The 72,089-nt window shown below is 43.4% G+C and overlaps 1 protein-coding gene and 1 pseudogene across 1 annotated transcript; both read left to right on the forward strand.

Moving 5' to 3' along the window:
• Nucleotides 1-662: 662 nt before the first annotated feature.
• On the forward strand, nucleotides 663-14,514 carry LOC135965559 (ankyrin repeat domain-containing protein 18B-like). Its single transcript, XM_065522605.2, has 6 exons — nucleotides 663-907; nucleotides 2,373-2,485; nucleotides 4,492-4,621; nucleotides 11,421-11,702; nucleotides 12,625-12,836; nucleotides 14,141-14,514. The coding sequence occupies exons 1-6, from the start codon at nucleotides 803-805 to the stop codon at nucleotides 14,409-14,411; spliced, it is 1,113 nt and encodes a 370-aa protein (XP_065378677.1). The 5' UTR covers nucleotides 663-802; the 3' UTR covers nucleotides 14,412-14,514.
• A 38,161-nt stretch (nucleotides 14,515-52,675) lies between these two features.
• LOC135965292 (calponin-2 pseudogene) lies at nucleotides 52,676-67,672 on the forward strand (annotated as a pseudogene).
• The last annotated feature ends 4,417 nt before the right edge of the window (nucleotides 67,673-72,089 follow it).

Consider the following 72,089-nt stretch of genomic DNA (forward strand, 5'->3'; position numbering starts at 1 on the left):
AGCTACAATGGGAGGCTGTGGTAGGAGGGTCACTTGAACTTGGAATATTGGGACTGCAGTGAGTGGTGATCAAGCCTCTGCACTCCAGCCTGGGTAACAGAGCGAGACTATCTCATAAGTAAAACGTTCTGTATAGATTCCCATAGAATTGAGTTAGACATCAGGCATAGAATTATTAGCCACTTGATGTCTGCCTTGAGTGTAAAACATGTAATAAGGGGCAGCTTTAAACCATTTCCATCAATAGCCTCTAACTTCTCAGGAAGGTTCTTATTTCATGAATTTCTAAGCAAGAGACTACCTGGATTAAGACATTTGGTGGATACCATTTTGAGATGAGGAATCTCAATTGGGAAGCAGGGACACCTCTACTTGACTGGAGCTGCCAATGATATAGTTGAGTGTCCCCCTGAAAGAAACTTTAGAACAAGACTTTCATCATGCCACATCTCTATGGAAAAGGAAATTCTTTAAAAGAAAACAAAGGCAAACAATTGATAATCTGATTCTCATGGGAAAGTTTTCGTTATAAAAGAAAACAAGGACTGGGTGCCATGGTTCATGTCTGTAATCCCAACACTTTGGGAGGCTAAGGTGGGTGGGTTATCTGAGGTCAAGAGTTCAAAAACAGCCTGGCCAACATGGTGAAACCCTGTCTCTACTGAAAATACAAAAATCAGCCAGGTGTGGTGGTGTGCACCTGTAGTCCCAGCTGCTTGGGAGGCTGAGGCAGGAGAATCACTTGGACTCAGGAGGTGGAAGTTGCAGAAAGCCAAGATGGCACCACTGCACTCCAGCCTGGATGACACAGTGTGACTTCATATCAACAAAAAATGAAAAACAAAGAAAAACAGTGTATACTGGTCCAAAAAAGAAGAAAGAAAGAAAAAAAGGACAAAGTATACTGGTCAGTATCGTCACAGTGAGATAGTCCCTCTTTGAGATTAGAAAATAACAGTATTCTCAAAGTAGCATCAATAAGAACCAATGTAAAACAGACAAGATTCACTATCTACAAAAGTCATCTGCACCAAGTAGCAACGTATGAGTGTGTGGTTGAGAATATGGTCAAAATATGTGTACTAGAAGGAAGAGGCCTCAAGAGAAAGGTCAGAGCTGGAAATGTAGATTAGGGAATCTAGGTCAAAGTTTTGAGGTTTTTCAGAGTCCCGAGAGAATTTAAAAAGTGAAATAGCATCCGGGTGTGGTGTCTCATGCCTTTAATCGCAGCACTTTGGGAGGTCAAGGCAGGCAGATCATGAGGTCAGGAGTTCAAGACCAGTCTAGCCAACATAGTGAAATCCCGTGTCTACTAAAAATACAAAAAATTAGCCAGGTATGGTAGCACATGCCTGTAATCCTAGCTACTTGGGAGGCTGAGGCAGGAGAATCACTTGAACCCAGGAGGTGGAGGCTGCAGTCAGCCAAGATCATGCCACTGCACTCCAGCCTGGGTGACAGTGGGAGAGTCCATCTCAAAACAAAAAACAAAAACTAAACAGAACAAAAACCAAAAAGGAGTAGAGCTGAACAACACAGGTTGCTGCATTTAGAAATGAAGTGGGGTCAGAGGAGCAGAGGGAGCATTTGGTCACCGCTCGCAGTTGCTGCTGAGTAAAGCGGAGTAAAGTCCTTGACGACCCTTGGAGTTTTTTATTGGAATTATTAAAAATCAGATTTCAGTATAAAAAACACAGTAAGTGATGAAAAATAGATTTCTGGATGAGACCATGTGTCATAGAGTCCAATGGAAGGGGAGAAACAGGGTAATAGAAAAGCCACAAAAAGTAGACAAAAGTTGTGCTTTTGTTTATTATAGAAAAAATAAACTTTATTTAAAGAGAAGTGGTTAAGAGAAAGAGAAAAACTGAAACCTATGGGTGAATACTTAGAATGACAGTATTTATCTCAGCCTGAAGATAGATGAGGATCAAAAATGTAACAGGAACTAGATAAGAGTTTTCTAAAAATCGTGTTAGTAAGACATAATTTAAGAAAACTTGGAATATCTTAAATATCAATGACAATGTTTCTAGAGTATCTTTAAAAACTAAATGTAAATATATAACTACTACTTTTTTTTTTTTTTTTTACTAACCCTTAGTATTTTATGTGTAAAAACCCTCATTTGTAACAAAGATTTTTGGCAGTTTAAATTTCAGAAAAGATAATGATGAAAGTATGAATCATTTTTAGCAGTATTAAGAAAAATTACTATTTTTGAAATCTGCCCTTCCTGGCATCGGGTTTATAAAATGCACTTTATACACCTGCCTAAATAAGTATTACTCATCCACTTATGAGAAAAATATTTGAGATAAAAGAGGGTCTCTAGATTTTACAAAAATAATTTTAAACATTTTTTTTTTAAGACTGAAGAAAAAAAGGAAGAATTAAGAAAACTTGTTGAGTTAATATCATCACTGGAATGTAATGTGAATCGAGTAAGAAAGAAAAATCATGAATTAGAACAAGAGGCAACTGGGTAAGGTTTTCCTATTGTAGAACATGTTAACCATTTATTAATTGATTTAAATCTAATTTTACTTGACTAAAACCTAGATACAAATTCATGTTATGTCTGTATTTTCATAATTAAACGAATTCTATTTTGAAATGTATTTTACAAGCTCACAACACAACTTTATAGGCATCTGCGTCATGGGGGCGGGAGTCAGCTGAGCTGCTGGGGCAAGGTGAAAGTTTTTTGAAGCCAAAATATTATACTTATTTTATTTTATTATTATTATTTTTTTGGTGGAGAACAGAGTCTGGCTCTGTCTCCCAGGCTGGAGTGTAAAGGCCCGATCTTGGCTCACTGTAACCTATGCCTCCAAGCAATTGTCCTGCCTCAGTCTCCTGAGTTGCTGGGATTTACAGGTGTGTGTCACCATGCCTGGCTAATTTTTGTATTTTTAGTAGAGACAGGGTTTTTCCAAGTTGGTCAGGCTGGTCTCGAACTCCTGAGCTCGTGATCTGCCCTCTGCAGCCTCCCAAAGTGATGTGAGCCACCGCGCCTGGCCACTTACTCTTTAATGGTTTTGAAAACAATGACAAAGCCTTGGACAAGTAATGTCAAGTACACTCTTCATTATCTAGCTTGAATTTTGATTTCTGAAGATATTTTTGCTGTCTGTGGTCATTTTTTCTTCCCTTTGTAGTATCCTCTGCTGCTTTCAAATTCTTTAAAGACCTATTTGTGTCATTCTTTAACATCAAAATTTACCTTGATATGTAGCTTATATTTTGTTGCTGCTTCTTTCTTTTTCTTTTAGATATAAAACATATTGGAAGTTTACTCATTTTACACGGTACCTCCGTTGTATACATGAAGTATACATGTTATAAAACTTCTGTTTTACATAAATAAATTTCATATATATATAAATATATGTAAAACCTAAAGAAAAAGTAAAATGAGCATTCACGTTTTGATCACTTTTTTTTTTTAATGGAATGTGTCTTTGAAGCCCTGAACACAGCTACTTCTCTATTTATTTACTGAGCACTTGTTTGTTTTTGAATCTAATCGACATTTTTCTGACATTGCCTTTCTCTACATGGTTTTGTATCTCTTTCATTTTGTTGACATCATGTCAGCAAAGATCTCTAGATCTCTTCTTCAAAGTCTTTAAATCATCACACATCTCTCTACCCCTTTCCCTTTTTCTAAAACGGCCTGTTTCCTTTTTCTCCTCAACTCAGATACTAAAGATGTTTTCTTCTCTTTTTCTACATTGAATGATCTCCTTGATGCTTTTTGTGTGTACTTTTTTCTCTTCTTATAGACTGCGGTCAATGGGTGTCAAAATGTATTTTTGTGTCTTTTTCAAACATATGTGTTTTACTTTTTTATCTTGGTTACTCATCTCTGGGTTATGGCTTATATTTAGTAATAGGTTATTTTACTTAGCATACCAACATGGATATGAATAGTTTATTTACAAGAAGTGTAGTTAGGCCAGGTGTGGTGGCTCACACTTGTAATCCCAGCACTTTGGGAGGCCAAGGTGGGTAGATCATTAGAGGTCAGGAGTTCAAGACCAGTCTGACCAGCGAAACCCCATCTCTACTAAAAATACAAAATGAACCAGGCGTGGTAGTACACGGCTGTGATCCCAGTTACTTGGGAGGCTGAGACAGGTGAATCACTTGAATCCAGGAGGCAGAGGTTGCAGTGAGCCGAGATCACACCATTGCACGTCGCCCTGGGCAACAAGAGTGAAATTCCATCTCAAAACAAAACAAAACAAAATGTATGGTTATAATATCACTTTACCTGCTATATATGCCCTAAATTATTCTTCATATTATTTATCTAAGATTGTAATTTCATATAGAATGCTTCCAAACTATATTCAGTTGAAACTGAAAGGATCATAGCTTATAGATTTGTTTCTTTGATATGCCATAACATAACATCTTTTTAAACAATTATTAAATAGTTACTCTTAAAAATACTTGACTTACTAACTATGTACATTTTTGCAGATATAAGAAACTCCTGGAAAGGACAATAAATATGTTATATGTATTTGGAAATGAAGACTTTGGTTTCCATGGAGACTTAAAAACAGATAAACTGAAAATGGATATTCTGATTAAGAAGCTAAACCATAAGGTAATTTCTTTTAAAAAAATTATTTTATCTTAAGGTCTAGATTACCTGAGCAAGGCATGCAGGTGTGTTACATAGGTAAACATGTGCCATGCCATGGTGGTTTGCTGCACCTATCAATCCATCACCTAGATATTAAGCCCCGCAGGCATTAGCTATTGATCTTGATGCTCTCCCTCCTGACCCCAACAGGCCCCAGTGTTTGTTGTTTCCCTCCCCAAGTCCGTGTGTTCTCATTGTTCAGTTCCCACTTAAAAGTGAGAAGATGCAGTGTTTCGTTTTGTGTTCCTGCATTAGTTTGCAGAGGATAACAGCTTCAAGTTCATCCATGTCCCTGCAAAGAGCATGACCTCATTCGTTTGTATGGCTCCATAGTATTCCATGGTGTATATATACCACATTTTCTTCATCACGTCTATCGCTGATGGACATCTGGGTTGATTCCATGTCTTTACTGTTGTGAACGGTGCTGCAGTGAACATACAAATGCATGTATCTTTATAATAGAGTAATTTACATTCCAACATACGGTAATTTTAAATCGGTTTTGGGATTAAAAATCACATAATTTGGGAAAATATTAATAATGAAAAAACACAAATTCTGCCAAAATATGTTGAGAAAATAGAGGATAAATATATCTTTTCAGATTTTAAGTGCATCAGGCTCTTAGTTAATCTTCCCCAGAACTGGGAAGACCTAGAAGGGGAGAGATTGGGCTACATTAATGAGGGCCATTTCAATCTCTTGGCCCTGCAGTGGCCATTTCAAAATATGTCAAAAAATATATTTAGGGGTTAAATATTTTGATTTCCTTCAGCTTCTTCTCTCTGTGATGCTGGACCGGAATCGGGTTAGAAAGTGAGCCACATTATAAGAGTCAATAAAACCCATCTGATGAGATTTTATAGTTTGAAGTGTGTGATTCCCAGACCCTGTGGATAGAAATTGGAGCCAAAGAAAACAAGGTCTTATTCCTCAATATAAATCTCTCAGTGCTTTAAGCAGTGAAAGAAAGATTTTTCATTTAATTTTACTGAGTTGATACTAATGAAAAGAATAGTTTTCAAAACATAAATCCTTTTTTCTATAAAAAGGACATGCTGTTGATTCTCTTAGGCCTTGACCTCTGGCCAGTGATCTGAAACCAAGCAACATCTGTCTCCAGATCACTAGTACCAAAATCACTAGTACCAAATTAATTAGGGGTGGAGGATAACAGGTTTATTGAGAAATAATGAGCACACCATGCAATTCACTAATTATAATATACAATTCATTCACTTTCATATTTTGAGAGAGTTCTGCAGTCCTCGTTACAATCAATTTTAGAACATTTTCATCACCCTAAAAACAAACCCCACATTATTTAGCCATCTTCACTAGTTTCCCCTTCCTCCCTCAGCCCTAGGGAACCACCCACCTTCTTTGTATAGATTTGCCTATAAGCCTCTGAAATAAAAAGCAAGCGGTCTACAGTGACTGGCTTATTTCACTTAGCATAATTTTTCATGCTGCATCTGTGCTGTAGCAGGTATTGATGCAGAGTTTTTGCTCCTTAGTTCAGCTAAATCTGGGTTCTTCTGTCATGACCAGGAAAAATTAAGCACGAAGACACATTGAAGGGTGAGGAGGACAGAATTTATTAAGTGAAAGGAAAGTGCTCAGCAAAGAGAGGGGTCCTGCAAACAGGTTTCCACCTCACAATTGAATACCAGGAGCACATGAGCTGAAGTGGTCAGGCTCCTCCCCTGCATAAGGCGGGAATTCCTGGTGACTCCTCCCCATCCCGCCAGTGCTTGTAGGCCTCCAGTCCTCTGCCGGCATGTCCAGGCAAGACAAGTCCAGGTTCCCTTATCTGCACATAACATTGCAGAAATATCTATTCAAAATCTTTGCCCATTTTTAAAATTGGGTTATCTTGTTGTTTATGAATGGCAGACATTCTTTATATGTCCTATATATGTAAGTCCCTTATCAGATATATGCTTCTCAAATACTTTCTTCTACTCAGTGTCTTACCTTTTCACTTCTTGATACTGTCTTCTCAGGCACAGCAGTTTTCAATTTTGAAGTCCATTGAATCCATTTTTCCTTTGGAGTCATAGCTAAGAAAACACTGCGAAATGCAGTCACAAAGATTTATGCCAGGGTTTTCTTCTGAGGGTTTTATAGTTTTAGCTGTTACAGTTAACTGTTTTGAGTTAATTTTTAAATAAGATATCTGGTCCAGCTTTATTTATTTTTTGCATATGGATACCCAGTTTTCCCAGCACCATTTGTTGAAAAGACTATTCTTTTCCCATCTGTTCTTTTGTTAACCTTGTATAAAATCAATTGACTGTAAATGTGCAAGTTTATTTTTAGATTATCAACTCTTAGCTTGTTTATGTCTATTATTATGCCAAGGCCAAATCAAATTTAATGAGGAGTTTTTTCCCATCATATTGCATATTACCAGATGTCTTATGTCATAATAAAAATTAAATGTAGTGGAATATCTTTAACTTCACTTTTTGTGTCTCGAAGATGTCTCTGGCCAGCTTATACCTTACTTACTCTAAGACATGATGGGAAGTCAGGCTTACAAGACACACTTGATTTCTTTTTTTCTCCATTCCAACCTTTAGTCTCTTTTCCATTGCCCCACTCTATAGTTATATTTGCGGAAAGTTTTGATCACAGGATATGCTGACGTGGTCTAATATTTAGTGCATTATGTTTTGCTAATTCATTGTACTTCATAGAATCTTCCATAGCTGTCTACCATCCAGGAAGGAGAAGTTAAGTCTGAGCTGCCAGCTTTCCTCAGTGGAAATCAAGTGAAGTCATCATCTTTCAGTTCGCAGATCCTCTTTCCACCTGGTAGCTGGTTCTCTCGGGTAGCATTGTGGCTAATACTTTTCTTGGTGCCAATCTTGCATTCTCAGAAACCACAGTTCCCTGTATTGACCTCCTTTTGCTGAACCAGAGATGCACAGCTCTGCTTTCTAGCTCAGTAGACGATTCTTGGAATATAAAGTTTAATTCATTCCAAGAAAAAGTCTTGGGAGTGCAGCACTTCAAAATCAGGTAATGTTCAGGCAGTTTATGAGAGACACATAGTAGATTAGTATTTTGACCTTTGAAATTTCAGAGTGTGCTATAGAGACACATTGTGGCATAACATAGAGATGGGATGGTCTTAACTTCTCCATACAAACAAGCTTGAAGTAAGGTGAAGGAGAAATTGCATTTGATGTCTTAGCACTCAAAGCGTGCTGTTTATTTTACTTCTTTGAAGACTAAAAATCATTCCATAATGTTCTCCTTATTTCCTCACTGAGAAAAGGAAAATGAAAATTGAACACTAGATCGATTAATAAATACTCAAAGCTTCTTCTTTTAGAATTTTAGTTCATTGAAATCAGGTAAATGTCTGATTTTGGTTATGTAACCAAGTATTTCTAGTTGTTTCTCAAATCATATGTCTTCTTGCTTCCCAGTCTGGTCTCCTAACTTGAGGGGAAATTGTAAGGAGACACCCTGGCCTTGTTATCAGAGCTCATAATTGAAGGGGGTTTTAGGAAAAGTTCCTCCTCAGCAGCTTATGTCTCTCTCCTGGTTATCTGCTGCTTCTCAGTAATGTTTGCCATCAGTGAATAAATCTCAACATTTATTAGATCCTACTTTAAAGGAGACTCTTTTCTGCTACACAAGTTATGTTTCCTGTCCTTTATTTTTCTAACAATTACCCAGAGTTTTGTGACTTACAAGAAAAACATTTCGTTTGTTCATGAACCTGTGGTTTGGAAAAAGCTTGGCCAGGAGAGCTTGTCTCTGCTCCCCTCAGCTTCTCTAGGAACAGCTGATCATTTGGGGAAATGGAATCATCTGAAGCTTTGCTCACCCACGTGTTTGATGGCTGATACTGGCCATTGGCTGGAACCTTGGTTGGGGCAGGCAGCATGAACACTGACCCTGGCACTGCCAGGCTGTCTTTGTGGCCTGATCTCTCTCACAATCTCTGGGGGCTGAGTTCGAAGGGAAAGCAGTCTGAGATAGGGAAGCCACATGGCATCCCTTTTACTGCATTCTATTCATTAGAAGGAAGTCAATAAGGTTGGCCCATATTCTGTTTTTAAATGGGATGAATATAGCCTCACTTCTGTTCTAATTGACATATATATATATACATATACACACACACACATAATTATGGCCATAGAGTGACATTTTGATACATGTACATAGTGTGTAATGATCAAGCTAACTAGCACATTTACTACTTCAGTCATTTTTCATTTCTTTGAATTATGAACATTCAAAATCTTCTGGCTTTTAAAAAACATACTATAAATCATAGCCATATTCACCCCACAATACCACAGAACACCGGAACTCATTCCTCTTATCTAACTGTAATTCTCTATCCATTAACCAGCCTCCCCTCTCCTACTTCTGTGAGCTTTTTTGTTGTTGTTAAGAGACAGGACTTTTCTAGTGTAGTCTGGGCTCTGGGCAACTGTAGTCATCCAGATTGGAGACAGTGGTTTGATCATAGTTCACTGTAGCCTCAAACTCTTGGGCTCACACGATCCTCACACCTCAGCCTCCTGAGCAGCTGGGATTATGGGCATGCAGCACTGCACCTGTCTGATTTTTGACTTTGTAGAGATGTCTCCCTATGTTGTCCAGGGTGCACTGGAACTTTTGGCCTCAAGTGATTTTCCTGCCTTGGTCTTTTAAAGTGCTAAGAAATAACAGGCATCAGCCATGTTACCCAGCCCTCAGTTTTTCTTCAGCTCCCACACATGAGTGACAATGTGCAGTATTTATCTGCACTTAACATAACATCCCTCAGACTGATCCACGTGGCCACAAATAACAGGGTTTAATTCCTTTGTATGGTGAATAGTATTCCATTGTGTATGTGTACCACAGGATTTTGTCCATTCATTTGGTGGTGGACATATAGGTTGATTTGATACATTAGCTGTTGTGAATAGTGCTACAATAAACATGTGAGGACAGGTATCCTTGTGATCTATTGTTTTCTTTTCTGTTGCCTGAATACCCAGTAGTGGGGTTGCTGGGTCCCTGGGCAGTCCCATTATTAGATTTTTGAGAAAAACTCGTGTTGTTTTCTGTAGCGGCTGCACTAATTTACCTTCCCACCAACAGCATGTAAGAGTTTCCTGTTCTCCGGAGCCTCACCAGCATTTGTTATTTTTCTATCTTTTCAATGACAGCAATGTATTCAAATTGAAGCAAGATTATATCACATTGTAGATTTGATTTATATTTCCCTGAGGATTAGTGATACTGAACATTTTAAAATTTATTTGTTGGCTATTTATAGTTCTTTTTTCTAAAAACAAGTATAGTTAGATATTTTGTTCGATTTTGAACTCAGATTTTTTTTTAATAGTCAAGTTGTTTGAGTTTCTTGTACATTTTACATATTAGTCCCTTATCAGATGAATAGTTGACAATATTTTCTCCCACTCTACAGGTTTTCTCTTCACTCAGTTGTTTGCTGGCCAGAAGCTCTTTAGCTCAATGTACTACCATTGGTCTATCATTTGTTTTTTCCTATGCTTCTGATGTCTTACCCATAAAAATCTTTGTGCAGACTAATGTCCTCAAGCATTTTCCCTATATTTACTTACAGTAGTTTGATAATTTGGGGCCTTACATTTCAGTCTTCAATTGATTATGAGTTTCTTTTTCATATGATGTTACAGAGGAAGCTAGTATCATTCTTCCCCATATGGATATTTAGTTTTCCCAGTGCCATTCATTTGAAGAGACTGTCCTTTCCCCAATGTATGCTCTTGGCACCTTAGTCCAAAATCAGTTGGCTTTAAATATGTGGATTTATTTCTGGGTGCTGTATTCTATGGCCTTTACCCCAAGAATCATGACTTCTTAAAATGCAATTCAAATTGTCCTGAAACATTTGCAGTCTAAGGAAAGGCTTATGGCATTGAATCCTTATTTACAGGATTCATTATTTTGTGTCTTTTTGAAATACGGTCTTTGTCTGTCATCCAGGCAGAAGTGCAGTGGTGTGGTCATAATTCACTGCAGCCCTGAACTCTGGGTACAAGCCATCCTTTTGCCTCAGTCTCCCAACTAGTTGGCTCTACATGCATAAGCCACCATGCCCAGATAATTAAAAATAAGTATATATATATACACACACACACACATACACACACACACACACACACACACACACACACACACACACACATATATATAGACATGGGAGTATCACTATTTTGCTCTTGCTGATCTCAAATTCCTGGCCTCCAGTGATCTTTCTGCCACAGCCTCCTAAAGTGCTGGGATTACGGGCATGAGCCACCATCCCTAGTATAGAGTATTAAATTATTTTCAAAGTCTTATTCCCAGAGCCATTTATTGACTTTGGCCTAAATCACCCACTATGATATGTCTGACACCGTTTTGACATATTATGGGGAGTGAGGATGAGGGAGGGGGTTAGACACTTTTCACTGAGAGATCACTTAGTGCCATTGAAGGAGGAACAGAAATGTATTATCAGGAAAATAAAAGTCAGATGAAGTGCAAAAGTTCTCTGGAAAGATGATGACAGTAAAGCATATATTTTTGTGACTCATGGTAGCTTTAACTTTGCTCTTAAAATTCAGAGTAATTTAAGGCTTTACATTTGAAGAATGTACTGTGTTACAGATCACATTTTATTGCAAGTAAATACTTTTCAAAATTTGCTATTGGTTTTGTATTAGATTATTCTTAGTCTATATCAAACTATATTATTTTATTCATGCAGTTTGATGATCTTATGGCAGAGAAGGAGGCTGTATCTTCAAAATGTGTCAGTTTGGTGAAAGACAATCAAGTTCTTCAACAGGAGTTATTATCTATGAGAAAAGTACAACAGGAATGTGAAAAACTTGAGGAGGATAAAAAGATATTGAAAGAACAAATATTAAATCTTAAGACACATATGGAAAACAATATGGTAGAACTTGGCAAAGTACAAGAATATAAATCAGAGCTAGATAAAAAGGCAATGCAGGCAATAGAAAAATTAGAAGAAATCCATTTACAGGTTAGTTTTTTAAATCAGGTAAGTTTATTTGTAATGTGCTTTCATTTATTTCACTGCAAACTGTATTTTGGATATGTATATATTGTGTTTCTTCTGCCTCTCTTGTAGCAATTTGCTTTGTAGAGTTCTAGAAAAAAATGGCATCTGTTTTTTCTTTTAAACATTTAAATTTCCATTATTACTATAACAAGATCAATCTTTCAGAGTAATGATTCTCACTATGGAGTCATTTGATGATTAAGACCAGTTGGCATAAGAAAAAATTGTGATTTAGAGATTATGTGATACTTTTAAATTGGTCTTAAGCTACATTGTTCTTTGATCACTTTTTAAAATTATGAATGCATTCTATTACTTCTTGTATGACCAGATTACATTAACAGTAACATAATTATGATTTCAAATTTGTATAAATCAGACTTAATTCTGAATTCAGTTATTAGTTTTTTTGATATTGCTGATAAATATGTTAAGCTCCAGCCTTTTTTTTTTTTTTTTCTTTTTTTGAGACAGAGTCTTGCTCTGTCACCCAGGCTGGGGTGCAGTGCCCGGATCTCAGCTCACTGCAACCTGCACCTCCCGGGTTTACACCATTCTCCTGCCTCAGCCTCCCGAGTAGCTGGGACTACAGGCGCCCACCACCTCGCCCGGCTAGTTTTTTGTATTTTTTTAGTAGAGATGGGGTTTCACCGTGTTAGCCAGGATGGTCTCGATCTCCTGACCTCATGATCCACCCATCTCAGCCTCCCAAAGTGCTGGGATTACAGGCTTGAGCCACCGCCCCCGGCCCAGCCTCTTTTTTTTTTTTTTTTTAACATATTCAAAATTGCTCTTTGAAGCACTGACTCAAAATGAAAGGCAAAAAACATATGGTAATTAGGTTATAATTGTTTTAAAAATGTATTCTTTTCATTCATTTTAGACACAAGCACAACATGAAAAACAATTGGAGCAGTTAAGCAAGGATAACATGGCTTCACTAAATAAGAAGGAACTCATGCTTAAAGATGTGGAATGTAAATTCTCCGAAATGAAAACTGCTTATGAAGAGGTTACAACCGAATTGGAAGAATATAAGGAAGCCTTTGCAGCAGCATTGAAAGCTAACAATTCCATGTCAAAAAAAATAACAAAGTCAGTCAAAACATACAATTGTAGGAAATGAATTAAGCTCACTAATTTGTTTTGAAAACATAATTTTTAGTGAGATGTCTTCAGGAGATTAATACGAAGTGAATGCTAATTTGATAATGTAATTTTGGAAAATAATGTTATAAATAATCTTACCTTTAAAATATTAGTCAAGGATAATGTCTGTCCCATTTCTATTTTTTATTTTTATTTTTTTGCTTTTGTATGACTTTTTTCCTCTGAAAACTCTCATGTAGTTAATCTGATCTGTTAGTTTTTGTCACTAAGTATTTTTGAAGCTTTATAATTCATAAAGCGATCTTGTTATAAAATTACTTGTCAGAGTTTCCCTAAATAGAAAGATTAATGAGTTTAATTTATTCTTTGGTAGATCACAACCTACACCCAAAGTGTCGAGTGGTACTGCTACTCTGGGCACAATCGTTTTTAATTGTGATTTTTAGTATTATCAATAGAGGGTGTCTCAAGAAAGACTATTTGTGTAACATTTTCAAGATGTTACAGAAAGGCATCCTTGTGAAATAGGGAATAATTATCAAGGAATTCAAAGAAGTGTAATTCACAAAGTGGTTAAAAAGTAACACCTTGTTCAGCCTGAAGATTTGTGTGGAAGGCAGAAAGAACAAACCCCCCACTCCAGTGCCTTGGTCACAGTGCTGGGGGCTAATTGCCTTCAGCGCTGCTTTAGTTCTTTTTATTCCAAGCCACACCATCTAGTTCTCCCCAGGGGCTGTTGCTCTGAGTTCTTCCTCAGTGCCAAATGCTTAATTGTTCCCAGATAATGGGTGAAATGTACAAGGGTGAAACCTAAAATTTCTTTACTAAACAGAACTATTCCTAGATTTTTTTTTTGTTCATTTTACAACATGATGTTTTGATATAATGATTTCCAGTGAAGTGGTTCTTATACTCCAACAAATCAACATATTCATTTTCCCACTTAGTTACCCTTTAAATACAAGTATTTCTAATGGAATCTTTAGAATCGCACAAGTGGAGCCATTTTAGAAAGCAGCAAGTTTCACCTGGTGAGCCGTGCATCACTGACAGCCATTTCTCTCCCCTGTCTACTTTGTTTGAACTGCTTGTTCAGTATAAATTACCTTAGAAACACGGGTGCTTCTTTAGGCTTACAACAGTTATGCTGTCACACATCTTCGGTGTGAAAACACCGTTTAGTGGGTACCTTGGTTTACTCTCAGGGCAACGTTTTAAAAACTGCAAGTCATTAAGAATCATTTAAGGAAAAATGAAATACTAAGCATTTGTCTTTGCTGTCTTTACAGATCGAATAAGAAAATAGCAATGATCAGCACCAAGCTCCTTATGGAGAAAGAGCGGATGAAACATTTTCTCAGCACTCTTTCTACAAGGCGAGACCCAGAGTCACCTTGTGTTGGAAATCTTACTAGTAGAGGACTCAACAGAAAATATATTCCCCAAATGCCCATCAGAATTCCTACTTCAAACCCACAGACTTCAAATAACTGCAAGAACTACTTCACTGAGGTTAGTTATATGATCGTTTCTCTTTTGGCTTTCATTTCTCTAATATAATTCCTCTTTGTAATTTGGTGAAATACTGAGTTGTTCTGTTGACTTATGCATGTTAAGTAAAGATCATAATTAGCTATGTTAACACAGAAAGGAAATGGGAACTTTTCATTTTTTAATTCCCTGGAGCTCCCATTTTCAAGAGATACCCATTTCCTAGCTTTATTCAATACATGTGACTAAACTGACACATTTAAAATGTCTTTAAAAGCTGCATTTAAGTTAGGTTTTAGAAATTGCATGTTATTGCCTAATAACTGACGATATACCTTGAGATGCTTTGGCTTACTCTCTAATTCTAGTTTAGTTGCAGTGCATACTACCGCCTTTTTTTTCTTTTCTTTTCTTTTCTTTTTTTTAATACAGTGTCTCACTCTGTTGTCCAGGCTGGAGGGTCGTGGCACCATCTCGGCTCACTGCAACCTCCACCTCCCAGGTTCAAACGATTTTCCTGCCTCAGCCTTCCAAGTAGCTGAGACTACAGGCGCCCACCATTACACCCAGCTAATGTTTGTATTTTTAGTAGAGAAAGGGTTTCACCCTATTGGCCAGGCTGTTCTCAAACTCCTGACCTTGTCATCTACCTGCCTCAGCCTCCCAAAATGCTGGGATTACAGGCATGAGCTACTGCACCCAGCCCATGTCACTTTTAAAGTTTGTTTGCAGCAGACACCACGGTGACTCATGCCTGTAATCCCAGCACTTTTGGAGGCTGAGGCAGGTGTGTCACAAGGTCAGGAGTTCAAGACCAGCCTGGCCAAGATGGTGAAACCCCATCTCTATTAAAGTACAAAAAAATATTAGCCAGGTGGGGAGTGGGCACCTGTATTCCCAGCTACTAGGGAGTCTGAAGCAGAGACTTGCTTAAACCTGGGAGGCAGAGGTTGCAGTGAGTCGAGATCACACCACTGCTCTCCAGCCTGGGTGACAGGGCAAGACTCCATCTTGAAAATAAAAACTTTTAAAAAAGTTTATTTGCACCATCTCAACTCTTCCCACCCATAATCACAACTGAATGATTGGCATCCAAACACTTTACCACATATGGATGTTTATTATTTAGTAGAATCCAATTTAATTGCATTTTATGAATTAAACAAAACCCTAAAATGTTAATTTCCTTTTTTATGTTAAAAGCTTTGTGCTTGGCCAGGCGCGGTGGCTCAGACCTGTAGTCCCAAGGCCTAGAAGTTTGGGACGCTGAGACAGGTGGGACGCTGAGACAGGTGGGACGCTGAGACAGGTGGAACACCTGAGGTCAGGTGATTGAGACCAGCCTGGCCAACATGATGAAACCCGTCTCTACTAAAAATACAAAAATTAGCAAGGCATGTTGGCAGGCATGTGTAATCTCAGATACTCGGGAGACTGAGGGAGGAAAATCACTTGAACCCAGGACACAGAGGTTGCAGTAAGCCAAGATCATACCACCGCACTATAGCCTGGGTGATGGAGACTATCTCAAAAAAAAAAAAAAAAAAAATCGGTTTGTGCCTTTCTTACATAAGAGTACGTCCTCTGACTATAAAAATCCTGGAAGAAATCCTAGGAAATGCTCTCCTGGATATCATGCTTGTCAATTAATTTATGGCTAACTCCTCAAAAGCAACTGCAAGAATAACAAAATTGACAAGTGTGATCTAATTAAGCTAAAGGGCTTCTGCACAGCGTGAGGAACTATCACTGGATTAAACAGATAGCCTAAATAATACAAGAAAATATTCACAAACTATAGATACAGCAAATGCTTATTATCCAGAATCCATAAGAGACCTAAACAAATCAACAAGCGAAAAATAAATAACACCGTTAAAGCTGGGCAAAGGCCATGAACAGACACTTCTCAAAATAACATATGTAAGTGGCCAACAAACACATTAACAAATGCTTACCATTGATAATCATCAGAGAAATGCCAAATAAAACATCAGTGAGATACCATTTCACACCAGTCAGAATGACTTTTGTTAAAAAGTAAAAACATATATATATAAACATATATATATATATATGTTGAGGAGGCTGTGGAGGAAAGGAAACACACACTGTTGGTGGCAATATAAATTAGTTCAGCTGCTATGGAGAGCAGTTTGGAAATTAAGTACTAAGAATGACCGTTGCATGAAGCAACCTCATTACTCTACTAGGGGTATGCCTAAAGGACAATAAATCATTGTAACATAAAGATGCATGAACATGTGTGTTCATTGCAGCACTATTCAAAATAGCAAAGACATGGAGTCAATCCAGGTGCATCCAAGGTAGATTGAAAATCCAAGCTAGATTGGAGAATTCCATATATACAATGGAATACTTTGCAGCCATGAAAAGAACAAAATCAGGCCCTTTGCAGCAACGTGGATACGGCTGGAATCTACTACCCTACTCAAACTAACACAGAAACAGAAACCAGATATCTCCTGCTTTCACTCATGTGAGAGCTACACATTGGGTGCACATTATCATAAACATGGGAATAATAGACACTGAGAAATAAGAACGGGGAGGGACAGAGTGGGCCAGGGTTGAAAAACTACTTATTGGGTCATATGCTCACTACTTGTGTGATGGGTTCAATTGTACTCCAAATCTTGGCATGCCTCAATATACCTTTGGAAAAAACCTCCACAGGTACCACCTTAATTGAGAATACAAACTAGAAAAAAAAATTAATAAAAGAAAAATTTACCATAAAAAAGTTTAGTATAAGTAGAGAATAGAAATTTCTTTTTAAGATAAAAATTTATTGGAGTAAAAAAACAGATTAAACTTTTATAAAGGGGAGAGTTCTGCTAAGAATTTCAAAGTAATGCATTCATTGTAAAAGATGACTTTAATTTTCTTTTTCTTTTTTGAGAAAAGGTCTCACTCTGTTGCCAGTCTGGAGTGCAGTGGTGCAATATTGGCTCACTGCAACCTCCAACCCCTGGCTTCAAGTAATTTTCCTGCCTTAGCCTCCCAAGTAGCTGGTACTACAGGTGTGGGCCACCACGTCTAGCTAATTTTGTATGTTTAGTAGAGACCAGGTTTCCTCATGTTGGCCAGGATGGTCTCGATCACCTGACCTCGTGATCTTCCTGCCTTGGCCTCTCCAAGTGCTGGGATTCCAGGCATGAGCCACCACACCTGGCCATTGTTTAACCTTTGTACTAATAAACACCACCTTTCTAAAATTATGTCTATGCAATAGACCAATATTAACTGTGTTTTTGTCCAATTACTCTAAGCAACATTACACAGATACATCCTCTGTTATCTAAATTAAAATAAGTAGAAAATTTACTTTATGTATGTGATTATTTTTCTTTTGAAGCAAACTTCAAGTTATGTCTAGTCACTAAAAATACTAAAGACCACAATTTGTAAGTGATATATTATTTTCATGATAATGTTTTTTGTTTAACTTAAACATTATTATTATTTTCACTTATTTTAGATGGAGCTGGACTGTGTCGAACAAATAATTAGAGAGACAAAGAGAAGTATGTTACCAAAATTTATTCCTTAAATTTAGGTTTATTTTAGAAATAAAATTTAATAACAAATGGCATTCCTTTTCATTGTTGGGTTAGTAGATACCATCTTAAGTATTTTTCTCTTATGCACATCTAATGAAAGATATGAAAACAAAAACTTCCACAGAGAAGACTGTCCTTGTGCACCATAAATTCATCACATCCCATAGCTTCAAAAATTCCCAAGAAGTCTATGCATCTCTTTTTCACTGGATCTACACTTTCTTAAGTTTTTCCATCCTCATGGAACTGTCAGCCAGCACCCTGAAACGATTCTCAGAAAACAAAGGCATCATCAAGTTCTCAGGGTTTTGGTAGAGATTGAAGGCCAACAGATGTCAAATTCATTCAGAAATACTTAGCTGAGCAATAACCCTTCGTAGGCAGTCACTTGACAAGTGACATTTTAAATCTCCTGTCATTTACTGTGTCATTGGCTTATGTCTGTTCTCAGGAAAAGTTCCAACTTTTTCACCATGAAATAAAAACACCCACATCAATGTGATTCCTGTCAAGTTACTCAACCTTGTCTCTCACCACTTACTGCACTCTGCCCTTTGCTCTAGCGCCAAACTGGACGGAGCGGAACTCTGCAGGGCTTTTCCCCACCTCAGGCTCTTTGCCTGCACCTCTTCCCTCTCTCTGATGAGCTTTTCCTTGTCCTTCAGGTATCAAGTTATATTATCTCCTCCACCAGAAAGCCCATGATATTGACATAAAAGTGGGATAGAGGACCCTTCTGTGTGTTCCAGTAGTGCCCTGCTGTATACCTCTTGTGTATCCATGACTCTATATGGACATTGTCTTGTCTGGTTTTTTTGGGTATAGCTTATGACTGTTGGGAGGTGGACCATACCATCTTCATCTTGAAATTCTAGTGCTGGTTCTAGAATCTTAGCACGTGTCTGTTGAGTAGATGAATGAAGAATGAAAAAGCTCTGATATTTAAACACAATTAGATTTAATGTCATGTGTAAATTATTTAATAATAATTTTGTATTGTAAATGTACATACATATTTCTCATTCTTATTAACTCTGATAAAGTTCTCAACTCTTTAGTTTTTAAAATCACACTGAGCTAACCAAAGTGTTTTAGGTAAAGAACATAATTCTTTGTTTTTCTTTCCAGCTGTTGCTGTGTTGGACACTTTCACCCGTCTACTTTCTTCTGCAGAATCCACTGGTAAGCCACGTCTAATCAAGAGAATATTTAACCATAAAATCATAAGGACAAATTTTGTGATATAAAAGATTATAAAACTTTATTACTGGGCTATTTACACAACATTTTAATTGTTTCTCATAAAATATACAACATCACAATCTTTACTGAAGTAGGATATTTTTGTATCATATGTATGAAGATAACTTGTAGGGTATTTTAAATGATGTTTTTCAGTCTCCTTCAGTTTTAAGTGGATCTTGAAGATGAAAACCAGTATTATTGAGTTTGACATACTCAAATTGCCCAAATGCCAGCTATTTAAACAGCCAAACAACCAAGTCATCATTGATTCTTTAGTAAAGGTCATCGAAGACTTATTTGCATATCACAGTTTTTATTACTTAGGAGACCTAAGGAGTACCTGCCAGGCTTGTCCATGCTAATGTTATGATTTTCTTTTTCTAGTTGAACCGTATTTTGTGTGGTGATGATCTGAGGCTCTGTAAATATCTGGTTACTCCTCAAAACACACTAGATTTGGCATTTCATGGATGACTTGTGTTTGAACAATTATTACTGCAATGGTTGCCAGGTGATTATTTTCTGATTCTCTTCTTTGTCCTACATGGAGAAATAAAAACAATAAATAAGGGAGAAGGGAAAGCTCATGTTTCTGGTGCTCCAATTCCCCAAGATTAGGCCAGTGGTAGATATTCTAAGCTGACTCTTTATGTCTTTTTGATTTGTGCCTGTTACTCTGTCAGCACTTTTTTACTTTCTGGCACAAGATGTTCTAAGATAATCTTGTGTTTTCTCTGCCCCAGCCCTGAAATGAGTGATTTTTTTTGGAATCAGAGGTGGAGCCACTGAGGAAGTATAGGCGAGCCCTCCCCAGCATGTGCTCACTGGTCCTCAACAGAAGAACAGCTGCTGCATCCACTGAGGTACCAAGAAACTAGCAAAGGGCCTTCTGGCTGTCTGGGGTCAGTCCTCATGTGGTCCCTGGCTCAGCCTCAAGGGTTCTGGGTTAGTCTCCCTGCAGCCTCTGTGCTGTGTCTCTAGATCGGGCTCTGCGGGAAGGGCCCCAGGAGACCCAGCAGCACAGGGTGTCTCGTCTGCCAAATGTCCCTCCCTTCCTCCCACTCTGACACTCAGGAATAGGGTAGATGGGGTTTCCAGGCTGTGCTAGGCCACCTCACTGTCTCCTCTGAGATGAACCCTGAGGGCCTTGGGGGATGAGTGTGAAGCTGGCTACCTGGAGCCTGAGGCTGACTGTCTCTCCCTGTGTCTTGGAGGAGAGGCCTTGTCCCAAGAAAACCCCCAGGGCCTGACCCCTGGGCATGCATGCAGGGAGGGAGGGTCTGTGGGCTAAGGGGGGGCATGGTAATGAGACTTTAAGCAGCACTGCTCAGGGGCCGGGTGGGTAGACCGTGGTCAGAAATGACCTGGTCATTAGGACCTAGTCAGTTGGTACCTGATCACCAGGGGCCTGGTTAGTGGTGTCCTCCTCAGTAAAGTTCTCATCAGTGGGGACCTGGCAACCTAGTCATTGGAAGCCTGGTCAGTGGGGACATGGTCAGTGGGGGTCTTATTAGTGGGGCTTATCTGTTGGAACATAAACAATGAAAAACTGGTTGGTGGAGCCTATACAGTATACCAGGGGCCTGGTCAGTGTGGGTCCTTAGTGGCTTGGAGCTTGGTCAGTGAGGGCCTGGTCAGAGGGGACTTGGTCCGCTGGGGACTGATCCATGGAGATTTGTTCAGTGAGGGATGGGGGGGCGACAACCTGGGAAATTGTGGTCTTGTCAGTGGGAACCTGGGCAGTGGGGACCAGGTCAGTGGGAAATTGGTCAGTGGAGTCTGGCCCATGAGGCCGATTAAGTGTGAGCCTGATTAGGAAGACATGGTCAGTTGGGACTTGGTCAGTGGGACCTGGTCAATGGAGGAGTGGTCATTAGGGTCCTCGTCAGTAGGGGTCTGGTCAGGGGCGGCTGGTCAGTAGGAATGTGGCCATCTGGCCACTGTGTGACCTCAGGCAGAGGGTTTGTCTGTGGAGTCTCCTTGCTTCCATCTGCAGGGAAGGTGAGTCAGGGCACCCTGGCAGGTGGTTGGTAAAAGAAGATGAGAAGATGTGTTGCATCCAGCACTGTTTGGCAGACCTACAAATTTACACAGGACCTGTATTCCACCTAGAGAGGATGCCAGCCCTTTCTGCTCTACCCGGTGCCCCTCCTTTGTCTGCATCCCCAGGACCCCCATGGATGGGGAAGGCAGAGATTGGAGAGCACCTGTAGAGGCTCTAATGCTGGCCACGGGCCCTGGTTGTGACAGTGGTGAGACCTGGGTGCTCCCCTGAGTGTAGAAGCTAAGCCTGGCCAGAGAAGCAAGACAAACACACACATACGCACACACACAGGCACACACACATGCACAAACACACTGCATGCAGACGTGTCAGTTCAGGGGGTAGAGGACACTGACTCTGGGCCCTCTTGACCCAAGCAGGCTCCAGTTGTGCTGGGTTGTGTCACCCCACGATGTCACTGTTGCTGAGCCCCCATCGCCTCTGTGTTGTGGAGCAGTTAGAGGTACACAGCAGAGTCCGTGAGTGGCTCTGCATGAAGGACTGTTTTCTACATGAGAAGCACATCTCAGCACAGCTGACTCATCAGACTCAGGTGAGTGGAACCTGCTCTCTTCTCTTCCTCCTGGCTTGGGGACAGTCGCTATCAGGTGGGTGGTTTTGGCCTCTGGGCAGCTACTGAGGATAAACCCTAAACAGTCACCGGGTGCCTGTTCTGTGCTGACAGTCATCTCATTCATCCTCACAGCAATTCCATTCTGAATCTCCTCTGGACACCCCCAGGACCACCAGGACAACCCCATCAGGGCCCTGTCACCAGGCCCAGTCTGGCTCCATGATAACCAAGACGCAGGTCCAGAGACAAGCGCCCTGCATGGTGCCTGCATGTGACTCCCCTTGGTGGGTAGTGACCAGCTCACCACGGAAGAAGCCAGGGCAGCATGCGGCCATCTGCCCTGCAGCCCCAGATGACTCCTGGGCCTTAAGAAGTCATTCTTAAAGGGAAAGCTGGTCACTTTGAGGTTCCTGGAAGGAAGGGTGAATGTGTCATCCCAACAGCCCTGGCAGCCAGCAGCATGCCATACATCTTCTCACCCGATCTTTGTGACAGAGGCCACCTTCTGGGGCACAAGTCCCATACCTAAAGGGTCCTATCTCAGTCGGCCTCATCCTGAGCCCTGGGATGGGAGAGGCACCATGCACCCCCCTGCAGCAGCCAGGATTACCACCCAGGGGACTCATCCTTCTGTGGCCCTGGCCAGACTTAGAATTTGGCCCAAGACAGGACAAGCTCAGTCAGAGCAGCTTGTCAGGACCCAGAGTCTATGTATGCCAGACATGGCCAAGCTGGCTCAAAGAGCAACCAGCCACCTCTGCAAGGGTGTGCCAGGAGCAGGTGGACCAGCCACCAACCTCATCCACTCAAGTAAACAGAGATGGCCAGCTTCTCACACCCTGAGTGACCACCACCTGACAGCTGATGTAGTGGAGGCCTGAGGAAAAGCAGATGGCACTGGGGCCCTGCTTCCAGGGCAGAATAACTGATTGACCCTGACTGGCAGTGAGTTGGTGACTGGTCCACCTGCTCCTGGCACACCCTTGCAGAGGTGGCTGGTTGCTCTTTGAGCCAGCTTGGCCTTGCCTGGCATGCACAGGCCTCAGTGCAACAACTGTGCTGCAAATGGAGTCACATAGAGGATATGAGCAGCAGCCTCAGGAGCAGGCTGTGCACTGCCTTTGGGGCTCCAGCCCATGCATCAGGGCTTCTACAGCACTGGGGGCTTCTTGGGTGCCAAGAGGCAGACCACAGACCATCCTGAGGAGGACTCTGGTAAGAGCTTCCTTGTGTATGTGGATGATGTCCAGGATGTTGGCCTGGTGTCCCTGAGGCAGCACTAACAGGTCCATGACTGGGTCCAGGTCCTGCCTGGGCTGATTGGTGAAGATCTCCCTGGCAGCATTGAAGGCATTGGTGGTGAAGTGGCATCTATGTTCAAGTGCAGAAAGGGCCCAGTCTGGTGGATGAACCACACGGCCAGCTTCTGGGTGTGGGCAGGATGCCACATCCTTTGTCACTTCCTGATGTGCCCCACCAGCACTGAAGAGACAGCCTGGAGACAGGGCAAGAGGAAGGCTGAGAACGATGAGATGGTGAGTCCCAGATTCTTCCTGTCCCTGAGCCCACCCTGAGTGACCCTCAACCTTTAGGAATGGGAGAGCAAGATTGACAGCTTCAAGTACTTCACCGAGAAGATAGACAACAGGGCACTCAGCTCAACTTCACAGCCAGTGAGTTGACATGCAAGCAGATGATGGTAACAGGCTTTAAGAAAGAGCATCAGATGGCAGCCAGTACTTCAGCCTCAGCCAGGCATTGGAGTTGGACCAGGCCATCCACTTCACCATAGAGGCCTTCCACACTATCAGTGAGCTCTTTGCCAGTCAGCCCAGGCAGGACCTGGACCCAGTCATGGACCTGTTAGTGCTGTCTCAGGGACACCAGACCAACATCCTGGACATCATCCACATGCACAAGGACGCTCTTACCAAAGTCACGGAGAGCCGGCAATATGTGACAGAAGTGAAGACAGAGGTGCAGAGGCTGATGACGTCAGAATCGCAGGAACAGGATTTCTTTGGCTACTTTGGCTGAAATTCACCACTTTCATCCAATTCCAGTGAGAGACATGGACTCACAGATGCTGCATTTCTTGCAGCAAAAGATACTGTTTTTTCAAAATGCCACCCAGGAATTGATAGTGTTGAATGACTAGATACTCGATCATGGACTGCTTCCAGTTCAAGGATTCATTCTACAGAGAATAATAACACTAGAGCAAAGAGCTAGTGCACGCTATCGGTGGTAGCACAAGGATGGTTTTGTGATCAACTGAAATCCAGGTGAATACAGAATTGTGTAGGAAACAGTTAATATGATGATACAATAGAAACAGTAGCAAACATGAATTAAATCATGCTATGAATGCCTAAACTACCATTGTAACTTTTGGAAGAATAATACCACTTTACTGCTTTTTGAAGTATGAATATTTTAGTGTATGTGCTATAGGCCTCAAATCCTATAAAGAATCTCCGAGAAGTTGGCTGGATAAATCCTGCTGTGGATGTCTTTATACTCAAAGATTAATGATGTAATTTGCATTGTCCCCACCAAATCTCCTGTTGAATTATACTTCCTATTGTGGAAGGTGGATCCTGGTATAAGGTGATTGAATTGTGAAGGCAAATTTCTCATGAATGGTTCAGCACCATCCCCTTGTAGCATCCTCACAATCATGAGCAACTTCTCATGAGATCTAGTCACTGAAAACTCTACATCACCTCCCTACTCTCCGTGTTTTCCTCTTGCCATGTGAGACAACTTACTCACTCTTTCTTTGCCTTCCACGATGATTGATAGATGTCTGAGTCCTCCCAGAAGCAGAAGCCACTGTGCTTCCTGTCCACCCTGCAGAACCATGAGTCAATTCAACCTCTTTTTCAAAACAAATCATACAGAAAATGGCAAATGAGGATTGGAACATTGCTATAAAGATACTCAAGGACGTGGAAGCAGCTTTGGAACCATGTAACAGGCAGAGGTTGGAAGAGTTTGGAGGGCTCAAAAGAAGACAGATAGATGAGAAAACTTTTGGAACATCATAGAGACTGTTTAAATGGTTGTGACAAAAATCCTGATGGAAACATGGATAGTGAAGGCCAGGCTGAGGAGGTCTCAGATATAAGAAGATTTCTGGAAAACGTCTTCCTTTTGGATATGGAAAGCTTATACAATGTCTGTACCATCATTGTGCCTTAGAAGCAGTGAATTCCCTTTCTATTTCCGAGGCTCATAGGCAAAAGTGACTGTTGCCTTGACTCAGATGAGACTTTGGACTTTGTAACTTTGAGTTAATGCTGAAAGGAATTAATGCTGAAATGAGTTAAGACTCATGCTGGAAAGGCAGGATTGTATTTTGCAATGTGAGAAGGACATGAGATTCATGGGATCAGGGACTATTCTGTCCCTGTGTCCCTACCAAAACTCATGCGGAATTCTATTTCCTAATGTTAGTGATGGGGCCTAGGTGGCAAAAGATTTAGTCATAAAAGTGTAGGGGTGGATCATTCACGAATGATGAAGCACCATCCCCTTGATGCTGTCCTGAGAGTGAGTGTGTGCTCATGTGATCTGGTTGTTTAACAGGCTGTGGAACCTCTGTCCTCATTTTGTGTTCCTCCTACTCCTGCCTTAGGAGACATCTCATCGTCCCTTGGCTTTATGATATAATTAGGAGGCTTCCTGATTCCTTCCAGAAACAAAAGACACTAAGCTTCCTTCACTGCTTGCAGAATCATGAGTCAATTAAACCTCTTTTATTTACAATAATAAAGAAAAGTAAAACTGCCAAGAGGAGCTGTGAGATGTCTTCAAGGCCTTTTTCCCTTTGTCTTGGTTATTAGCACAGGGCTTTTTTGTATGCAAATTTCTGAAGTCTTCTTCAATTTTTCCCCTTAAATTGGGTTTTGCTTTATTACTACATAGTCAGCCTGCTATACAGATACCTGAAAAAGTAGAAGCAGGCTCAGTAGTGGCTAGCAAACAAAGATTGGAAGGGTTTGGAGGGATTGGAGCATGATGGAAAGATGAGGGACGGGGAGGGAGTGATTTAATTATGGATGGGCGGGGGGTGTGGAAGGAAATAAGGGGGGAGGGTGGGAAGTAATAGGCTGGCTGTAGGGTGGTTTCGAGGGTGGTGGGTAGTAGGCAGGGGTAGTAGCCTGCTGCAGAGGCAGAGCCTCATGGAAAACCCCTACTAGGGCAGTGCACCTGTGGCTTTGCAGGTTTGAGCCCGCATTGCCACTGTCAAGGACTCGACTCATGTTCAGTGCCTGTAGCTTGTCCACACTGAGGGTGCAAGCTGTTGGTGGGACTATGATTCTGGGGGTTGGAGGGTGGTAGCCACCTGCGTGGGGGCTCCAAGTCCATATTTTCCTTCAGCACTGCCCTAGTAGAAGTTTACCAAGAACCCTGCCTCTGCAGCAGGCTTCTGCCTGGAAACAGCAGGGGGTGGGGGTGGCAGGCATATCCTTCACCAATGGTTAAGCACCATCTTCTTGATGCTGTCCTTGTGATAGTGTGTTCCCATGAGATCTGGTTAGATAACAGGGTGTGGCACCTCTTTCCTCTCTCAGTCTTGCTTCTACTCCTGCCATATGTAGCATGTCCTTGCCCCTAGGCCTTCTGGTATGATGGGGAGGTTTCCTGAGTCCTCCCAGAAGCAGAAGCCACTATGCTTCCTTTACAGCCTGCTGAACCATGAGCCAGTTAAACCTCTTTTCTTTATGATCATATGGAAAATTAGTGCTGTAAAGTGGAGCCCTGAAATGCTTTCAAGGCCCTTTCCTCTTTGTCTTGGCAACCAGCACTCAGCTTCTTTTCATGCAAATATTTGAAACCTTTGTGAATTTTCCCCCGAAAATGGACTTCTTTTATTACATTGCCAGGCTGTGACAAAGAGAGCTGACAATGTAGAAGCAGGTTCAGAAGTACGTAAAAGACAGAGGTCAGGAGAGTTGGGAAAGCTAAGAAGACAGCAAGATGAGGAAAAGTTTGGACCACTGTAGAGAATTGTTAAATACTTGTGATCAGAAGGCTGACAAAAGGATAAACACTGAAGTTCAGACTTAAAAGGTCTCAGATGAAAATGAGGAATTTCCTGTTAACAGGAGTCAAGGTTCCATTTGATTGGCCTTAGCAAAGAACATGGCTGTGCAGTGACCCTGCCCCAGAGATCTGTGAACTATGAACTTGGGGGTGGTGATTCAGGATGTAGCTGGTGGAATGAACATCTAGGCAGCATAGTATAAGAGGTGTCCTGTCTGCATTGAACAGCCTGTGTTCTTATGTGTTACCTAAGAAATGACTTCAAGATAGAACTTCTATTTAAATGAGAAGTGGAGACCTAAAGTTCGGAATATTTTCAGCCTGGCCAAGTGTTCAAAAAGAAAAGCTGATTTTGAGTGGGAAAATTCAAGAAGCCTCAGGGTATGTGCATAAAAACCAGTCCAGTGCAAATAGACAAGAGAATGGGAAAAAGGCCTTGAAGGCATCTCAGAGACCTCTGCAGCATCCCTTGCTGTCACAGGCCCTGGGGCCTAGGAGAGAAGAATGGTTTTCTGGAAAAGCTCCATGGCCTTGCTGCTGTGTGCACCCTCAGGACACTGCTGGCTGCATCCCTGCAGCCCCAGCTCCAGCCATGGCTGAAAGATGCACAGGTACAGCTTGGGTCACTGCTTCAGAGGTGGCTTCAAGCCTTGATGGTTTCCATATAATGTGAAGCCAGCAGGTGCTTACAGCAAGAACAGAGGCTTGAGAGCCCCCATCTAGATTCCAGAAGATGTACAGAAAATCCTGGATGTCCAGGAAGAAGCTTTTCCATAAGGCAGAGCCTCATGGGAAACCTCTACTAGGGGAGCCAAGAAGGGACATATAAGGTTGAAGTCCCCACACAGGGAGGCATCATCCTCCCAACCCCGGATTCATAGACCCACAAACAGCTTGCACCCTCAGTGTGGAAAAGCTACAGGCACTCAACACCAGCCCTGTCCATGAGAGCAGCCACAGAGGCTGAACACTGCAAAGCCACAGGTGCAGATCTGCCCAAGGTCTTGGGAGCACAGCCCTCACACCCCTGTGCAATGGATGTGGGACAGGGATTCTAAATGGATGATTTGGGAGCTGTAGGATTGAGTGACTGGTCTGCTGGATTTTGCACATTTATTTATCCTATGAGTCCCATCTGTGTTTTGTGCTTCTTTCTAGAAATTTTGTTTTCTATCAGCTGGGAATGCTTACCCATTGCCTGTGTAATCATTGTACCTTGGAAGTAGTTAACTTGCTTTATAATTCAGTGGCTCATGGGCAGAAGGGACTGCAGACTTGTCTCAGATAAGACTTTGGGCTTTGGACATTTGAGTAAATGCTGGAATGAGTTAAGATTTGGGGGACTATACAGAAGGCATCATTGTATTTTGCAATGTGAGAAAGACATGAGATTTGGAGGACCAGGGACAGAATAATACGATTTATCTCTGTGTCTCTCCCAAAACTCATGTGGAATTGTAATGGAAAATGTTAAAGGTGGGGACTGGTGGAAGGTGATATAATCATGGTGGAGAGTGGAGTTTGGATGGGGAAGGGTGGGGAGAATTGGGGGGTATTGGGATGGGGAGAATTGAGGGGAAGGTGGTGGGGTTATGGGTGAAAGGCAGGGGTGGGGTGGATCCTTCACAAATGGTTAAACACCATGTCCTTGATGCTGTCCTTCTGATAGTGAGTTCTCTTCACAATTTTGGAGCTGTGAGATTGAATGAACACTGGCCTGCTGGGTTTTGGGTGTCCATTGTGCCTGTGGTCCCATTTGTGTTATTTTTCTTGGAAATTTCTTCCCTTTGGATTGAGGAAACTTACCCAATACCTGTACCATCATTGTACCTTGAAAGAAACGAATGCACTTTTAACTTCAGTGACTCATAGGCAGAAGAGATTGTAGCCTTGTCTCAGATGAGACTTTGAACTTTTTACATTTGAGTTAATGTGGGAATGAGTTAAGCTTTCGGAAACTTTTGAAAAGGCATGACTGTGTTTTACTCTGTGAGAAGGACCTGAGATTTGGGGGGCTCAAGTTCAGCATGATATGATTTGGCTGTGTGCCCCTAGAAATACTCATGTGGAATTGTAATCCCAAATGTTGGAAGTGGGGCCTGGTGGGAGATTATATAATCATGGATGGGAGGGCTGGGGTGGAAGGAAAAAAGGGTGGGTAAGGTGGGGAAAAGTAGGCTGGCTGTAGGGTGGTGCGAGGGTGGTGGGTGATAGGAAGGGGAAGGAGCCTACTGCGGAGGCAGAGGCTTATGGGAAAGCTCTACCAGGGCAGTGCACCTGTGGTTTTTCAGCTTTAGCCCCCATGGCTGCTCTCCTGGGCTGGGCTGGTGTTGAGTGCCTGTAGCTTCTCCATACTGAGGGTGGGAATTGTTGGTAGGTCTATGGATCTGGGGTCTAGAGGATGGTGGCCTCCTGCACGGCAACTCAAAGCCCTTATTTTCCTTCTGCACTGCCATATTACAGGATTTCCAGGAGGCTCTGCCTCTGCAGCCAGTTTCTGTCTGGAAGCAGTAGGGGATGGAGGTGTGTTGCGGGGCAGATCCTTCACCATCTTATGGTGCTAAACAGCACCATCTTCTTGATGCAAATGTCCTGATAGTGCGTTCTCATGAGATCTGGTTTTATAACAGGGTGTGGGACCTGTATCCTCTCTCAGGCATGCTCCTACTCCTGCCGTATGAAACATTTAATGGCTGCTTTCCTTCTGGTATGATTGGGAGGCTTCCTGAGTCCTCCCAGAAGCAGAAGCCACTATGCTTTCTTTACAGCCTGCAGAACCATGAGCCAACTGAACCCCTTTTCATTACTATCACACAGAAAATAAGTACTGCCAAGTGAATCTATGAAATATCTTCAATGACTTTTCCCCCATCGTCTTGGCGATTAGCACTGGAATTCTTTTTAACGCAAACATCTGCAGCCTTCTTGAAGTTTCCCCTGAAATGGAACTTCTTTTCTTCTACATTGCCACGCTGCAACAAAGAAAGCTGAACAGGTTAAGATGTGGGTAACAGCCAGAGGTTGGAGAGTTTGGAGAGCTTGAAAGAAGACAGGAAGATGAGGGAAAATTGGGACCATTGTAGATACCTGTTTATCTACATAATAGCACACTTATTGGTGGGTCTATGACTCTGGTGTCTGGAGGATGGTGGTGTCCTGCGTGGGGGCTCCAAGCCCATGTTTTCCTTCTGTATTGCACTAGTAGAGGTTTTCCAAGAGGCTCTGCCTCTGCCTCAGGCTTCTGCTTGCAAACAGCGGGGGGTGGATATGGGGTGGTGGGTGGATCCTTCACCAGTAGTTAAGCACCATCTTTTTGATGCTGATCTCCTGATAGTGGGTTCTCATGAGATCTAGTGGTATAACAGGATATAACACTTCTTTCCTCTCTCTATCTTGCTTCTACTCCTGCCATATGAAACATTTCTTTGCTCCGTGGTCTTCTGATATGATTGGGAGGCTTCCTGAGTCCTCCTAGAAGCAGAAACAGTTATGCTTTCTTTAGAGCCTGAAGAACTGTGAGTCAATTAAACCTCTTTTCCTTATGTACATACAGAACATTAATGCTGCGAAGTGAAGCTATGAAATGGCTTCTAGACCTTTCCCCCAATCTCTTGGTTATTTGCACTGGGCCTTTTTTAATGCAAATATTGGAGACCTTCTAGATGTTTCTCCCTGATAATGGACTTTTCTTCTTTTACCACATTGCCAGCCTGCGACAAAGATAGCTGACAATGTAGAAGCGGTTCCGAATTGGATATTAGCCAGAGCTTAGAGAGTCTGGAGAGCTTGGCAGAAGACAGGAAGATGAGGGAAAGTTTGGATCACTGCAGAGACTTGTTCAATAGTTGTGATTAAAAGACTGAGAGAAGGATGCACAGTGAAGGCCAGGCTTAGAAGATCTCAGATGAAAAGGAGGAACTTACCGGGAACAGGAGCCAAGGTTTTTTTGTTTTGCCTTAGCAAAGTAATTGGCCACACAGTGACCCTGCCTGGGAGATCTGTGAAACTTTGAACTTGAGGGTGATGTATCTGGTGGAATGATCTTCTAAGCAGCAAAGCTCAAGAGTTGTCCTGCCTACATTGAACAGCCCATGCTCTTATGTGTGATCAAAGAAATGACCATAAGTTGGAAATTATATTTAAATGAGAAGCAGAGCTTAAACTTTTGGAAAATTTGCAAACTGGACAAGTGGTCCAAAAGAAAAGCTGATTTTCAGGGGGAAAATCAAGAGGGCTTCACATATTTGCATAAAAAGGGTCCCGGTGCTAATAATTCAAGACAATGGGAAAAAGGCCTTGAAGGCATTTCAAAGCTCTTTGAAGCAGCCCTTGCTGTCATTGGCCCTGGGACTTAGGTGAAAAGCATGTTTTCCTGGGCCAGCCCCATGGCCCCACTGCTGTGTGCAGCCTCAGGACACTGCTGCCTGCATCCCTGCAGCTCCAGCTCCAGCCATGGCTGAAAGATGCACAGGTACAGCTTGGGTCACCGCTTCAGGGGTGCAAGCTCCAAGCCTTGGTGGCTTCCACATAGTGTTAAGCCAGCAGGTGCACAGAGCACAAGACTAGAGGCTTCAGAGCCTTCGTCTACACTACAGAGGATGTATCAGAAAGCCTGGGTGTCCAGCGAGAAGCTTTTCCAAGAGGCAGAGCCTCATGGTAAACCACTACTTGGGCAGAACAGAAAGAGAGTATAGGGTTGGAGTCAACACAGAGGGAGGCACCATTTTCCAGACCCCAGTTGCATAGACCCACCAACTGCTCGCACCCTTAGTGTTGAAAAGCTACAGGCATTCAACACCAGCCCAGCCCATGAGGGCAGCTATAGGGAAAAGATTCTGCGGTGGCACCGCTGCAGAGCTGCCCAAGACCTTGGGATCCCAGCCATCACACCACCATGTGCTCTGGATGTGGACATAGATTCCGAAAAGATGATTTGGAACTGTAGTATGGAATGACTGGCCTGCTGGGTTTTTGACTTGCATGGGGTCTGTAAGTTCCATCTGTGTTTTGTCTTTCTTTCTGGCAAATTTCTTCTTTCTGGCTTGGAATGCTTACCCAATCCCTGCACAATCATTGTGCCTTGGAAGTAATTAACTTGCTTTGTATTTCAGAGGCTCAGGGGCAGAAGGGACTGCAGCCTTGTCTCAGAAGAGACTTTGGGCTTTGGACATTTGAGTAAATGCTGGAATGAGTTAAGACTTTGGGGAATTGTAGAGAAGGCATCGTTGTATTTTGCAGTATGAGAAGAACATGAGACTGGGGGGCAAGGGGAGAATAATATGATTTGGCTCTGTGTCCCTACCAAAACTCATGTGGAATTGTAATGGGAAATGTTAAATGTGAGGCTCAGTAGAAGGTGATTTAATCATGATGGACACTGTGGGTGGCAGATCCTTCACAAATGGTTAAATTCTATCTCCTTAATGCAGTCTGTGTGATATTTATGATAAATGAATGCGGTCCTGCTGGGCTTTGGACTCGCATTGGGCCCGTGTCCCAGTTGTGTTATTTTTCTGGGAAAATCTTCCCTTTGGATTGAGAAAGCTTACTCAGTGCCTGCACTGTCATTGTAACCTGAAAGAAGGGACTTCTCTTTCACATTCAGGGACTTATAGGCAGGAAGGATTGCAGCCTTGTCTTGGATGAGACTTGAACTTATTACATTTAAGTTACTGCTGGATTGATTTAAGACTTTGAGAAACTTTTGAAAATGCATGTTTGTATTTTTCTCTGTGAGAAGGTCATGAGATTTGGGGGTGCAGGGTCAGAATTACATGGTTTGGCTGTGTTTCCCTAAAAAATTCATGGAGAAGTGTATTCCTGAATGTTGGAGGTGCGGCCTGGTGGGAGGTGATTTAATCATAAACAGGTTAGTAGCGGTGGAAGGAAAAACCAGTGGGTAGGGTGGGGAGGAGTAGGCTGGCAGTAGGGTGGTGAGAGGGTGGTGGGTAGCAGAAAGAGGGAGGAGCCTGCTGCAGAGGCAGAGTCACATGGGAAACCTCTACTAGGGCAGTGCACCTGCGGTTTTGCAGGCTTTAGCCCCATGGCTGCTTTCATGGGCTTTGCTGCTGTTGAGTGCCTGTAGCTTTTCCATACTGAGAGTGCAAGCTTTTGGTGGGTCTAGGAATCTGTGGTCTAGAGGACAGTAACCTGCGTGGACCATCCAAGCACAAATATATATATTTGTATTATATACATATATATTTGTATTATATACATATATATTTATATTATATACATATATATTTGTATTTTTATATATATATATATATATTTTTTTTTTCTTTTTCCACTGCCCTAGTAGAGGCTTTCCAAGAGGCTCTGCCTCTGCCTCAGGCTTTTGTTTGGAATCAGTGAGGGGTGGGGGTGGTAGGGGCAGATCTTTCACCAATGGTTAAGCCACATCTTCTTGATGCTGACCTTATGATAAGGAGTTCTCGGGAAATCTGGTTGTATCACAGGGTGTGGCACCTTTTTCCTCTCTCTGTCTTGTTCCCACTTCTGCCATATACAACATCCCACTGTAGCTTGGTCTTCTGGTATGACTGGGAGGCTTCCTGTGTCCTCCCAGAAGTCGGAGCCTCTATGATTTATTTAAAGCTTGCAGAATCACGAGCCAGTTCAACCTCTTTTCTTTCTGAGTATACAGAAAATTATTCCTGGGAAGTGGAGCTATGAAATGCCTTCAAGTCCTTTTCCCTGTTGTCTTGGCAATCAGCACTCAGCATCTTTTCAGGCAAATATCTGAAGCCTGCATTAATTTTTCCCCTGAAATGGATTTTTCTTGTTTTACCACATTGCCAGGCTGCAACAAACATAGCTGAAAATGTAGAAGCAGGTTGAGAAGTGTGTAATGGCCAGAGGTTGGAGAGTTTGGAGGTCTTTGAAGAAGACAGGAAGATGTGGAAAAGTTTGGACCAATGTAGAGACTTGTTAAATAGTTATACTTAAAAAGGTGACAGAAGGATGGACAGTGATGGGCAGGCTTAGAAGGTCTCACATGAAAATGAGGAGCTTGCTGGGACCAGGAGCCAAGGTTACTTTTGTTTTGCCTTAGCAAAGGACATCAGTGCACGATGCCCCTAACCTGGAGAGCTGTGAAACTTTGAACTTGAGGGTGATAATTTAGAGTGTATCTGGTGGAATGAACTTTTAGACAGCAAAGCTCAAGAGGTGTCCTGTCTGTGTCGACCAGCCTGTGGTCTTATATGTGACCCAAGAAATGACGTAAAAGTGAAACTTATATTTAAATGAGAATGAGAGCTTAAAAGTTTGGAAAATTTGCAGGCTGGCCAAGTGGTCAAAAAGAAAAGCTGATTATCAGTGGGAAAGTTCAAGAAGGCTTCAGAAATTTGCATAAAATGGAATTCAGTGCTAATAGCCAAAACAATGTTAAAAAGGCCTTGAAGGCATTTCAGAGACTTTTGCAGCAGCCCTTGCTCTCAGGTCACAGGCCATGAGGCCTGGGAGAAAAGAATGGTTTCTTTCTCCAGCTCCATGGCCCCACAGCTGTGTCCATCCTCAGGACACTGCTGCCTGCATCCCTGCAGCTCCAGCTCCAGCTCCAGCCATGACTGAAAGATGCACAGGTACGGATTGGGTCACTGCTTCAGAGGGTACAAGCTGCAAGCCTTGGTGGCTTCCACATTGTGTTAAGCCAGCAGGTGCACAGAGCACAAGACTGGAGGCTGGAGATCCTTCATCTAGACTCCAGAGTATGTATGGAAAAACCTGGGTGTCCGGGTTGAAACTTTTCCAAGAGGAAGAGCCTCATGGGAATTCTTTACTAGGGCAATACAGAAGGAATATACAGGGTTGTTACCCCCACACAGGGAGGCACCATTCTGCAAACACCAGATCCATAGACTCACTAACAGCTTGCACCCTCAGTGTGGAATAGCTACAGGTACTCAACACCAGCCCAGCCCATGAGGGCAACTGTGGGGGTTAGACCCTGCAAAGCCACAGGTGCAGACCCGCCCAAGTACTTGGGAGCCCAGGCCTCACACCCTTGTGCTCTGGATGTGGGATCTGGATTCACAAAAGATGATTTGGAGCTGTTGGGTTCTATGACTGGTCTGCTGAGTTTTTGACTTGCATGCGGTCTGTAAGTCCTATCTGTGTTTTGTGCTTCTTTCTGGCAAATTTCTTTCTTTTGGCTGGGAATGCTTACACAATACCTGTACAAACATTGTACCTTGGAATTAGTTAGCTTGCTTTGTATTCCCGAGGCTCAGGGCCAGAAGAGACAGCAGCATTGTCTCAGAATAGACTTTGGGCTTTGGACATTTTGGTAAATTCTGGAATGAGTTAAGATATTGGGCAATTGTAGAGAAGGCATCATTGTATTTTGCAGTGTGGGAAGTACATGAGACATGGAGCTTAGGGTCAGAATAATATGATTTGTCTCTGCATCCCTGCCAAACTCATATGCAATTGTAATGGTGAATATTAAAGTTGGAGCCTAATGGGAGGTGATGGAATCATGGAGAAGAGTGTGGGTTGGAGGCAGGAGTGTGGGGGGAATGAGGTAATTTATTTTGTGGGTGGGGGTGAAAGATGAGGGTGGGGGTTGGATCCTTCACAAATGGTTAAACATTATCTCCTTAATGCTATGCACATGATACTGAGTTCTGTTGATGATTTTGGAGCTGTGAGATACAGTGAATACTGTCCTGCTGGGTTTTGGATGTACATTGGGCCTATGGGCCCATTTGTGTTATTTTTCTGGGAAATTCCTTCCCTTTGGAATGAGAAATCTTACCCAGTTCCCGTACCATCATTGTACCATGAAAGAAAAGAACTCCATTTTAAATTCAGGGACTTATCCGCAGAAGGGACTGTAGCCTCGTCTCAGGTGAGACTTTGAGATTTTTATATTTAGAATGACTTGAGACTTTTGGAAACTTTTGAAAAGTCATGATTGCATTTTGCTCTGTGATAAGGACTTGAGGTTCTGGGATGTCAGTGTCAGAATGATAGTTTGGCTGTGTGTCCCTATGAATCTCATGTGGAATTGTAATCCCTAATGTTGTAGCAGGTGTCTTCATTATTTGTAGGAGGTTGGTGATGGTGGAAAGTAAAAGGGATGGGTAGAATTGGGAGGAGTCGGTTGGCAGTATGGTAGAGGGAAGGTGGGGAGTAGTAGGAAGGGGGAGTAGACTGCTGCAGAGGCAAAGCCTCATGGAAAACCTCTAGTAGGGCAGTGCACCTGTGGCTTTCCAGGGTTTAGCCCCGGCAGCTGTTCTCATGGGCTGGGCTGATGTTGAGTGCCTATAGCTTTTCCACACTGAGGATGTGAGCTGTTGGTGCGTCTGTGATTCTAGGGTCTGGAGGTTGGTGGCCATCTGCATGGGGGCTCCAAGCCCATATTTTCCTTCCACACTTCCCTAGAAGAGGTTTTCCAAGAGGCTCTGTCTCTGCAGCAGGCTTCTGTCTGGAAACAGTGGGAGTTGGGGGTGGGAGTGAATCCTTCACCAATAGTTAAGCACCATCTTCTTGATGCTGTCCTTGTGATAGTGAGTTCTCATGAGATCTGCTTGCATAATGGGGCATGGCAGCTCTTTTTTCTCTCTATCTTGCTCCTACTCCTGCCACAAGAATCATCTCATTGCCCCATGACAATCTCGTATGATCGGGAGGCTTCCTGAGTCCTCTCAGATGCAGAAGCCACTATGCTTCCTTACAGCCTACAGAATCATGAGCCAAGTCAACCTCTTTTCTTTATGATTATAGAGAAAATCAGTAGTGCAAAGTTGAACCATTAAATGTCTTCAAGGCCTTCTCTATTGTCTTGGCAATCAGCACACAGCTTCTTTTCATTCAAGTATCTGAAGCCTTCTTGAATTTTCCCCCCTGAAAATGGACTTGTCTTCCTTTACCACGTTGCCAGGCTGCAGCAAAGATAGCTGATAATGTAGAAGCAGTTTCAGAAGAGGGTAGCAGACAGAGGTCGGGAGAGTTTGGAGGGCTTTGAAGACAGGAAGATGAGGGAAGTTTAGATCTTTGTAAAGAATTGTTAAATACTTGTGATCAGAAGGCTCACAGGAAAATAGACAGTAAAGATCAGACTTACAAGGTGTCAGATGAAAATGAAAAATTTGCTGGGAGCAGGAGCCAAGGTTCCTTTTGTTTTGATGTAGCAAAGAACATGGCTCCACAAAAAGAAAAGCTGATTTTCAGTGGAAAACTGAGGAAGGTTTCAGAAATTTGCATAAAAAGGAGCCCAGTGATAAAAGCCAAGACAATATGGAAAAGGCCTTGAAGGCATTTCAGAGACCTTTGCAGTAGCCCTTGCTGTCACAGGACCTGGAGCCTAAGAGAGGAGAATGATTTCCTGAGCTAGTTCCCTGACCTCCCGACCCCCATCTATGAGTAGCCTCAGGACACTGCTGCCTGCAATCCCTGCAGCTCCAGCTCCAGCTCTGGCCATGGCTGAAAGATGTACAAGTACAGCTTGGGTCACTGCTTCAGAGGGTGCAGGCTAGAAGCATTGGTATTTTCCTCATAGTGTTAAGCCACTGGGGGGATGGAGCATGAGAGTAGAGCCTCTCTGGAGATTTTGGAAGATGTATGGAAATGCCTGGGTGTCCAGGCAAAAGCATCTCAGAAAGGCAGAGCCTCATAAGAAACCTCTACTAGGGCAATGCAGAAGGAAAATTTGGAGTTGGAACCCCCACACTGGAGGCCACCATCATGCAGACCCCAGATTGGCAGACCACCCTGACAACTTGTATCCTCAGTGGGGAAAAGTTACAGGCACTCAATAGCAGCCCAGCCCATGATGGCAGCTGTGGGGCATAAACCCTGCAATGCCACAGGTGCAGAGCTGCACAAGGCCTTGGGAACCCAGCCCTCAAACCGCTGTGCTCTGCGTGTGGGACAAGGTTTTTAAAAGGGTGATTTTGGAGCTGTAGAATTGAATGACTGGCCTTCTCAGTTTGGAGTTCCATGGGGCCCGTAAGTCCTATCTGTGTTTTGTTTTTTTCTGGCAAAATTCTTCCTTCTGGCTAGGAATGGTTACCCAATACCTGTACAATCCTTGTACCTTGGAAGTAGTTAACTTGCTTTATATTACAGAGGCTCACGGCCTAAGGGACTGTAGCCTTCTGTCAGATGAGATTTGAAGCTTTCAACATTTTTATAAATGCTTTAATGATAGAAGATTTTAGGGGGCTGTAGGGAAGGCATCATATTTTGCAATGTGAGAAGGACACGAGATTTGAGGAGCCTGGGACAGAATATTACCATTTAGCTCTGTGTCCCTACCAAAACTCATGTGGAATTGTAATCAGAATGTTAAAGGTGGGGCCTGGTGGAAGGTGATTTAATTGTGGTGGAGAGTGGGGGTTGGAAGGTTGGGGGGTAGGAAGAATGGGGGAATTGTGGTTGGGGTGAGGGGTGAAAATTGGGAGTGGGGGGGCAGATCCTTCACAAATGGTTAAACACCATCTCCTTATTGCTGTGCTTGTGACAGTGAATTCTTTTCATGATTTTAGAGCTCTGAGATTGAATGAATACTGGCCTCCTGGGTTTTGGACTTGTTTTGCACCTGTGGTCCGATTTGTGTTGTTTTCTTGGGAAATTTCTTCCCTTTGGATTGAAAAAGCTTACCCAATGCCTGTACCATTATTGTACCTTGAAAGAAAGGAACATCCTTTTAAATTCAGGGACTCATAGGCAAAAGGGACTGTAGACTTATCTCAGATGAGGTGTTGAATTTTTTTACGTTTGAGTTAATGTTGGAATGCGTTAAGACTTTTGGAAACTTTTGAAAAGGCATGAATATATTTTGCTTTGTGAGAAGGATGTGACCCTGCAGGGGATCGGGGTCTGAATAATATGATTTGGCTGTGTTTCTTTACCAGAACTCATGTGAATTGTAATCCTTAATTTTGGAGGTGTGGCCTGGCGGGAGGTGATTTAATCATGGATGGGAGAGGTGCAAGAGTTGGAGGAAAAGTGGGGGGGCGGGGAGGGTGGGGAGTAGGTTGTTTGTAGGGTGGTGAGAGGGTGGTGGGTAGTAGGAAGGGGGAGTAGTCTGCTGTAGAGACAGAGGCTCATGGAAAGCCTCTACTAGGGCAGTGCACCTGTGGCTTTGCAGGGTGTAGCCCCATGGCTGCTCTCATGGGCTGGGCTAGTGTTGAGTGCCTGTAGCTTTTCCAACTGAGAGTGCAAGCTGTTGGTGGGTCTCTGAATCTGCAGTCTGGAGGATGGTGGCCTCCTGTGCTGGGGTTCCAAGCCCATCTTTGCCTTCTGCCCTGCTCTAGTAGAGGTTCTCCAAGAGGCTCTGCCCCTGCAGGAGGCTTCTGCCTGGAAACAGTGGGCGGTGGTGTGGGTGGAAACTTCACCAATGGTTAGTCTTCTTGATGCTGATCTCCTGATAGTGAGTTCTCATGAGATCTGGGTGTATAACAGGGTATGGCACCTCTTTCCTCTCTGTCCTCCTCCTACTCCTGCCATATGGAACATCTCATTGTCGCTTGACTTTCTGGTATGATTGGGAGGCTTCCTGAGTCCTCCCAGAAGCAGCAGCCACTATGCTACCTTTATAGCCTGCAGAACCGTGAGCCAATTAAACCTCTTTTTAAAATAATTTTACAGAAAATTTGTACTGCAGAGTGGATCTGTGAAATGTCCTCTAGGTTGTTTTCCTCTTTCTTTTACTATTATAATTTGACTTCTTTTATATGTATATATCTGAAGCCTTCTTGAATTTTCCCCCTGAAAATGGACTTTTCTTCTTTTACCACATTGCCAGGCTGTGATAAAGATAGCTGAAAATGTAGAAGGAGGTTCAGAGGTGGGTAACTACCAGACACTGCACAGTTTGGAGGGCTGGGAAGAAGACAGAAAGATGAGGGAAAGTTCGGACTACTGTAGACACATGTTAAATAGTTATAATGAAAAGGGTGACCATAGAGACTTGTTAAATAGTTGCAATTCAAAGGGTGACTGAAGGATGGACAAGGGAAGGCCAGGCTTAGAAGGTCTCAGATGAAAATGAGCAACTTACTGGGAACAGGAGCCAAGGTTACTTTTGTTTTGCCTTAGCAAGGAACTTGGCGGGATAGTGCCTCTGCCCTGGAGACCTGTGAAACTTTGAACTTGAGGGTGATGATTTAGGGTATGTCTGGTGATATGAAGTTGTAGGCAGCAAAGCTCAAGACGTGTCCTATCTGTATCGCACAGCCTGTGGTCTTCTGTGTGACTGAATAAATGCCCTCAAATCGAAACATTTTTTAAATGAGAAGCAGAGTTTTAAAGTTTGGAAAATTTGCAGCCTGGCCAAGGGGTTAAAAAGAAAAGCTGATTTTCAGTGGGAAAATTCAAGAAGGCTTCAGAAATCTGCATAAAATGGAGCCAAGTGCTGATAGCGAAGGCAGTGTTAAAAAGGCCTTGAAGACATTTCAGAGACCTTTGCAGCAGAGCTTGCTCTCACAGACCCTGAGTTCTAGGACCGAAGAATGCTTTCCTGGGTCAGTCCCATGGTCACACGGTTGTATCCATCCTCAGGGCACTGCTGCCTGCATCCCTGCAGCTCCAGCTCCAACTCCAGCCATGGCTGAAAGATGCACAGGTACAGCTTGGGTCACTGCTCAGGGGTGCAGGCTCCAAGTCTTGATGGCTTCCACATAGTGTTAAGCCAGCAGGTACACAGGGCACAAAACTAGAGGCTTGGGAGGCTTGTAATAGACTCCAGAGTATGTACGGAAAAACTTGGGTGTCCAGGCAGAAGCTTTTCCAAGAGGCAGAGCCTCATGGGAAACCTTTACTAGGGCAGTACAGAAGGAACATAGAGGGTTGGAGCCCCCACAACCCCACTTCCCCACACTAATTAACATCAATGAAACATTCCTACCCTATTAAACCCAATCAAATGCCTCACAACTGGCAGCCTATATGCACCACTTTCCAGACCCCAGATTCATAGACCCACCAACTGCTTGCACCCTCAGTGTGGAAAAGCCACAGGCACTCGACACCAGCCCCACCCATGAGGGCAGCTGTAGGAGACAGACCCTGCACAGCCACAGATGCTGAGCTGCCCAAGGCCTTGGGAGCCCAGCCATCACACCCCTGTGCACTAGATGTGGCATGTAAATTCAGAAAAGATGATTTGGAGCTGTAGGGTTCAATGACTGGCCTGCTGGGTTTTTGACTTGCATGGGGTCTGTAAGTCCCATCTGTGTTTTGTGCTGCTTTCTGGCAATCGTTTTTCCTTTTGCCTGGGAATGCTTCCCCAGTGCCAGTACAATCATTGTACCTTGGAAGTTGTTAACTTGCTTTGGATTTCAGAAACTCAGAGGCAGAAGGGACTGCAGCCTTGTCTCAGATGAGACTTTGGGCTTTGGACATTTCAGTAAATGCTGGAATGAGTTAAGACTTTAGGGGACTGTAGAGCAGGCATCACTGTATTTTTCAGTGTGACAAGGATATGAGATTTGAGGGGACCCGGGTCAGAATAATAGGATTTAGCCCTGTGTCTCTACCAATATTCTTGTGGAATTGTAATGGGGAATGTTAAAGAGGGGCCTGGTGGGAGGTGATATAATCATGGAGAAGAGTGGGGGGTGGAGGTAGGGGCATGGAGAGAATGGGGGAGGTTATTTTGTGGGCGTGAAAGACAAGGATGGGCAGTGGATTCTTCACAAATGGTTAAACGCTATCTCCTTAATGCTGTCTGCATGATAGTGAGTTCTCTTGGTGATTATTGAACTTAAAGATTGAGTGCATAGTGTCCTGCCAGTTTTTGTTTTTGTTTGTGTTTTTTCTTGGAGTCTCGCTCTGTCGCCCAGGCTAGAGTGCAGTGGCCGGATCTCAGCTCACTGCAAGCTCCCCCTCCCGGGTTTATGCCAGTCTCCTTCCTCAGCCTCCCGAGTAGCTGGGGCTACAGGCGCCCGCCACCTCGCCCGGCTAGTGTTTTGTATTTTTTAGTAGAGACGGGGTTTCACCGTGTTAGCCAGGACCTGCTGGGTTTTGCACTCACATTTGTGTTATTTTTCTGGGGAATTTCTTCCCTTTGGATTGTGAAACCTTACCCAATGCCCGTCCCATCATCGTACCTTGAAAGGAAAGAAATCCCTTTTAAATTCAGGGACTCATAGCCAGAAGGGACTGTAGCCTTGTCTCAGATGAGACTTTGACATTTTTACATTCTGAATGAGTTAAGACTTTTGGAAACTTTAGAAAAGGTATGATTGTGTTTTGCTCTGTGATAATGACATGAGGTTCTGGGGTATCAGGGTCAGAATTATATGGGATGTCTGAGTGTCCCTATGACACTAAAGTGGAATTGTAATCCTGAAAGTTGGAGGTGGGGCCAGGTGGGAGGTGATTTAATCTTGGACGAGAAGGGATTGGGGTGGAAGGAAAGGAGGGGTAGGGTGGGGAGGAGTAGGTCGTGAGTAGGGTGGTGGGAAGGTGGAGGGCAACAGGAAGGGGGAGAAACCTGCTGCAGAGGCAGAGGCTCATGGCAAACCTCTACTAGGGCCGTGCACCTGTGGCTTTGCAGGCTTCAGCCCCCATGGCTGCTCTCATGGGTTGGGCTGGTGTGGAGTGCCTGTACCTTTTCCATTACTGAGGGTGTGAGCTGTTGGTGGCTTGTGAATCTGGGTTCTGGAGGATGATGGCCTCCTGTGTGGGGGCTCCAAGCCTCTATTTTCCTTCTGCACTGCCATAGTGGAAGTTTCCTAAGAGGCTCTGCCTCTGCAGGAGGCTTCTGACTGGAAACAGTGGGCGGTGGTGTGGGTGGTTCCTTCACCAATGGTTAACCTTCTTGATACTGATCTCCTGATGTGAGTTCCCATGAGATCTGGTTGTATAACAGGATGTGGCACTTCCTTTCTCTCTCCATCTTGCTCCTACCTTGACATCTGAAACATCTCATTGCCGCTTGCCTTCTGGTGTGGTTAGAAGGGGCCTGATCAGTGTGGGCCTGCTCAGTGGCGCTAGTCAGTTGGGACTTGGTCAGTGAGGCGTACTTAGTGGGGGCGTGGTCAGCAGGGGTCTGCTTAGAGTGGGTCTCAGGGGTTCTAGGAGTGGGGGTCTTGGTGAGTGGGGACCTACTGGCAGACAAATGTTTGGTGTCTGGTCAGTGCAAACCTGGGCTGCGGGGCTTGGTCAGTGGAGAACTGGTCAGCTGGGGCTTAGTGGTGGCTTTGTCAGTGTGATCTGGGTCACTGGTGACCAGGTCAAGGGGTGCTATTTGGTGGAGGCCTGGTCACATGGGACTTAGACAGCAGAGGCTCTTGTCAGTGGGTCCCTGGTCAGGGCAGCCTGGTCAGTGGAACCTTATCAGTCGGGGCCTGGTCAGAGAGGTCTTGATCAGTGGTGACTTTTATAGCCTCGGTCTATGGGGTGACCTGGTCAGCGGGGATCTGAGCAGTGCGTGTCTGTTCAGCGGGGCCTACTCACTGAGTTCCTGGTCAGAGACATCTGGTCACCTCAGGCCTGGTTAGTAGGGGCCTGGTAACTGGTAGCCTATTCCCTGGAGGCCTGATCAGTGGACCTTCATCTATGGGGCCAGGCAAAGGGGTCATGATCTGTGGAACCTGATCAGTGAGGCCTTGTCAGTAAGGACCTGGTCAGTGAGCCCTTGTCAGTGAGGCCTGGTCAGTAAGGTCTTGGTCAGTGAGGCCTGGTCAGTAAGGTCCTGGTCAGTGAGGCTTGGTCAGTAAGGTCTTGGTCAGTGAGGCCTGGTCAGTAAGGTCTTGGTCAGTGAGGCCTGGTCAGTGAGCCCTTGTCATTGAGGCTTGGTCAGTAAGGTCCTGGTCAGTGAGCCCTTGTCATTGAGGCTTGGTCAGTAAGGTCCTGGTGAGTGAGGCCTGGTGATTATGGGCCTGGCAGTGGGAGATTGGTTTATGGGAGCTGGTCATGGGGGCCTATTCAGGGAGGGTGTGGTCAGGGAGGAGCTAATGTGTGGGATCTGGTCAGCAGGGATCTGGTAAATGGGGGCTGCTGAGCACTGCTGGGACATGTCAGAGGAAATGCACATTATCAAAGGACCTGTGGACAGCTAGGATGGCCCAGTGGTGTCCAATGGCCGAGTGAAAATGGAAAAAGCAGGTGTTTAGATGGACCTGGGAGATCTTGCTCAGAGATTCTGACAGGACAAAGGTAGAGGGGCTGGTGAGATGGTCGCAGTCTATGGGCTGCACAGGATGGATGGAGGAAGCCAGGGAACAGGCAGGGTGGACAGCTGGGGTGCAGGGAGAGGCAGGTGCATGCTGGGGGTCAGACCCTGTGAGGACTGTGGGGGTCAGGTGGGGTGGGCTCCAGATGCACCCTCAGTGCACTGGGCAGGTCTCAGGACAGGCTTCCTGGACCCCACCCGGGTGATGTGGTCACTCCCTGGGGGACTGTTGTCAGGCCCTGGTCACCCACCCTGGGCAGAACAATCCCATCTCCAGACTGGACTTTCTCAAATCCTGCAGAGGGTACAGCATCCAGCCCAAGAGCGGCAGCCCCATGGTGCAGCCTGAGCTCTCCTTGGGTCTGAAGCAGCCCCTGCCAGCCCTGCACTCCCTCGTCTCCCAGTTCCCGCTTTTCCAGTGTCAGCCGGCAGGGAGGAGGTGCCCTCCCTTCCCTATGTGTCTCCTGGGCTGACATTTGTGGCGCATTGGGACAGGGATGGTACTTCCCTCAGACCCATTTAGGGAGGGGCCTGGCTCCCAGCCTGGCACAGGTCCTCAGCTCTGCCTTGGTTGCCTTAGAATGAGATGGGTCAGTCCGCATCCTGAGGGTAAAGGTAAGAGGCTGTCCTTGCTGTGTGCTAGGCTGGTCTAGGGATGGACGACTTAACAGGTCCTCCCAGTGTGTCAGGCCTGGGCAGCACTCTCCTGTCTCAGGACTCAGAAAGTCCAGTCTGGAGATGGGATTGTTCTGCCCAGGATGGGTGACCAGGGCCTGTCAACAGTCCCCCAGGGAGTGACCACATCACCCAGGTGGGGTCCAGGAAGCCTGTCCTGAGACCTGCCCAGTGCACTGAGCGTGAACCTGGAGCCCACCCCACCTGATGCCCCCACACAGCCCTCGAAGGGTCTGACCTGCCAGCATGCACCTGCCTCTCCCTGCACCCCAGCTGTCCACCCTGCCTGTTCCCTGACTTCCTCCATCCTCTCCAGCAGGATGCGATGGGCAGAGGGACAGCCTATGTGCACATTTCGTGGCAAGTAGGAGTGACACATCATCCCTGGAAGGGGCCATGTTTCCTGCCAAAGTCAAACCCAGAACTCTGTCCCTGAGGTGTTTTTACCAAACCCAAAACGCACAACTGCGGTTGTGGCTCAAGGGTCAGCACCCGCTAGTGCCAGGACACTACTTGGAGGCTGAGGCAAGGCCATACCCCATGCTGTCTGTGGCCTGAGGACAGGGTGTCTTGGGGCCATAAGGCCAAGCCACCAATGGCCATTGGGTCATAGGGCCTGAGCCCCAGTGTTTGCCTTTCCCTGGCTCCTTCTGGTTCAGTCCCATCAGGGCCATGGAGCCCAAGACCCAAAGGTTCCCTCCAGGAATCCTGGTGGCTCGGCTTACTTTATCGTGTTTCATCTGAGAGCAAAAATGTCAGATCAGGTGCACAGAAAAATGGCTCAAAGTGTTTAATGACTAGAGGAAATCTAGGAGCAGCAAGAAGGTAATGTGAAGACGGGAGGACCTCCATGACCGGTGTCTGCAGAGCCAGGGATACAGGCACCAAGTGCTGTGGCCTGGTACCACCTGCCTTTCTAGGGTGGATGGTACACTCCTTTGCTGGAGGACAGAAGGCCTGGTCACCAGCTTTTCTACCTGGCCCTGTAGGCATCACATTGCTGGAAGAGAATCTCATGCCAGAGCTTGGACCACGCCCTGCTCAGGGGTTAGGGGTTGTCTCTTGGTGACCTAAATGAAAAACTAGTTCCAGATCAGAGTTCCTGATGCTGAGCAATCATCCACTCTTTGAATCATGGGAGGGCAGGCCTGGTACTAGGTAGACCTAACCTCTTTGAGGAACCACAGACCCCAAGGCTGGAAACCTCCAGAATCCTCCAGCCCCTGATCCTCCCCTGGGACCCCTGTGGCCTGTCTCACTGAGCAGTCTTCCATCTGTAGATGTCTTGGCTGCCCTACAAGGGAGTCCCCTTTCAGGAGTGGGACCAGGTATGGTCACTGCTGCTGGATGTCTAGAAAGTAGAAACCAAGAACCTAGGGAAATACCAGGCACAGCCTTTCCATTGTCATCCAGAGCAGGACAAACAGGCCAGCTGGTGTCAGGAGCCCAGGTCTCCAGCTGGAGGGAATGTCAACCCTACAGTGGGAGCAGGGGCCCATCGCATATCCTAGGAACAGATGGTAACGTAGGCATTGCAGGTAAGCCGGGCTTGGTACCCCTCCCTGGCTTCCGAGAGAAGCCAAACAAGGAGCTTTCTGCAGAATGAAACCTCTTTTCCATCCAGAAGCACTGCTGACTGTTCGGTGGTTGCCGTTGTGGCAGTGAGCTTTTTGTCCCTTCTGAATGTGGGACTGGTTTCTCCTCTTGACCCTGCCCTACAGACCGTAAAGGAGAACAGCGAGAGGCCCCCAGCAAACATCCGCAGAGGCCCTGGACATCAGCCACATTCTGAGAAACATGTCATGTTCTGGGAGGGCTAAGGCGTCAAGTAAGGTCTATGGGGCTGGAGGATCCCAGGGCAGGTAGAGCAATCCAGGGCCGTGGGGGCTTCTGTGGGAATCAGGAGGTCCCATGGTAGAGGCAGGGGTTCTACAGGAGGAGTCACAGAGCCGCCAAGGGCTCTCCTGGTCCAGGGAGCAGTCAACACCATGGACTGAACACCCGCTGGGCTCCAAGCCCTGGGCCAGGCTGGGGCATGTGGGGCTAGGAGGCAGCTCAGAGTGGGAGGCAGGGAGAGAAGTGTGCCCAGAAGGCACCCATTTCTGGATGTAATGTGGTCCTGAGATTCTGGCTGGGAAGTCTTTCCAGGGTTTCTTACGTGTTATGGAACTGCTTCTTCTCCCCAGCCTCACCCTGCAGGCATCTCAGTAAGTATATTGCCACCATCTTGGAGCTGCATAGTGTAACGGCACCAGCAGATCTGCCTGTGCACAGACTTCCTGTACTACCCAGTCCTGAGGAGAGATGCTTCTTCAGGGCTTGCGACCTGGAGCACAACTTTACACACCATCATCCTGGAGCAGCACTGCACCCTCACTAGCCAGGGTGTTGATGACTTCCTCAAGGCCAAGGCCACGTTCAAGATTTTTGACTTCAGTGATTCATTTGTGCTGAGCAAGTTGGGCTTCTCGGGGATCTTAATTCAGGCGGTAGAATGCAGCTTGAGATCAAGTGTCTGATCAAAGAATTTGAACTTGATCTGGAGGGCTCTGGGGAGCCATGGAAAGTGCTGGATACATGAGGGACAGTCAGATATGTTTTAGAGATGATTGTGGAAGGCTGCCTGGAAGGGATGAACAAGAGCCAGGAGACCAGGGAGGGAGCTTGTGGGGAGGTCTGGAGATGGCAAGGGAGGGATCCTGCTTGGATCAAAGGTCTTCAGGGACTGTCTCAGGTGCTCTCAGAGCTAGTGTGCTCAGAAGTCTTGTCTCCAGGATGAAAATGGGAAGGAGTTGTCAAACAAGGAAATATAAATGGAGGCTGGCATGTTTATGAGTGCCAATCGTGGTCCCGGTGTGGCAACTACTGTGGGAACAGGAGTCTCTCCATCCAGGGACATGGTGGATGGACCCTACATCTCTCCATGCTGCCTTTCCTTTCCCTGCCATTCTCCTGAGGGCCTCAGTGCATGGGCACTGTCCAACCTCTGGTGCTGAAGCAGCCAAGAAGCCCAAGACTGGGTGGCTGCCACTTAGGATATGACAGCACAGCCAGTGGCCTCCACTGCATCCTGTACAACCTCAGAAGACACCCAGACACTGAGAGTGCTGCCACCACGTGGTGCAAGAGTTCTGAGGGATCGCAATCCTGAAGACAATGAATGGAGGGTGCAGGGCCTCATGGCCTGTTCCCCAGCCCCTCTCATTGGCTCTGCTCCAGGTGGTGAAGGGGCATAACGTTTCTGCCAGTTCTGCCATGATTGCCTAGCAGGAAAAGGAGCAGAGTCCAGAAGCAGAGCCCGGTATCCAGCCTGCCTAACAAGGGAGAGTTTGTAGACTTTGTGGACAGAGAGAGCTGGGAGTCCATACCTTCACCCACTAACTTGCTGAGACACTGGTAAAATTAGTTTTCTTAACTAGGTTTCTGTCATCTGTAAATTGAGGGGAATTTCTTCTACCTCATGAGGCTGCTTGGAGAATTAGTGACAGTGCGTGCAGAGCAGGTGCCACCCAGCAGGCATTTGGTGTCCAGACCACTCCTCTTCCCCCTTGATTTTCTGCCTCAATGTGCATTTTGTTCTTAAGACATTCACTCCCCTTAATTTTGCTCTTCCCTCTGATTCCTGCCTTATCGTCTATCCCATGGAGTCACCAGGATCTAAGTGGACAACATTCATGTGTGCATGTATGTATACATACATATGCACTGTGTTGGTGTTAGAGTGTGGTGTGTGAAGGTATGTGTGTGTGTGTGTTGGAATCAGTGACTCACTGAAACTCCCCACACCAGGCTGTGTTCCTGCTCATTGTTGGAGGTGCTGTCAGGGGCCCTGCCCTCAACCCCAGGTCTGACCCTTGCAGTGCAGGCAGGACATTCTGGAGGAATCATGACCTTGGAAGGGTCCCTGAGGTTTGACTGGTGGGTATCAGTGGATAAATACCCCAGCTCCCTTGCTCTGGATGAGATGACTCTGAGGCGCGTGTTCTATGCTGTCTCTCGGAGGTATCTGGCAGGGTTGAGTCCTGGCTGCCACGGTGGAAAGTTTCTTGATGAAGGTCCCGTTAACTGCTGCATTCCTTTCCTGTCTCTGTTCCCCACGGCTCTACCGGTGTTTCCTGAGATTCACACCCTAAGGAAGGACTGGCAGTCAAATTACTGTCCTAGAGTTTTTATGAAAAAGGAACATGAGAGGGAAAGTCGCTTGCCCAGAGTCACCCAGCTGAACAGTGGTGGAGTTCAACTTTGACCATGGGTTGTCTGGCCCCAATGTGGTTGCTTGCTCCTCACCCATGAGACTCCTCCCTTATCAGCGTCAAAAGAATGTATGCAGGACCTCAAAAGTGGGATCTCTGATGCCTGTGCCATAGAAAGCCCAGGCTCATGGGTGTTGCCCGTGCACTCACTCTTACCTCATTAAGAGTAGTGAAGAAAAACATGCTCAGTGCTGACCGTGTGACTGGGGGTGTTGTTTTAGACACTCTCTGCTTTAATTCATTTAATTTTCACAATAACCTTGTTTTTACTTCTAGTTGTTAGATGGAAAAACTGGGGCAAAGAGCAATACGGAGAGTTGGGAAAATTCATTCCACTGGTCCAGGTTTGAACCAAGCAGTCTGCACCTGGAGTCCTGGTTTGTAACTATGGCACCCTGGCTTCTCACACATCTCCTCATGGAGTTTCACCTTGTTTCAGGCATGGCACTGAGCAGCTGCTTTTAAGAACATAATTTGTAATTATGTAGATTACTAATTCTACTTCAAAATGCCACACAGCCTTGGTGCGATGAAATGAAACAATTGGTAAGTCTGAGCATTGAGAACAAGCATTCTGTTTTCCACTCCTGACTCCATTCCAACAGCTGGGACAGTGTTTCCTCTGTGCCTGTAGAAACCTCAGCTCCTGTGCTGAGGAGCCTGGTCCCTCTGGGGAATGTGGCAGTCAGGTGCTGGCAGGGACCTTGAAGCGACTGAAGGGTCATTAAGAAAAAGCTGTCTACAAAGGTTTGGGCAGGGCCAAGGGAAGCAGGTGGTATGGCACAGGGCCCTGGTGTTAGCATCTTGTGGGTGCTGTCACCACCCTCCATTTTGATGGGGCCACGGAGAAGCTGTTCCAGGAACTCGGAAAATCTGCAGCTGAGAGTGGAGGCCAGAGGAGGTATCACTCCGTGTGCCCTTCAACGGTCTCCGGATACCGCCACTGACCACACTACAATCTCCTTATTAGACTGGAGAGGCTGCAGGTAGGGGTTCTAAGCCTCCTCTTGTGGCTCACCTCCAACAGTGAGTCAGCACCGGCTCCCGTAACCCCACAGCCCAGGATTCACTTAGCCCCTCTATCCTGCATGGTCCGCTTTCCTGCTGGGAAGCAGATACCCACATGAGCAGCAGAATCCTGTTTCTCCCTGCAGGCCCCTCTGCTCCATAGGAGTGGAGTTTTGTGGGTCTCCTCCCTTGGTTTTGGATGATGACACGCTTTCCCCTTCCACAGCAGTTGTTTCTGTGGACCTTACCCTAGGTTTTCCCCTGGTCGGGCATTTCTCAGGTTTCTGCTCAAAAGTCACCTTTTGGAGGGGTCTCCACCTGCCACTGTGTTTGGAACAGCTCCCTCCGTTTCTTTCTAGCTCATCTCACTCTGGTAATGTCTTTCATTACCACCAGCATCTGACCTGGTCTTATGACCCATTAGCTTCCTGTGTCAGACATGAGCACCAGGATGGCAGGGACCTCATCTGTCCTGTTCCTCCTGTGACCTGGGTCCCAGCACCATGTCTGGTAGAGTGTAGATGCTCAAGGGAAGTTTACTTTGTAGAACTGTCTACCTGGGAGATGTTACTGTTAGTCTAACCTGTACCATGTTGTAAACCTCCAGCCATGTTGCAGACCCTGGTCAGAGTGAAACGTTCCATGGGAACTCGGGCCATGAGAAACATCCTTCCTGTCTGCCTTACTGCAGAAATATCCGTATCACATCGTCCCTGGCAAAGGCTCCACAGTCTGTCTGCAGGAACATCCCTGCCATACCCTGCTGAGCAACAAGCTCTACTGCCCGGACCCCGCCGTCCCAGTCCCAAGATTACCCCAGCCTGTGAGCGGCAGTTGTGCCAGCACTAAGCTGGTTTAATCCTCCCCAGGGTTTTGCTGGCAATAAAGAAGTTGCTGTTGAAGCTGCCAACTGTCTCTCTGTCTTTCTTTAACCCTCGCCTTGCCTTCAAAACCTAACAATAACTATACCTCTTCCTTTTACCAAGGAGGATATGGGACTCAAGAAGAGTAAGTGACTCACCCAGAATTCCACAGCCAGTGAGTCACAGAGCCTGAACTTGAACTCAGTTCAGCTGAATCCAGAACTCCTGTCTTCCTGAGAGTCCAGGGAAGGAAAAGGTGGAACTGCAGCCTGTGGGTGCCCACACACTTGTCCTAGGAGACCACAGGCGGCCTCCTGAGAATTGTGTCCTCATGGGCACAAAAGAACTGCTCACCTGTGCTGCATCAGCTAACTGTCCCCATGTCCCAAATTGTTATTTATTTTCAAAGTTTTGTTTTAATAATTAAATTTCTCACAGCTCAGTGTTGGAAACAAAGCACAGAGGCCTGTAGAAAGTCGTGTGTGAGGTTTTCTCATTTTCTTCCCAGTGACCATATAAATGAGTGTACAAAAACACAAATACGTTCATACTTTTTATCTAGAGATGAGGCCCTCCCGCCCATATTCCTCTGGTACTGTCCTTCCGTTTTTCGCATGGGAGGACCACTCTTTCAATACTAGCCCATGGGATTTGGGAGGTGCTGACCCACCCTGGGCAGTCAGATCATCAGGGTAATTCATTCAGGAGTGGGCGTGTGATCCAAGCTGGGCTCACGGAAGTCATCCCTGCACTTTTGATGAAACTGCTGGGAATGAGGTGCTTTCTTTTTACTGGCATAGCATTTTCCAAGGAAGTAAGTGATATGAAATTTATGGGGCCATTTTTTGCTGCTGTCTCAAAATAGCCTGCCTGAAAAGCAGAGCTGACACACGAAATGAAGGGACAGAATGAGCCTTGGTTGATGTTAGTTGACCCCTGATCCCACTGAGCCAGAAGCCCATCTACTCACGGACGTTTTTAGTAATTAGAGCGAATTAACTCAATGTTCTGCTGGATCGAGTTAGGTTTCCATCACATGCGGTCAAGAGAGTCCTGCGTAATATCACTTTCTCTTATGCTTAGGTCCCACCTGCCAGAGCTTTAGAGCCGTATAAGGGTAAAGTGAACCCAGGCAGTGCTGAGCTCACCAGTCTCCTGGCTAAGTGTGCAAAGGAAGCCTGGAATCACTACCACTTTGTTCTGACAAGCAACTTTGCCTGCTGCTTACTACACAGCCATAGGAGTATTGCTTCCCTAAGCCCTTAGGCATTATACCTCTTTTTAAAAATGATGTTTATCTAGGAAAATGTTTTGTGGAGATGGTGTCTTCCTATGTTGCCCAGGTTTGTCTTGAACTCCTGGTCTAAAGTGCTAAGATTATAGGCATGAGCCACCTTGCTTGGCCAGCACTATACTTCTATTAGTTGTCAATTCTTTCTTTGTTCTGTAGTTTCTAGTTTGTGTTTGAGCATGTGCGTGTGTATGTCTGTGTGTGTGAGTGTGTGTTGGAGTCTTTACTTTTCTCTTGCAGGGTTATGGCAAGCACCAAGAGGGATCATGTAGACACAGCACTCAGCCCTGTGACTGGAACATACATGGAGTTCTCTCTGTTCTCCTCTTTTCTCCTCATGATTCAGAGAATGACTTAAGGATCTGTGATGTGGGCCAATTTTCAATGCCCTGGATAAGTAATGGGGAGATGAAGTTCTGTTGCCAGAAATTTGCACTAGTTTTAACTCATTGTACCGTTTTAGCATGAGATAGGTCAAAGTCACTGAAAAAATTTATCTCACGTGTATACACACACACACACACACAAGTATGTTTCTTGAGAGCTGACAGGCTTAGGTTTTGCTCCCTGATGCTGCAGTAGAAGCCACTGTGTTCTGATTTCTTGAGTGATGGCTGCCAGCCCTCCAAGCGTCACAGTAGGTGAGGCATCCATGGGGGTGAGAGCCAAGGATTTGTGGCCAATCGGCATCTGTAAGCCCATTTTGTCTATTCTCTTTATTTTTGTATTTTGTTTTATTCATTTTTAGGTTTATCATTCAATTTGTTATAAATATCACTCCTAAAATGTTTCCTAGTTCTATTAAGGCTTACTTTCATGAAACAAGTCCAGAAAAAGTCCAGGGCTGCCATGGATACCCAACATGCCTTTAGGGAGTTAGAAATCTTGTATATTGAAGGTTTTGTTGTTGGGACCATCATTCCAAGGGTCTTCAAGTCGCTTAACCTGACTCTGGGCATTTCATCCTATTCCCAGAGAGCAGCGAGCAGAAAGAGCAAAGGGAACTTGGTTAAAAGAAAAGAGTAACAATAACTCTCCCATTTCCAAACAGATTTTCAGAAATCCAAACCAGTGAATTCTGCATTTCACATTGCTCAGGACTATAAGCTCTGCTCACTGCAGTTATGAGAAAACCTGGGAAACTCATTTGAAGACATTAATCAGGGGCAGGCATGGTGGCTCATGCCTGTAATTCCAGCAATTTGGGAGGCCAAGGTGGGAGAATCACTTGAGCCCAGGAATTTGAAACCATTCCAGGCAACATAAAGGGACTCAGTCTCTACAAAAACAAACAAAAGTTTGGCGTGGTGGTGCACACCTGTTATGCCTGCACTCCTACCTACTCAGGAGTCTGAGCTGGGAGATCACAACGGCCCAGGAGTTCAAGGCTGTAGTGAGCTCTGATCATACCGCTGCACTCCAGCCTGGGAGACAGAGTGAGACCATTTTTCAAAAAAAAAAAAAAAAAAAAATTTAATTAAATAATAAAATAAGGATAACGACATAAATAAAGGCATTTCAATAGTGCTCCTTGTAAAAAGTTCCATCTTCCCTTAGTGAAGAAGATGAGAATCATGGGTATAGCAGGGAAATGGACAGAATTGACCCCATTACACCAAAATGAAAGTCATAACAGGTACACCAAATCGGCACCATTAAAACCGCATAATGTGACCATAATGCAGTCAAATTGTGACCAACAAAAACAAACTGACAAAAAAGGTATCATGGAGAAGATGAATTCTAATTCTAAAGTGAATGGAGCGCAGAGAGGGCTTCACATTGAGAATGAAACCATGTGTGAGTGAATTGTAACCAAGCTACTACATAGCAACATTAACGTGGCAGAGCGGAAAGGGTGCTAAGACATATCTGTCATCTTATACCATTTTGTTAAGAAAGGAAAAACTAGAAACGTATGAATTTGGGTTCTACTTGAAGGATAAGACAATGATAATGGCAACACTGTTAACGTTTACAGTGCTTCAGTCCTACTATGTGCTCATTCATGCCCAATAAGTGAAGAGCTGGAACTGAAACTTTCTTATGTTCATTCCCACTGTAGTCTCCCTCCAGGGCATAGAATCTTGTGCAACAGGAGGGATAAGTGTTTAAAGAGGTCTTTTCCACAGTTTTTACTTCCACAAGCAGTCTCTGCAGTGTGAGTTCTTGTATGAATTATGAGTCTGAGGCAACACTGTGGCTTTTTTTCATATTCCTTACTTTCACAGCTTCTCTCCAGTGTGAGAACAAATAGGTACTCAAGATGAATGAAGATCAAAGGCTTTCCATAGACTTTACGTTCAGAGGGTTTCTTTTCACACTTCTATAAGATACGAGAGTTCAGGAAGATGTTCTTATGCATGTTAACTCATTGAGCTCCCTTCCAGTATGTCCTCCTCTCATATTGAGTATGGTGAAAAAATTAATGATGATTTCCCCGTTTTCACCCACAGGGCTTCTCATTATTGTAAATCTTAAGATGACTTTTAATTCTGATGACTTTGCAAAGTCTTTTCCACATTTGACACATTTATAGGGGTTTTTCTTTTCCAGCGTGGCTCTTTATATGTGCATGTTTTGAAGCTTGCTGAAGACTTTCCCACATTCCTTACATCCATAGGGCTTCTCCAGAATGCTCTTTCTTAAATGTTTATTCAGGTGTAGGGAATATCTAAAGACTTTCTGACTTTTGTTACATTCATACAGTTTTTATCCAGTGTGAATTTTCATATGTCTCATAAGAAATGACTGATATGTAAAGGCTTTCCCTCACTTGGGACATGTATGGCTTTTCCCTCCAGTAGTATTACTCCTGTGTGAAGCAGAACTTGGAGCGGGGCAGAGGTTTTTCACTTTGATGACTCTTAGTTTCTACAGTACAGAAATGCATCTGGACAGCATGGAGTGAGCTATTTCCGAAGATGTTTTCACATTGAGTAAAATTATACGTTTTCTCCCTAACATGAGTTATGTGTGCCCTATGGTGTACATCCTCACTGCAGGTGCAGGCTATTCCAAATGGACTCTCCTCGTGAACGTTTGGCCTCCTATTAATTTTACTATGTATGTGATGGACAATGTTCTGACTGCCTGTCCACGTGTTTGATTTTAGCTGTTTTTCTCCCATATGAAATCCAGTGAATGTTGCACCTCAAGACTATCATATTCATTGTTTTCCTATATATTACTACATTGAAATCGTTTTGGGAAAACAAGTGGTTTTCCATTACATAGAAAAGTTATTTAGTGGTGATTTCTGAGACTTTGCTGTACCCATTACTCGAGTAGTGTACACTGTACCCAATGCGTACCTTAACCCCCCGAACCTTCCATCCGAGTCTCCAAAGTCCATTATGTCATTCTTATGCCTTTACACCCTCTTAGCTTAGCTCCCACTTGTAAGTGAGAACATATCATATTTGTTTTTTTATTCGTGAGATACTTCACTTAGAATAATCATCTCTAACTCCATCCTGGTTGCTGCAAATGCCATTATTTGGTTCATTTTCCGAACTGAGTAGTATTCCATGGCGTATCTATAACACATTTTCTTTGTCTATTCATCGGCTGATAGACATTTAACCTGGTTCCACATTATTGCAACTGCAAATAGTGCTGCTATAAATGTGTGTACATGTGTCTTTTTCATATGACTTCTTTTCCTGTAGGTAGATACCCGGCTGTGAGCTGATACAAATTTAAATAAAGATAATTATAAAATTAAGTAATGACCAAGTGAAATTTACTATTTCTAGTAGTAAAACAAAACACATTTATTGAGTAAAATTTGAACATATTTCTGCTCACATAAAGAACATAAAACTTCTGTATTTTGTATAAATGACATGCTTTATCTCACTAGACTTATCCTGTGGTGAATTGGTGGGGGAGGGTTGGAGAAAGTAACATATCTTTAAATTTAACTTTTGACTCACATTTTCTTCAAGTTTCAATTGTTCTTTTAGTTAAATGCCTCCAAGAAGATGTTCACATGCTTTGGGCTTTCTGTGGCCTCAAGGCAAAGGGAAATTGAATCTGGAGTCTTTTATTGTCTTCGTGCTATTCTCTAGACCTCTGCTTTCTCTGTGGCAGACGGTCTCCCTGGTCTGATCACTGGTGCCATTGCATTGCTCTTCTCTGAGATGAAGCTTGTACTGTTGAATCAGAGTACAGTGGAATTCCCTGGCTTTATTAGCCTCCTGTTGGCTTGGATAAGATCTTCAGATCTCTCTGAGTTTCAGTATCCAATTTCTTCTTCCACAATATGTCTGGAATGGTCACATGTGATATTTTGGCAGGATCATTTTGCCCCTTGCTGCAGTGGCCCCATGTTATGTATGTTAGTTTTCAACTCAGTTAAGTTACTTATTTACCTCTATGACACTTCCACATTGCATAGATTCGTAGGTCTAGCAGGAGGTATTTTATATAAACCAAGCTGCCAGAAACAGAAGAATGCTCACACAGTAAATCAGACAAACTACATTTATTACTAACAGAGGAGCAGGAAGAATCAGCAAAAGCCTAAGTTCTATGATGACAAGCCTGACCTTGAGGTCAGAAAAGTTGCCCAGGGTTGACAGAGTCTCCTTTGCGCATGCCCCACTGTGTACTGCAGCTGAGGAACCCCTGAGTGCTCCACCCCAGGTTTCACACCCCATGTGCACCTTGGTTCTTGGAGTTTAAGAATTGCAGGAATATCCTGTTCTAGGAAAAACAAGGACAGAGTCCAGACTGTCCCAGACAGTTTCTCCCCATCTCAGGATATTGTCTTCTTGGAACATTCTAAAATCATTCTGAGGACTAGGAGGTCCAGAACGCTGGGTTGGTCAAAGTCATTCAGGTCTTGCCCTCCTGACCACATAAACAAAGTAGACTACAAAACAATAAGCATTGGCAGAAATGATCATATTGCATTATGATAGCCATTCTTCATTATGATACAAATAATTTATCCATCAAAAAGTTATCTGAATTCTAAATCTGAATGAACCCAACAAAACATAGATTTAGGCTTGTTGTTCCAGTTTAATAAAATATATACTAATCCAACAAATTTAATTAAATACAAAAACTTTAGAATAAGTATAACAATCATAAAGACTCATTTCAATAAAAGCTGGCATACAAAGTTATCAGACATATGACAATAATAGAAAATGTTGACACTGCTTAGGGCAAAGTGAATATGATTGATATTCAAATGAACAAAGACAATAGTAAACTCAATAGAAAAATGGGCCAAAAAATCCGATACATTATTAACAATCTGACAAATGCAATGTGCACAAATGTGATCTGTATTTTCACCGCTTGTTTAGAAAATTTAAGAATCCTAGATAACACTGAGTGATGAGGATATGAGGAAAACAACCTTTATGGGCAATGGATGGGAAATTAAATGGTTTTAAACATTTCAGAAAATAATATGACAGGACCCATTTGAAAGTGTGCATACTCTATAACCTGTTTCAATGATGGGCACATACCCCTGATAGAGATTGGATGTGTGTCCCCTCCAAATCTCATGCTGAAATATGATCCCCAGTGTTGGAGGTGGGACCCAGTGGAGGTATTGGAACGTGGGGTGGATCCCTTATGAATAGTTTAGCACAGGAATGTCCAAACTTTTGGCTTCCCTGGGCCACATTGCAAGAAGAATTTTCCTGGGTCACACAAAAAATACACTGAAAATAGCTGATGAGTTAAAAAGAAAAAGAAAAAAAGACACACACACACACAGACATGCACACAAAATCGCTTATGTTTTAAGAAAGTTGACAAATCTGTTTTGGGCCACATTGAAAGCTGTTCTGACCTCCATTCAGCCCACAAGCTGTGGGTTGGACATGTTTAGTTTATCACAATCCACTTGAGTGAGTTCTTCAGAGTGAGTTCATGAGAGATGTGATTGTTAAAAACATCCTGGAACTGCCCCCTTCTCTCTCTTACTCCCTCTATGACCATGTGACACAATGGCTCCCCTTCACCTTCTGCTAGGATTATAAGCTTCTTGAGTCCTCACCAAGAGCAGATGCCATTTCTTTGGGGCTCTGCAGAACCCCAAACCAAGATAAACCTCTTTTATTAAAAAAATAAAGAAATAAATTACCCAGCTTCAGATATGTCTTCATAGCAATAGCAACAGACTAACAAAGCCCCTGACAAATTGTGACACATGACCAAAAAGTGTTTTCCTAAGGATACCATAAGGAAGTGAATATTTCTGTAGCAGGATATCATTGTGAATTCTGCTGCAAAACTGGATAAGGAAAATGGGGTTGATTCATTTTACTGAAAACTATGCAGCAGCTACAGGGGAATAAACAACCAAAAGTAACCTACAGCAATATCTGAATGTATGAAGGATGTTATGCTCTGTGAAAAAATTGGAAATAAAATTAGATTTACAGCACAATACTGTTTAAGCAAAATGTAAACACTCATGTATATACACATACACACACTCAGAAAACAACCTTCTTATCTTGTAAGAATTCTTTAAGAGTGAACAACCTATATCAAACACATTAGCATGCCTGTCTGTGACAAGGGGTAAGAAATAAAAAAATTAAAGAAGTAAATCCAGAAAGAAACTTGTCGGAAACATTAATAATAATGTCTCATGAAGTAAAGAATGTGATTAATTTTTTGCAACTATGGTATAAAAAGAGATTGTCAAAATCAAATATAATGAGGTTTAGCATAGAGCTTATTGTAGGGCAAAAATCAAATTTTAAATACTTAGTTTGCATAGTTTGATGGAAGAATGGTCTCCTATGTGAAGCAGTAATATACACTAAACATTTGGGTGTATGGGGAGAAAATACTCAAAATGCTACTTATACTTATTTTTTACTCATTTTTCCAACAGTTCAGTATCTAAATGTTAGGGGAGGCCAGGTGTGGTGACTCATGCCTGTAATCCCAGTGCTTGGTTGGAGTGGGTGGGGGGCAAGGCAGGAAGAACACTTCAGGCCAAGTGTTCTAGACCAGCCTGGGCAACATATTGGGTTTTTGTGTCCACAAAACCCTAATAATAATTAGTAATGTTTATGGCTGTCAAAAAGCCACTGCAGGCTACTGTTAAAACCAGCTACACAACCATCTGAAAGCCATTTGCCTCCTTCTGGTTAAAAACAGTCCCATGTTTACTGATGATGTAGTTAAGGCTGTATCAAGATCTTCTATCTCTCAGCAGGGACGTGGTTTCCCAAATGCTAACGGTTGACCAACAAAAGTTTTGCAGCCAGAGCTTGTGCAAGTGTTGGTAGATAGAAAATACAAAATCGAACCATTTCTCATGAAATGGTTAAAAAAAAATTAAAAATTAGCCAAGCATGATGTTGTGCACCGGTAGTTCCACGTATTGGAGAGGCTGAGGCAGGAGGATTGTCTGAGGGAGGAGTTTGGGGCTGCAGTGAGCCATGATCACTCCACTGCACTATAGCCAGGGTGACAGAATGAGGCCCTGTCTCTTAAGTGAAAATAAGTAAATGCGACGAGACCATATAGTTTTCCATCCTTGTTCAGTTCCCTGTAGATTATTTTGCTTCTTCCCAATGTTCCAGCTGTTTCTGCACATTGTCAGCTTCTTCTTCTACCTACTCAATGTCCCAGATCCAGCAAATGTCCTCAGAGATGGTTTCCGCTATCTAATCTGTGATCACCAAGGAAAGGATTGTTTTTCTCTGAAATTTAGTTCATTGAAACTTTAGGCCCACAGTTTTATGATGGCTTTAAACAAAAAAAAATTTTTTTAAGTTCATCCAATGTCTTCCCATTATGGCAAGGCGCAATTGCCTTTGGTAACTTTATCTTAATTGGAAGAAGAATTTCTGACATTGGCATTGTAATGAGGTTTTTGGTCTTTGACCTTACTGGAGCAATTAAATCCAAGTCTATTTTCTATCTTATGTGTGTATTGAAGGATGAAATGAGAAAATATATGTAGAGTGCATGGTGTCCAATGTGCACTAGCGATATACAGTTGTATTATGACTACACACTGAAAACACATGATCAACCAGATTGCTTCCTGAGACTAGAGTCAGGCTTTTCCAATGATACTTCCCTGTCAAATAGTTCTATTCCATTTTTCATGGGACTTAGGGTTTGGTCCATAAAGTGCTGCCACAGTATGCAAATCAATTATGTCCATAAACATGCTAATTTATTCAGCAAACGTATTCTTGTAGCAATACTTACTCAATGAAAGAAGTAATATGTTTAATTTCTAATAGAATCTACTTCCCTCTTTGTGAACTGGTTACAAACCTTGAATGCTCTAACTATTTTGAGGACCATTAATAGGCGCTACCCAAAGAAGATGATGTATTCCCTAGACGGCAAGAACTCTTATTCTTCTTTGTCTTCTTTTTGATAAACTATACAGTCCCTTGGAGGTGAATCCAGATTCTGTGGGATGTACAAAACAATCCTCCATAAATTTAAATTTATACCTACGATCATGTGTAATGAAATTAGCCCTCAAGAGCCAACTTGAGACTACGTTCAGAATGTAAGTATCAGAAACCTATGGCAAACACATGAATATAAGACCATTTTAGACACGGGCCCCAAATTACCTCTGAATTCAGTGGGAACAAAGTGACAAGGAACAATATTTAGGGCATCTAGGATAGTGCCACCTTCTCATGCCTAACATAAGCAAATTAAAACCTCATACTGAACGCTCTGAAGCCTAATAATAATTAGCAATGTTTATGGCTGTCAAAAAGCCACTGCAGGCTACTGTTAAAACCAGCTACACAACCATCTGAAAGCCATTTGCCTCCCTCTGGTTAAAAACAGTCCCATGTTTACTGATGATGTAGTTAAGGCTGTATCAAGATCTTCTATCTCTCAGCAGGGGTGTGGTTTCCCAAATGCTAATGTTTAACCAACAAAAGTTTTGCAGCCAGAGCTTGTGCAAGTATTGGTAGATAGAAAATACAAAATCAAACCATTTCTCATGAATGATTAAACAATTAAGAAATGAATGTGAGAAGACTGTGTGCATGTGCATGGGTATATGCATATGTGTGTGTATTCAACTTTGTTAACTTTAACTTTATTAACTCTGTTTAAAATTTAATTTTAAAATTAGATTGAGGAGTAAAATATCATTCTTCCTCTCTCATCATAAAACTTTTGGCTCATGGGATTCTGACATTCTGTCATGTTTGGGAAAGTTGGATTCATGAAACCAGTAGCAGGACTGAGCCTGCTTGTTCAGTTCTTACACAAGGCCTCCCTATTTTGCCCAACAAGCAGTTTCAAGAGTCCAGAGAGAGTGACTGAGAGAGACAGGCTCTGAAGACTTTTTATTTCAACTTCTTGGAATCACCACCTTGCTAATGAACATCAAAATATTTTGTGTCATTTATCAGATGAATTACTTTTTCCATAAAAAGAGTGAGTTGAGAGGATAACAAGCAAGAAACTTCCTGTCCCTGCTTCCTCTTGAAAACAGGGAAATCAATATTTTAACCCTGTTTTAGAGACGAATGAGTAGGTCAACATTGCTTGGCTATTTGTCCTTCTACTTGGGACAGATTACCACTACATTTTGCCTCAATCTCTAGAATCATGGCTTATAGAAAACAATTATGTACTGAATTACAATTGCATTAAAAGTTTATTAGACTTGTTATCAAAAAGCATGCTGAGATTTATATATTATAAATAGTAATGAAAATATAAAAACCTAAAAACAATATTATAACTAAAATAATCCCTGTTACAGACAAAAGCTATGCACTGTTATGAAAGCCTTTCATATTTAGGGATATCAGGTAAGACTCCCCTTGGTGGGGAAGGTGAAGAGCAAACTAAACTAAGAGTAAGAGCTAATTAAATAAATCTGGTATGGTAGTGGGAAAAGCTTATGAATAAGAAGACCATAGTCCAGGAGAGAAGAAGAAATATATCTGAATCACTTAGTTCAATCATGTTCATGCCACAAGAGTGGGGAGAGAGAAAAGAAACAAATTGTGTATTGCTTGAACCCATTTTTGAATCTTGATATTTATCCTAGCACCAATGTGCAGTCTTTGGAGTTTTTCAACAAAGCAATTTACAATGTAAATTGTATTTACTTTTCAAGTAATCATCTGGAAAGAGCAAAGAAACATTTTTGGAGAGAGAATCAGGGAGAGCACTTTAGAGGTGCTCACCATAGCCCAGTGATGGGCTGGAATCTAGGATGGCAATGAAGATAGAAAGAAAATTTCATTCAAGAAATAGAGAGAAGGTAAAATCTGACAACACTTGGTGATTGGAAGTGGAAATATGAAGAAGAAAATGTCAAGAATTACACTGAGATGTCAGGTGTAGGTAGAGGTTGACATCATTTGCTGGAAATAAAAAAGCACAGGAAGAATACCACTTTCAGTGAAAGAGACGTCTAGGTTGCTTAAAGTATGAAATGGGACTTTTCCAGTTGCATGCAGGTAAGTTAGGAGGGCTCAACCTTGAGGCACAAAAGATGGTGATTATGGTAACAGTGGCCTTGAGACCAGGACCTGTACCAGACTCTAGAAAGATTAGTGTGATTTGGAGCAGCTACAGACTGGAATACTTCAGTGAAAAACAAAACAAAACAAAACATTCACACTTATTCTTGGAATCTTGTTTTATTGGAAGGAGTAAATAATTGGGCCTTATTCAGAGCTGCAAGTTTTGGTAAGCCCTAAAATGAACAGAAAATTATATCAAATGGAAGCAATTCACCAATTCTATTCACTAAACATTTACTGATTTTCTTCCAGGTTTAAGTATTATGATAGGCATTGTACAATATTTAATTTATTGACCATCTTCTCTGGTGTTTGTATTAATACACAAAGAAATCCAACTTTAAAAGTGTAGTATTGCTTTCAGCTTACACCAGTCATGACCCATTATCCCAATTCATAAAATCAGATTGTTTCAGTGATAACTTCCATTTTGAAATTAGGGAAACACTTAGAAGGCTGTGATGTTGTAACTGCAGATGTAGTATGCAAAACACGTTTGATTCATGTTGTTCAACTCAATTTCATCATAAAGTCTTATCTATGACACAAATATTTTTACACATCTATTATTATTCTCTTGCTTTAGGTAAAGTTTGTATCATTTATCTCTCAAATTAAGTTACATTTCTGGTTTTTTATTCTCAACCATAAATGACAGCGTTAATTTTTACAATCATTAATGATGAGCTATACTCACTCATAACTGTTTATGTCTAAGGTGTCTTAGATTTATTGAACAATTTCTGAGTGACTAACGGCTAGCCTTTTATTATTCTATGATGATAAACATTTTTACAGTTTCCAGGCTTCAGACATATTTTTGAAAACTTATTTTTATATGGGTCAAAATTTAAATCAGTTGTAATATGTGACCCATTCAAACATATTCTCCAGGATGCACTATTAAAATGAAATACCAAAGTGGTTCCCCAAGACACCCATTTATAGTGTACATGTGCATTGCAGGGTTACTGGACCAAGGCACAATGTAATCAGGGAAATTTTATTTTGTGTTTTCTTTTTCCTAAGATGTTTCTTATTCCCAGTTATATAAAAATGTATATTACAGGCAAAGAAAAATTAACACAAAAAGATGTAAATCTAAAGTATATTCACATTAATATCAGCTTCACTTTAACTATTAAAGGATATAACATATAACAAGCTTGAGGTTTTCAGGACCTTGTAATTCCTGGTTCATTGGAAAGCACAGATATTCTTCAGATCCTCAAGAGTTGTGTTTAATGCATTATTTAAATAGGGTCCAACCACTAGTTAGATAGCTTAGCACTCAAATAGCCTTTGAAATCCCTGTAGACTCACCTCAATTGAAGAGTCCTGATAATTTACAAAAGTGTGTAGTGCACTAAGAGATCCCTGATATATGATGTCTTTGCCTGTAAAGTGTTTCATGTGTTGATCCACCAGAGTGTGTGTGTGTGTGTCTGTGTCTGTGTGTAGGTGGGTGGGTATGGGTGTGCACGGGTATGTGTGTGTGTATGCGTTTACATTGTGGTATGTGTCTATTGGGTTGCCACCATTAGGGATTTGGAAGAGTGAAGACCATAAACTTGCCAACATTCCTACATGCCTGCTTTATAAGAAGTGTACTGAACATGGTCAAAACTAACTAAACCAAGTAAACAAATTAGATATTAATTAAATTTAATGCTGGGTAGGAGATAATTATTCCAGACCAGGTAAAATGAAGAAATATAGGCTGGGCGCGGTGGCTCACACCTGTAATCCCAGCACTTTGGGAGACCAAGGCAGGCAGATCACTAGGTCACGAGATCAAGACCATCCTGGCAAACACGGTGAAACCCCATTTCTACTAAAAAATACAAAGAAATTAACCAGGCACAGTGGCAGGCACCTGTAGTCCCAGCTACTTGGGAGGCTGAGGCAGGAGAATGGCATGAACCCATGGGGTGGAGCTTGCAGTGAGTGGGCATCACGCCACTGCACTCCAGCCTGGGTGACAAAGCAAGACACTGTCTCAAAAAAAAAAAAAAAAAAAAAAGGAGAAATATAACCAAATGAATGAAATTTTTAAATTGATTAGCAGAAGGAGACAGGAATATTTTTTAAAGTTTGTAATTTCTAATGAATATCAGTATATAAAATAAGAATTATATGGCTGTCAATTGACTAAAAACTGTACTTAAGATTTGAGCTAGTGAAACAACCATATATGATCTTCTATTTCTACTTTTCTGTCTCAAGAATTACTTGTTAAAATGTTTTTTTTTTTGAAATTTTGCATTCTCAACTTGAAAGAGCTTCACAAAGCTTACATGAGAATCTGGATTCTCATAAGAGGTCTGATTTTTTAATGGTGTGTTTGTATTTCTGTTATGTACATCAATGTCAAGCATCCGTTTCCTGAGCTGTTCTGTAGAACACAATTTAACTTGTAACAGACACCCAATAAGTGGTCGGTTGGATATTCAAATCAACACCTTAGTTCCATCAATTTTCATTTCATATAAAAATGACTGACCTTCTATAGTCATCAGTGAAACAGAGATGAAGGAGGGACACCAGTTGAGACTGAGAGGATGACAAGCAGACCTCATTCTGCAGTGGATTCCCTACACTCTCCACTTCTGAATGCTTGGAAACACTTGCCATGCTCAAAAAATATTGGTATTTCCTAGGCAGAAAATGGGCGTTACAGAACTTCCGTATTTCTATATTACAATAACTTACACTATAATACATAGACAACATATGTTTCTAAGCTATTCAATTCACAGAAAATGTAGATAAATTTAGTTGAGCAAGATGTAGGAGAAGGGTTAGTAATCAAGCTGAGTGTGATTGTGAGATTAAGTCTAATATCATCTTATACAATTATACAATAATTGTATAATTGTATCTGTTGAAACAAAAGGTGGGAGAGTTTTGCATGAGCTTCTGAAATGTACTGGATGATGTTAGGAGAGAGGATGGTCAACGTGGCTAGGCCAGAAGTGTTTACTGATTAAGGCTTAGGCAAGTTAATTCCTAACCTCTCCCAGAGACTGGGAGATAGAGGTGCTAAATTCTATAACATTTATATTTAATATATATTTAATAATATATAATGAAGTCTTAAAATGCCAATTTTAAGTCTTTTCATTTTCTTCTTAAAAACACAGGTTTTACTGCGTTTCATCCACAGTCGGTATTTCACAATATCTCATGGGCAGGGCCCCTGGGTGGGGGCCCCTGTGCGGTAGTTGACAGCGCATGTGGCAGGGGGAGATAGACCAGTATACCTGGTCAGGCCCGGAAGGGGAGAACCAGGGCTGAGGCTCCTTAAAACCTACTGAGGGGCTGGGAGTGGTGGCTCATGCCTGTTACCCCAACACTTTAGGAGGATGAGGCAGGCAGATCACATGAGGGCAAGAGTTCCAGATCAGCCTGGCCAACATGATGAAATCCTGTCTCTAATAAAAATACAAAAAAATTAGCCAGATGTGGTGGCAGCGCCTGTAGTCCCAGGTACTCTGGAGGCCGAGGCAGGAGAATCGCTTGAGGTGCAGTGAGGCAAGATCACTCCACTGTGCTTCAGCCTGGGAAGTGGCCTGATCTTGGTTCACTGCAAGCTCCGCCTTCCGGGTTTAAGGAATTCTCTGCTTCAGCTTCCCGAATAGCTGGGATTACAGGCGCGTGCCACCACGCCCAGCTAAACTTTTTTTGTGTTTTTAGTAGTGACGAAGTTTCACCATCTTGGCCAGGCTGGTCTTAAACTCCTGACCTCGTGATCAGCCCGCCTCCGCCTTCCAAAGTGCTGGGATTACAGGCGTGAGCCACAGCGCCGGGCCGGAAGTTCTTTCTTCTTAAAAGGATCATAAATATAATTCACACTGGCATGACACTTTTACTAATATAGATTGACTTTTTGCTTCAAATAACCCATTCGTACATCTAAATTAATTTTGGTCTGTATGTGTGTGTCCATGTGTGCGTGCGTGGATGTGTGTGTGTAAATAGCAGTAAAGGGTAAAAGGGAAGGTGGAAAAAAGGGAGATGGTCTAACATTTTTCACACATTTTTTAAATACACCAAAGATATGTAGTAAAAACAATGGTGTGGTGAAAACAAAATATTGCAAACTAGATAAAAGACTTAGCCCCAGGTCCTGTCCGGTCCAGTCCCGAGGCGGCACCTGCCAGCCTTAAGCTCCAGGCAGTTCAACAAGGGCCGCTCCTACAGGTTCTTGCGGGAGGTCAAGAACAGACTCCTCTCCAGATATGACCCCCAGAAGGAGGCAGAGCTCCGCAGCTGGATCACGGGACTCACCAGCCTCTCCATCAGCCCGATTTCCAGAAGGGCCTGAAGGATGGGATTATCTTACGCACATTCATGAAAAAACTGCAGCCGGCCTCAGGCTCTTAAGATCAACCGCTTCCGTGTAGAACTGGCACCAGCTAGAAAACCTCTCCAACTTCCTCAAGGCCATGGTCAGCTACAGCATGAACCCCCTGGACTTATTTGGGGCCAACCACCTGTTTGAGAGTGGGAACGTGACCCAGGTGCAGGTGTCTCTTCTTGCCCTGGCAGGGAAGGCCAAGACTAAGGGGCTGCAGACCAGGATGGACATCGGTGACAAGTACTAAGAGAAGCACGAGCAGAACTTCCACGACGCCACCATGAAGGCCGCCCAGTGCTTCATCAGGCTGCCCATTACCAACAAATGTGCCAGCCAGTCAGGCATGACCGTGTAGGGCAGGGCACGGGGAGGCATCTCTATGACCCAAGAACCACATCCTGCCCCCGCCATGGACAACTCCAGATGGGCACAAACAAGTGTGCCAGCCAGGTGGGCTTTTGGACTCCTGGGACCCGGTGGCACATCCACCACGCCAAGCTGGGAATCAACAACTGTGACAACTCCTCCATGTCCCTGAAGATGGGCCACAGGCAAGGCGCCAACCAGAGCGGCCAGGCCTTTGGCCACGTCTTCAAATACACGGCCCCAAGTACTACCCGGAAGCCCAGGGGCCCATGGGGCTCCCTTGGGTGCCAGCGACTGCCCAGGGCCAGGGGAGGCCCCTGAATATCTCCCTTACGACCAGGAGGAGACTGGCTACTGAGGTTCCCAGCACACTCTCCCCACATGGTCTCCCCGTCAGAGTGTTTGGGTTTTTCTGTGTTTTCGTCTTTTTTTTTTTTCCAACCTGTTGAGTGCTGCCAGTCAACTGAGGGTCTGTGATTGGCGGCGTGGGATCAGGCAGCAGGGTTTTTTCCCCACACCCCTCCCCCTTGCTTTGGTTCCGTCTCAGGACTGAGCCACCGGGCTCTGGGGAAAGAGATCAAGGCCTTTTCCTGATGCGTGTAGGATAAGGGTCCCCGCTGGCATGTTCAGGCTGTGCACCGAGCTGTGCTGGGGAGAAGAGACCTGGGCGTGGAGGAAACCGGACCCAGAAGATTTCCAGTGGCCTCTCTTCTTCCCCTTTTTGTCAGCCAATCAGTTTGTGGTTTCTGTACCCACAAAAACTTCAGGAGGTTTTAATAAAAGAAAATTTTTTTTTTCCCCAAGGAACGGTGTGGAGACAGTGGAGAGGGTGCTGGGAAATGAGTGTCCTGGGAGAGGGGGCCCAGACACGATGCTAAAATATCTCAGGCTCCTGAGTGGCTGGATTTCCCTAGGACCCTCAGACCAACAGACCTCAGACCCTCAGACCTACATTGGGGCCCAGTGAGGAGACTGAGGCCCGTACAAGGTAGTGGAATTCTGAGTTGTCAGGGTTAAGCCTGACCCCTCTCCATCCTAGCTCCCCCACGCCCCTGGCCCTCACTAGGGTTTTTGTTTGTTTGTTTGTGTTTTTTTGAGATGGAGTCTCACTCTGTCGCCCAGGCTGAAGCACAGTGGAGTGATCTCGCCTCACTGCACCAGCCTCCCACGCTCAAGCGATTCTCCTGCCTCAGCCTCCAGAGTAGCTGGGACTACAGGCGTGTGCCACCACACCTGGCTAATTTTTTGTATTTTTATTAGAGACAGAATTTCACCATGTTGGCCAGGCTCGCCTGGAACTCTTGCCCTCATGTGATCTGCCCGCCTTGTCCTCCCAAAGTGTTGGGGTAACAGGCATGAGCCACCACTCCCAGCCCCTCAGTAGGTTTTAAGGAGCCTCAGCCCTGGTTCTCCCCTTCCGGGCCTGACCAGGTATACTGGTCTATCAAGAAGCTTACAGTCCTGGCAGAAAGTGAAGGGGAGCCAGTGTGTCACATGGTCAGAGAGGGAGTAAGAGAGAGAAGAGGGCAGTTCCAGGCTGTTTTTAACAATCAGATCTCTCATGAACTCACTGTGAAGAACTCACTCAAGTGGATTGTGATAAACTAAGCTTGTCCAACCCGCAGCTTGTGGGCTGAATGCAGGTCAGAACAGCTTTCAATGTGGCCCAAAACAGATTTGTCAACTTTCTTAAAACATAAGCGATTTTGTGTGCATGTCTGTGTGTGTGTGTCTTTTTCTTTTTTCTTTTCTTTTTTCTTTTTTTTCTTAACTCATCAGCTATTTTCAGTGTAATTTATGTGTGGTCCAAGAAAATTCTTCTTCCAATGTGGCCCAGGGAAGCCAAAAGGTTGGACATTCCTGTGCTAAACTATTCATAAGGGATCCACCCCATGATCCAATACCTCCCACTGGGTCCCACCTCCAACACTGGGGATCACATTTCAGCATGAGATTTGGAAGGGACACACATCCAATCTCTATCAGGGGTATGTGCCCATCATTGAGACAGGCTGTAGAGTATGCACACTTTCAAACGGGTCCTGTCATATTATTTTCTGAAATGTTTAAAACCATTTAATTTCCCATCCATTGCCCATAAAGGTTGTTTTCCTCATATCCTCATCACTCAGTGTTATCTAGGATTCTTAAATTTTCTAAACAAGCAGTGAAAATACAGATCACATTTGTGCACATTGCATTTGTCAGATTGTTAATAATGTATCGGATTTTTTGGCCCATTTTTCTATTGAGTTTACTATTGTCTTTGTTCATTTGAATATCAATCATATTCACTTTCCCCTAAGCAGTGTCAACATTTTCTATTATGGTCATATGTCTGATAACTTTGTATGCCAGCTTTTATTGAAATGAGTCTTTATGATTGTTATACATATTCTAAAGTTTTTGTATTTAATTAAATTTGTAGGATTAGTATATATTTTATTAAACTGGAACAACAAGCCCAAATCTATGTTTTGTTGGGTTCATTCAGATTTAGAATTCAGATAACTTTTTGATGGATAAATTATTTTTATCATAATGAAGAATGGCTATCATAATGCAATATGATCATTTCTGCCAATGCTTAATGTTTTGTAGTCTACTTTCTTTATGTGGTCAGGAGGGCAAGACCTGAATGACCTTGACCAACTCAGTGTTCTGAGGACCTTCTAGTCCTCAGAATGATTTTAGAATGTTCCAAGAAGACAATATCCTGAGATGGGGAGAAACTGTCTGGGACAGTCTGGACTCTGTCCTTGTTTTTCCTAGAACAGGATATTCCTGCAATTCTTAAACTCCAAGAACCAAGGTGCACATGGGGTGTGAAACCTGGGGTGGAGCACTCAGGGGTTCCTCAGCTGCAGTACACAGTGGGGCATGCGCAAAGGAGACTCTGTCAACCCTGGGCAACTTTTCTGACCTCAAGGGTCAGGCTTGTCATCATAGAACTTAGGCTTTTGCTGATTCTTCCTGCTCCTCTGTTAGTAATAAATGTAGTTTGTCTGATTTACTGTGTGAGCATTCTTCTGTTTCTGGCAGCTTGGTTTATATAAAATACCTCCTGCTAGACCTACGAATCTATGCAATGTGGAAGTGTCATAGAGGTAAATAAGTAACTTAACTGAGTTGAAAACTAACATACATAACATGGGGCCACTGCAGCAAGGGGCAAAATGATCCTGCCAAAACATCACATGTGACCATTCCAGACATATTGTGGAAGAAGAAATTGGATACTGAAACTCAGAGAGATCTGAAGATCTTATCCAAGCCAACAGGAGGCTAATAAAGCCAGGGAATTCCACAGTACTCTGATTCAACGGTACAAGCTTCATCTCAGAGAAGAGCAATGCAATGGCACCAGTGATCAGACCAGGGAGACCCTCTGCCACAGAGAAAGCAGAGGTCTAGAGAATAGCATGAAGACGATAAGCGACTCCAGATTCAATTTCCCTTTGCCTTGAGGCCACAGAAAGCCCAAAGCATGTGAACATCTTCTTGGAGGCATTTAACTAAAAGAACAATTGAAACTTGAAGAAAATGTGAGTCAAAAGTTAAATTTAAAGATATGTTATTTTCTCCAACCCTCCCCCACCAATTCACCACAGGATGAGTCTAGTGAGATAAAGCATGTCATTTATACAAAATACAGAAGTTTTATGTTCTTTATGTGAGCAGAAATACGTTCAAATTTTACTCAATAAATGTGTTTTGTTTTACTACTAGAAATAGTAATTTTCACTTGGTCATTACTTAATTTTATAATTATCTTTATTTAAATTTGTATCAGCTCACTCCTGGGTATCTACCTACAGGAAAAGAAGTCATATGAAAAAGACACATGTACACACATTTATAGCAGCACCATTTGCAGTTGCAATAATGTGGAACCAGGTTAAATGTCTATCAGCTGATGAATAGACAAAGAAAATGTGTTATAGGTACACCATGGAATACTACTTAGCTCTGAAAAGGAACCAAATGATGGCATTTGCAGCAACCTCGATAGAGTTAGAGATGATTATTCTAAGTGAAGTATTTCATGAATAAAAAAACAAATATGATATGTTCTCACTTACAAGTGGGAGCTAAGCTAAGAGGGTGTAAAGGCATAAGAATGACATAATGGACTTTGGGGACTCGGACAGAAGGTTCGGGGGTTAAGGTACACACTGGGTACAGTGTACACTACTCGAGTAATGGGTACAGCAAAGTCTCAGAAATCACCACTAAATAACTTTTCTATGTAATGGAAAACCACTTGTTTTCCCAAAACTATTTCAATGTAGTAATATATATGAAAATCATCATTCTTAGCAAACTATCACAAGAACAGAAAACCAAACACCGCATGTTCTCACTCATAGGTGGGAACTGAACAATGAGATCACTTGGACTCGGGAAGGGGAACATCACACACCAGGGCCTATCATGGGGAAAGGGGAGGGGGGAGGGATTGCATTGGGAGTTATACCTGATCTAAATGACGAGTTGATGGGTGCTGACGAGTTGATGGGTGCAGCACACCAACATAGCACAAGTATACATATGTAACAAACCTGCACGTTATGCACATGTACCCTAGAACTTAAAGTATAATAATAATAATTAATAAATAAATAAAAAGAAAATAATGAATATGATAGTCTTGAGGTGCAACATTCACTGGGTTTCATATGGGAGAAAAACAGCTAAAATCAAACATGTGGACAGGCAGTCAGAACATTGTCCATCACATACATAGTAAAATTAATAGGAGGCCAAACGTTCAT

The sequence above is a fragment of the Macaca fascicularis genome, chromosome 10 (genome assembly GCF_037993035.2).
Source record: "Macaca fascicularis isolate 582-1 chromosome 10, T2T-MFA8v1.1".
In the NCBI taxonomy this organism is placed as follows: Eukaryota; Metazoa; Chordata; class Mammalia; order Primates; family Cercopithecidae; genus Macaca; species Macaca fascicularis.

Bases quoted from the DNA above. Each gene is read 5' to 3' on its own strand.
- LOC135965559 (XM_065522605.2), top strand. From the start codon at position 803: ATGACACAGTGTGACTTCATATCAACAAAAAATGAAAAACAAAGAAAA. The intron at 2,486-4,491 runs GTAAGGTTTTCC...ACATTTTTGCAG, and splicing joins TTAGAACAAGAGGCAACTGG to ATATAAGAAACTCCTGGAAA. The intron at 12,837-14,140 runs GTCAGTCAAAAC...CTGTCTTTACAG, and splicing joins ATGTCAAAAAAAATAACAAA to ATCGAATAAGAAAATAGCAA.